A 70,920-nucleotide genomic window follows, 5' to 3' on the forward strand; every position below is an offset into this window, starting at 1 on the left:
GAGAAATTTGATCCGACAGGGAAGTAACTCATTGGAATGGGAGGGCTTTTCTTTGATTTTCGGTCACTACCAGCTTTAACTTTGGTGGGTGATGGTGGACTGTCGTCTCCCTTGGAAGCTACCTTGTTAGAACCAGAGAAACAAGTGAGAAAACACGTAAAGAGAGCCATGGCAAATTAGGGTTTAGCTTGCAGGAGTCGGTCCTTCGCTTGTGTAGAGGATTTTTTGCTATGTTGTTGGCAAACATTTTGCTGGTGGTGTCTTATATGTAAGCAGGGTGGTCGGTTGCGTGGAACGAGTGAAGTACATGAATCCTGGACTGATGAAGTTGCTTTCACTTCTTTCTCTTTGGTGCTTTCCAGGCAAGAATGATGTGAGGGGTTTTGATGCGTGGTCAACAAGTAAAGTTGAAAATTCAAACACAATTCTATGAGACTTTGACCATTGTGATCTTCCTAGTTAAGTTAGAAGCCTTAAATCATTTCAAAATTCAATACCCACGTTTTTTTTATTGTAGCATCCACAAGAAAACCAAAGGTTAAAAATTAAGAGAAAATACCAATTCAAAAATTTAATGTTCATTTTAGAACTCTTAAAAACTTGGTGATCAAAACAATCATCTTAATATAGTTCAATGACCATCGATGTACCTTGCCTAAAAAATTGGCATTAACACCTAAACGGAAGGTAGTGGTGTCATCAATTTACACCTACTATTACTGATAAATGGGGTGCCGGAGGGGTCGGTGCCATGGAAGATGAGGATGCTACTGCCAAGAAAGAGAATCACAGCAAGAAATCCCGCTCCCAACAATGCACTCTTCAAATTTCAAACCTCAACCATACTAACCGTTTCGACCGAAGATTAAATCAATCCGCATCGACTTTTGTTCACTCCTAATCACTGGACTCTACTCATGAAAATGGCTGGACAACACTTTCATTAATCAAAATATCTTAAATAAAATCATATAAGAACAATTGGAAATCGAAGTTGGCTTCAGACATTCAATTTATAGAAAAATAAAGATCCAAGTTCAGACAGTTAAACAACTGTAATTGTCAAGGGCATAACATTGGCTCAAGTAGACACCACACAGAATTTACACCTTTTTCATTTAGCTATATACATGATAAGATTGCATTGCCTAGAATAGCATTATGCTCAAAGCAAAGGGGAACCAAATGTGTTTTCTCCACTGCAAGTCATATAAAGAAAACCATCTTTGTCCTTGTTTTCCTCGTAAATCGCAGACATCAACGCGGCTGCAGCGAAAATAAAAAATGAGACGCGCCCCACAAATAGAACAGAAATATGTGATATAACTGTGATACTCGAAGCTATAACATGTTAACACACCAGTAGGCGGGAGAGTATTCTTCACAAAGACAAATATAGCTTTCTCAGCACTAAGCTTAATCCGTTTACGGACAACATAAACAAATTGCCCCACAGTCAAATCAGCAGGAACAAGATACCTGAAGCCGTAACCAGAGAAGAATATTAAAAGTGCATTTCGTAAGTTACATATCGAATAACAAGAATATCGATCTATCTTCTTCCAAAGCATCATAGCCAAAGACTTCATAAACATGTCGACTAGTAAATTAAATAACTTCTGGAAAAGAGTGATTTGAGGTTGTAATACAACAAGTGAAACTTTAATATAAACAAGGGGAAATGCTACTAACTTCTTTTTATCGATATCGGGAATGTCACTTCGTTCAGCCTTCTCCACAATAATCTGCACGGTTCCCCATTAGCATCGAAGAATATTCAGAGACTAATACACCATAAAAAGGTTTTCAACAGAAAAAGGAAGATGGTGACTTAAATATTCTTACAGGAATTCTGTCCGGATACTTTTCCCTGATCCGATCAGCTTCAGCTTGCCTCCTTTCTGAGAATAAGAAATTTTCAAAATAGGACTATGAGTCTGAGTATTGACAAAATTTTATTCGATTAATCCAACCAAAGAATATAAGCAGCAGGGGCAAATGAGAATTGGAATAATATCAGGACAATCTAAACAAGCCGATTTATAGGGTAGATCAATAAATTAAATTAAAAATAATTATGACTAGGGTTATCTATATATAAAAACGATGAACATCTCAAGAACATGACTAAGAAAGATTCATTCAGTTTGAAAGCAATACAATCAAATTAACCCAAATTGATCCAATGTTACCTATTTTCCAAAAATCCCACATGACAGTCCGCATCAAGGTAGCAGATTAAGAATAAGAATCACTGATAATTTTTTTAAAGAAAGATCAAATTTTCAAACCAAAAAGATAAAACAAAGAATGCCCAAATCAAATCGAACAGCAATTCAGTCAAGCAGAAAAAAATATACAGAAAAGATTAGGGGACGACGAACTAACCCAAAGGATGTTCAAGCTTGAAGGAACTTTTCGCCATTGCAAAATTCAACACCTGATTACACCTGCGAATTCCAAACAATGAAACATAACTTTCAGAAAACAAATAAAAAATAAAAAACGTTTGTTGAAAATAACTTTCAGAAAACATACCCAACAAGAAATGACAGGAGAAAAGCTTTAAGAAATTAGGGTCTCGATCCAAAAAAAGATCCAATTGATTGATGATCGCTGGAGAGAATTGCAAGCAAAGAAATTTATAAGAAAATATAGAATTTATATAAGAAATCCTTTCAAGGGTTTACTTCAATTTGAGGTGAAACACAGAACCAGAAAGCTTAAGAGGAATTATTCACAAATACATTTCCCCTATTTGTTTGCCCTTTCCCTGCTTACGAGGAATCTAATCCGGGCCTGCTTAGAACAATGAAATAACAAAATTGGTCCAGTTATTTAACCCAATTTGGCATAAAAAAAATTATTTTAGAAACTACGGTGTTTGCTACAGTAATTTAAAATTCATCAGTTGGGCATGACGAGATATATTATTGAAATTCGTCACTACAACGTAACAAAATTTAATAAAATTAATATTTTATAAGAATTCGTCACTTCGATAATGAATTTAAATAAAAAAAATATTATTTAGATAAACTCGTCATATGGATGAGACGAATTTACCTTCCACTGTAATATTTATTGTAAATCTCAAAATAATTTTGAAAATAACTTAATAGGTTAATTTTTTTTACCCGTATGGCCTAGTCGGCAAAAAAAACCCCAAAGAAATCAAGTTTAAGAAACGAAGCCTGTTTAGGCTTTTTAATTGAAGTTAGGGCTCTAATGGGCTGCCATGGAGAACAAAAAATGGGGTAGGCTTACAATGTACATGGGCTTACTTATTAGTCAATAATATTTAGATCAATTTTGAATTTAATTTTTTTTTATTTTTGTCAAGTCATTATAGGTTTAGATTAATTTCGATTTTATTATTTCAAATTCGGTTCAACTTATATTTTAATCTTTTTCGGATTGTGAATATTTTTCATCTCTCTTGTATATGGCAATATACATGTAGAGCATGCATTTAGTACTCATGGTCCATTAGGTTTAGTACACCATTTAAGACCCCTTCTGCAAGTAATATCTCACTCTCAATAACTATTCTGTCCCATTGTCCCCAGTAACCAGTCTTTATGCAAAAAAAAAAAAAGCATGGGTCAATGCCACCCTGTGCCATCGTCATCATCGACAGTAGGTGACGTCAAAGAAAAGGGCGTTGTGAGGATGATGATCATGAAACGTGCTCGAGCTTCAAGAACCAAGTGTTCAACCATAAGGAAGGAGCAACGGTCGAGGTTTTACATATTGAGGAGGTGCGTTTTTATGTTCTTATGTTGGCAGAAGTAGGGCAATTGAGTATTGAATTTTCCTCTCTTTTGTTGTGTAATGACTTCGTTCATAAATTTATGCAGTAATGTTCAAGTAACAAGAGGGTAAAAGTACACACTACTAAGCTATATAGAGTTATAGACTGCTACCGTGTTAAGGACCTAGGGTTTTTCTGGTGATAATGATGATGAAGGATAGGTAGACTCTTTCTTCTATATTTTCTTTGTGATTCTGCGAACATTATATTTGCTGTCGGACACTTATATTTACTAGATTCGAACTTGAGACATGGAACTCGTTATCATTGTAATGAACTAACAAACATCAATAAACATTTCATATATACATCTTAGACATGACATCAAACTGATGAGCATGTTTTCAAGAATCAGAAAGTAGATGGAACTCAAAAATATATCGGAATATCGGGTCTTTTCTTTTTGGCCACTCGGGTTAAGGGCTTTGTTTCAATATTTATTATTAGTTTCTTTGTTAACCGGCACTGCTTTTATTAGGGGAACATGCTTCAAGCATACATTCACCATGGTGGAACATGGGGTTTGTCAGTAAAACGATCAGAGCATTCTTGGAGACAATGTAATAAACTTTTATGGCCCCGGGGCTCAATCTTCATTTACTTTGGTCTTACCCCATGGTCCTTTTTCAGAGGCCACTCAGTTCCTGTTTTTTATCGGTTAAAATGTTCGAGTAAGAAGATCATGCATGACAATCAAATTTGAAAATGACTTACGATCAGCCCGATCCTTGATCGGAAGGCATGCAGTACGAATAGATTATTCGATCAACTAAAGCATCGGAATGATCACGACAAACAACACCAATAGCGAATATCTTCGTTGCAAGGACAAGAATCTCGTCTAGTCAATGCATGATTTCTAGACCATTTGTTTCTTGGTAATTGCTTACTAAATCCTCTTGACTCCGACCCATGGTGACTTTAACCACATGGTTACTTGACAGGAGAAGATTAATTCTAAGTTGATGGCTTGAACTACACCCTAACTAAGACCTTTGAAACATTGGAAAAGCCTTTGATGTTAGACTTTAAGGGTCAGCAGCTTGAGCTACAAAACCCTAAAATAAAATGTAAAGCTTAGGTACTAGGATCCAACTTCAATATGAATCAAGATTAGTAAGTTGAATAAGTCAACTTGGGTACGGTTTTTGGTCTACTCAAATTTGATTCTAACATAACATTCTTTCATCCGAATTGATTCGAGTTTAGAGAAGTTTCATCCAATCCGAAATTGACTCGATTTTTAGGGTAAATATCTCAATCGGCTCAACACACACACATATATCATCTTTATTAGGTAAAATAGGGACCTAATTGAAAAAAATATATAAAGAGGGGTGTTATAGGAATTATCTTTAAATATATAAAGGTTAATTATACTATTATTCTCGTATCGAATCAAGTATTTTTCACCATAAATCCAAATCTTATCTGACTCGGCTTCATTCTTCAAAAAATTGTTCCAATATCAAGTTAAGTCGAATCGAATCGAATCGGATTCAGGTCAAATATCCACTCTTGATGAAGATCAAGCATTGGACCACAATCCCTAAATCTGATAGCAACATTTAGGATATCACATAGATGTAGTCATTATTTGTACCATTTATTACAAATATTATGTTTCCTATACATCAGTATCAGTAGATTTTATAAAAGTTTATTATAAAGATAATTCTTATATTTTTGTCTTTTTAATTTATAATATTAAGATTTAAATGTTTGGTTTTATTTAAGAGATTTAATATTATGTTATGTTAAATCGGACTTTTGGTTTTGAAGTTTTTTTTCTTCTGAAATTCAAATAATGCTGGTGGGGGCACCACACCATTGCCATGCCCTTTTCGACCTCATCATAAATACAGAATTGAAAGCTCAAGGGTTCTTTCCAATGAGCTTTACCCATTATCTCTATAAAAAAAACTTGTATATTTAATATACTCAACCTTCTTTTTGTACTTGGGTTGGTGCCCTTATTCAATGCTTACCACACCATTTTCATGGCCACTTCCATCTTTCTCTCTCATTCATTTAATACATGAGAATCTTCATGTCTGAAAGAATAGCCTCTATTAACGTTTCTTCTCTTACATACCCTAGAAGCTGTTTTTCCTCTTTGTGTCTTTTTATTGAGTTACTAGTTCATCATCTTCCATGATCGGTTGAAGTTTGAAGTTTGAAGGTAAATATATATTTTTGCTCGTTCATATGAACCCTACACTTATTATTTTGTTGTACGTTTCTCTAGGAAGAAGGCGAGAGACCATATCGAAAGCATAGTGAAGATACGAATGCAAAATCGAGATATTGGTATGGTTCAATCGGAGAACTTGGCTCTAAGGATTAGAGTTTTGTTATTTGATTGAGCCGTGCCAATATCACGCACACAATTGCTCGTGGTTTTAACTTTGCTTTCAATTGGTATAGAAGGTTTTCAAAATCAAGGTACGTCCCTCTTTGGCTCTATGTTTCCCAAAGCATACTCAAGCCTATAGCTGTTAATCTGCAATAAATTGTCGGACCCTTTCTTCCAAATATAAAAATGACCTAATCCTCTCTCTCTTTTAATCAGATTTTGAATGTTATTTAGAGTTTTCTTCATTTGAATCATACAATTAAAAAGAACTGCTCATGTACATATATATATACACACATACGGAAATGATGCTTGCAGCATGTAGCTTGACTATGGCATATATATATATAATGATCCAGAGCTCTCAATTATAATCGGAGTTGAGTCCATTCGAATCTTTAAACAGATGATAAAACTCTTTTAAAACTGTTTTTTCATATCACAAAATTCAAATTCAACATCTTCCTCGGACAATCACCGAATGCCCCCATTCGCGCGAATCAATAACAGTTGGAAAAAAAAGGGGTTGGTCTCAAGAATGATACAACTTGGCTTTATTTACCGAGCAGTGTCTAAACGATAATTATCACGGAACGGAACGATGTACAAAGCTAACAAAATGGGCAGTTGAACTGTTGTATTTTTTGGATTAACCCGCTTCTTTCCTTCTACTGTTTCTTAGCTGCATGGTAAAGCTCGATATAGTCGAGTGCAGGCCGGTTCCACGACCAGTCTTGCTCCATCACCCTCGTGCATAATGAGTTGAACCAATCCCGATCATCGTACCAAGCCGTGATTGCCCTAGAACACCGATGAACAATAGATTCAACTCAAATTCATAGCAGCATTTGCAGATTAAAACATATTGTAGAACAAGAACAGGGAAATGGAAACTTTAAACTAATTGATAATGACCGAACAAACGGGTTTTTACTAACTTGGGTGCCAAGAAATGAACTCACCTGTTGAGGGCATAGTCAACTCCACCACAATCAGCTCCGTCAAAGGTGAATCCATTGGTTTCAAGACCGTGTGCTTCTGCTCTAGCTTTATCGTTATCGACATCAAATACAGTGTCGTAGAGACCTTACCGAAAAAGTAAATCAAAACACAATGTCAGTATACTTTTGAGAGATTCTAAGAACAGAAGCTCAATAAATTCAATGGAAACCGAAAAGTCATTCATAGTGCCTGTGAACATCTAAGTATCGCAAGAAAAGATCATTATCGTATCGACACGACTTGATAATCAAGACAGAAGATTAAAAACGTCAAAATTACAGGCTTAAGACAAGAATGTACCTCCTGTTTTACGAACAACCGGTATAGAACCATATCTCATAGCCGTCAGTTGAGTCAGTCCACAAGGTTCGAAAATTGACGGGACTAGAATGAAATCAGAACCAGCATATATCTGTAAAAAAAGAATCACATGAACAATCAAAATAAACCACGCTCATTGAGGGAAAACAGACTTTAAGAGTGCACACCAAGTGAGAAAGTGGCTCATCATAAGTCAATTGAAGGCGAGCACGATCCCCGTGAGATGAATGTAGGTTGTTGGCCAAATTTACAAAATCATTTTGGATGTGAGGATCCGGAGCTGAACCAAGCAGTACAACCTGTTGCAGTAACAAAAGTTCCATCATTTGCTTAAGAAGATGCTTTAAGTAGAAGAAATACACAACCAAGGAGATTCCCACAAGTTGTTTATACAATTATTCCAAACATATCAAACGTTGTGTTTATGCAAGAAGCCGTGGTGCATGTTAATCACGTTAATGTCGCTACAGAAGAAGTCCGGACTCTTATAAACCTCATAGTGTATGATTCTATATGAGCTCATACAGGGGGGGAAGGGGAGGGGTAACCTGTCCGTTGCGTTCTAAGGTGCGCAAAATCGCATGCTTGATAAGGTGGATTCCTTTCTGATGAGTTAAACGAGTAATAATTCCAACCAAAGGAAGATCAGATTTTTTCAAACCAAGCCTCTGCTGCAAGGCTTCCTTAGCAGCTCGTTTTCCTTCAACAACATTTTCTGAAGTGTAAGACATCTGGAATGAAAAGGCACAAAAATTCAAGAACAATCATGGGAAAAACAGGAGAAAAGCTTGAACAATAATGCGAAAACGCTCGTTTTATCTTCTACGGATCAAGGAAAATCTCATTGATACAATATTTACTGAATACAGGTCTTTCCACTTACAGGAATGAACTCATCGTTATAAGGATCCCAAATATCTAAGTCGATTCCATTTAATATTCCATGGAACTTGTGGAGATGAGGAGAAATTGCAGGATTTCCGGCAACTTCCTTCGCATATGTGTGTGAAACCTGCATCATATGAATAACAACTCAGACACTGTCATAGTAACTCTGAAAGAAAAAAGACATCAAACTATCTCGTATTCAAATGAGCAAAAAGCATGTGTAATTCATCATAAATACACTATATTTAAAACAATATGTATACTTGTATGCTTATGGAAGACATAAATATTCAAGAAGTAAAAATTTTAGGTACATACGGTTGTAGCTTTGTCTGTGTATGCCATAGCTTTCGCGATGAAGTGCGCTCCGAATTCGAGGTTATGTATGGTGAAGACAACCCGAGATTTGCAAAGACCATAATGCATATAATGGTCCTTAAACAGCCATGCAACCGGCGCACTAGACCAATCATGGACATGGATGATATCCTGCCAAGGGTTAAGCGCACTTAATGACTTGTAAGGCCTACAGATTCAAACAGAAAAATCGAGATGCCATGCATGGTACGTTTAAATATTAAAGCCAGATCCATAGGATGAATCGTAAACTCACAGGGTGAATTCCACCTTGTTGTAGAAACTCGAGGGCAGCGTGGCAAAAGAAACCAAACCTCTGTGCATCGTTTCCACAACCATAAACACACCCTTTCGAGAAGAATCTGCAAGCAACCGTACAGGAGAGGAATCTTAAGATTATAATTTATTTAACACAATGAAACATTTTGATTCTGCAAGGTGCACCGGGAGTACAAAAATTACCCACCCATTTAGTGGCTCCAGAAAGTAAACCGAAAGGCCTTCGACTTCACCGAACCAAACTTTAATTTCAGTGCCACCCCAAGAATAGCTTCTTTGGTGATGTAAATCTGTCACCTACATCATAAAACATCCATTTGACGGATATGAATGATTTTCCTTTTTCCCATTCTCAACTGCTATGATATGAATGAATCACTGTAAGAAGCAGATTATGAGATAAGGTTTGTGCAACAATCTTGCCCTGATATTAAAAGAAAATCGTACTTCAGCCACCTCATGCAATAGCTAACACCAAATACGAGCTCAGAAACGAGGTCTAGTACGCAAGAATTAAAATCAAAACAGTCTATATAGTTGAGGAAATTGAGGAAATATCTCTGGTGAAGACAATGAAGCTGAAATATCGGGCTAAAGTGACAGCAACCTTACATGGTTAAGGTTCAAGCAGTCGAACTTTGGTAAAATGACATGCACTTTGTGGTTCAGATCTTGAACAGCACGGGACAGACTAGTAACAACATCACCGAGGCCTCCAACCTGCAAAGTTAAAAAATGGAAGCAACTAAGAAAAATATGCAGACTGAAAAATATCTGGTGTTTTTCATACACGTATAAAGAAAAATTATTACTCTACAGAAATTGATTATATGACTTATGTCAGATCAAGAGAGGAATATGTCTATATGGCATTCTTCCAGCTTAAAGAATTTGAACAGAATCATTATAAGCAAAAGAAAAACCTTCTTATAGATAAAGTGTGAGTCGAAAAGGCACCTTTGCAATGGGCGCCATCTCAACAGCAATATGCACAACGTGCAGTGGTGGTTCTTTCACAGTTCCTCCAAAAACAGGTAAATGATAATCCATACGGCCTTTGTTGTCGAAAATTCCACCGTCTTCCCTCTCGGAGAAAACAAAGTCCATCATATATGCATCCGTCGGAATCTTGACTGCAAAGACACATAAAAGTCAGTCGGTCTTTGCATTCAAAAGCTGAGGAAACCCCTAAATTGCAGGCACGTTAAGAATGCAACATTAATACAAAAAGAACACCGCATGTCACTTAACAAGATGCTATAAAGCAACAATGGTTTGGTCATATATGCATCACACTCAGGCATATAATTAGAAATAAGTTACCTGCAGAGGAGGAGATAAAGAAAAGATATGTTCTCCATGTTAAAGCAAAACAGATCCCATATAAATTAAAAACCCGAGAAGGTTGACTCAGTTTACCAGTGGCTTTTAAATGAGAACCGTTATCTGCAGGCAACATTCTTTGAGGCGGCAATGAATCCATATTGTGAGTCCAACGATTAAACGAACATCTGAACCATACTTCAGGTTTTCCATCAAGAACAGTATCAGAAGGATTATAGAAAACCGTCACCGTCCTTCCTGCTTGAACATGGAGAGGTTCAGTATAAACTAAATTTTTCTGAGAAAGCAAAAATCTCTTCAAAGTTCTTTCCTTCAACTTAGCTTTCATTTTCCCTGTTTTCTCAGCCTATGACAAGTGAAGAATAAGAAAAACAAATCAGAAAAGCCGGATAAATTAACGATTAAACTTTCTTATAGTCTATTCTATGGGAAGTCTGGAACACGAATATAGTTTCATGGAACTGACCTTGGCTCGAATGGTCTCCTTCTTTAGTTTCCTCTCCTTTTGAAGCTTCCTGAATATCTGCTGTTCTACCTCAACCCAGTACCTCTCTTCAGGAACGGCTTTCGGGACAACAGCATGGAAGTCTTGACTATTATTGTTATCATAAATAGTCGCAGCCTTAGGAGGTCCATCAGCGAAGACCCAATCCAACACAAGTGTTTGATCAGGTATAACAACTGTGGAAAAATTGCACCTCAATCATATCATGACATGCCACAGAAATGTCCCTCTACTTATAAAGTATTATCTCAATCAACAACAAAGAATGCTCAATCAGATGACTTGAACAACTACATTAAAGAGCCCCGAGATAGAAGCATTAAACATTATGTGACTCCTCTATGTCATTGGATGCATACAAAATAAAGTCGGAGCACATATTGAGGATAATGAAGATTTTGAATCATATCAGCACAAATTCAATGGAAAATATCTAGTTAAACGTACCTTCTGCGTACCACCAGTCATTGCCCTTTTCTCTGATCTCACAAGCTTTTCAGCAATTGTTAATCCATCATTCCAATTATTATGCCCGCCATGAATCCAAAGCTCATTGGCATGAGCGAGAGGGCCTGAACTCCTTCGATAGTGTATCTTGAACTTGTCATCCCCTTTAAATTCACTCGGCTCCATGAACCAAATATTATTGATCGATTGAGCCGCATTTTCCATCAATTGTTGCAATATTTCTCGTCTCTTTTCAATCTCTGTTCTTGCTTGTGTTCTATCTGCTTCACTTTCTGCCTTCTCTACTTCTATTCTTCTTTTACCTACTTCTACTCTTCTTTTCTCTTCTTCCTGCCTTTCCATTTCAACCTTTTCTTCCTCGAGTTGCTCTTCTTTCCTTCGATTCTCCTCAACCAAGAAATCTTCAAATGCAAGCTCATCCATTCCACCCTCGACAGGTATGCAAAAGTCATTTTTATCGTTATTATCGTAAGTGTTCTTCCCATTACAGAACACAAAATCCATCTTGTAAGCTTCCTTAGGTACATAAATCACACAAGACCACCAATCCCCTCTAAGATGGCTCTTATTCAACCTTGTAGTGAACGATCTCCATCGCCAGTGATTGAAGGATCCCTCGATTAGAACATCCGGTTCATCTTTCAGAGGGGAGAAGCTCCTATTAAAGAACACTTCTATGTCCTCGCCAGGTTTTAGAATTTGAGGATAGACAAAAAGTTTGTCTCCACTAGAGAATTTTTCCTCTGCAAGCCCCTCGATTTCCAGCTTACGCAAATTTGCTTCCATCTCCAACTTCAATTGTAGAGAATTATCTTCAACTCTTTCTCCATTAGTCTCATCACTTTTAATCTTTGCAGCACCATTGCCATCAGATTGCTTCTCTTCAGAGATGACATCGATTGGTATACTCGCTCCGTTTTCTGAAGCGATTTCTTTCTTTTCTAACCCGGCAACATCTTCAAGAATCTTACTTGCACTTCCATTTACCACATTAGGTTTCTCATACCATTTACCACATTCAGGTTGACTATACTTCCGTTTACCACTTTCAAGTTGTTGATATCGGCATCTAACTCTTTTCCCACTGACGATAAATCCTCTTTTGCCTCCTCTTGACCTTCATCGACCGTACTCTTCTGATAAACTTCAGTGATCGATCCTTCCTCAAGAGCAACCATTGATTCAATTTCAATGTTGTTAGGCCCTGCAGACTCGATCGGTGAATCTTCTTTGTCACCATTAATCTTTGGCTTCCTCTTCGGGGTGATCGATTCATCCTCAAGAGCAACCTTGGATTCAACTTCAGCATTGTTAGGCTCTGCAGACTCGGCCGACACGGGCAAGCTAGATTCCTCTTTGTCACCATTTATCTTTGGCTTCCTCTTCTTGATGCTCGATTCACCTTGCGATTTCGGGGTGGAACCCTTCGGAGCTGGACCTTTAGAGCCCGCGTTAGATGATCTTCTCGGTCTCCTCTTCGAAGAATCTATAAAACTCAAATTTGTAACCAAACAGTTCTATATCAGAAACATTAAACTAAATTCAAAGCACATCAGTTAGCAACAACAAACCAGATGCACTAGCAGTAATTCTAGGTGAAAGACTGTTGGCTCGGCACTGCCATGGGGTAAACTGCAACCATTAAATCAAAATCAGAACAAGCATTCAAGGCCAAGAAGATCACAATACAATTCTATACTAGATCATAAAAAAAATGAGATTTTCACAGAAACAAAGATATAATCAGCTAAAAAGGAATGGATATATATATATATATATATATAAAACACTACTGATCATTCAAAAACACACACAAAAATCACCTGTCTAGAACCCAGAAAAGGTTTGATCTTGAAACAGCCACTGGTCTGATGCAACACAACTTTATAACTCGGAGGTCTCTGTAATTGCAAACTCAACTCCATTGCTGAGTTATCAGAACAGAAAGAGAATGTTTGCGGTTACGAGAGAGTTCACATAAAATCTATTATACTACACTCATTTATTGATCCATAATTCATTAATGAACTCACTTGGTATCTCACAAAAACCCAGAATTTAAATCAAACAGAAACTGGACGTGACTCTCTGAGGATAACAGGCATTGACCACCATTTAAAAAACCTGGTGATGACGATTGGATGTATGATTTGTGGTTAATTCTCCGAGTTTTGGCGTCAGGGAAAGAGACCCTGACAACTGACCATGTATACGATTATCATGAAAATATCTGTGAAGAATGAAGATTGTGACAGTGAAAAGGAGTTTTTTTTAGCGGCTGCTAGTTGTTTTGGGCTTGAGATGAAGAAGAGCCGTAGCCATGAATTCGACACGTCAAATCACGAGTTACCTGTTTGGCAGAGAGGGTTCCTTTGCAAACTGTGACTGAGTCCAAAAGTGGGCTCTTGTTTACTTTATAATAGTGTAATTCTAGTTTTAGTCCCTATATCGTGTTAACTTTTAAAATTTAAAATTTAATCCTTACACTTTAATTTGTATTAATTCGATCATCAACTTTAATTTGACATAACTTGAACTCTTTCATTTTACAGTGCTATTGAGAAGCGAAATTGATGATATTATTAACAACATCGACTAACAGTATTATTTTGATTTAGTAATAATATTATAAAAATATGATCCATAATTTTAATGGTTGAAGAGAGTGATATGTGAGTTATAATAATTAATAAAGATTATCTGTAATACCTTATAGTTATCCAGACCATTAAAATAAATTAAGACCAATAATTTAGTTTTTTTCTTTTAATTTTCTATACAAATGTAAATTCACATAAAAGATGACGAAGCTAAAAAAAACAACCAAAGATTGCCCATTTTGTTTGTTTGTTAAAAAACTCAGGGTAAATTACAAATGTCATCATTAAACTTTATTCTCTCTCCTATTTTGTTCATTAAATTTTAAAAGTTTTCAGTTTTCTCACTTAACTTAATATATTGAATTTTTTGTCACTTGCGTTAAATTGTTAACGTCGTTAAAACAATGATGTTTTAAAAAGAAATTATTTTATCAAATTAATGTCATTTTGCATTTATATAAAATCTCATTTATAACGTCGTTAGTGAGGAAACAGCTAAGTGATAAAAAACCCAATGTATTAAGTTATGTGAGGAAATTAAAAGATTTAAAGTACGGTGAATGAAATAGGAGAGAAGGTAAAGTTCAATTACCAAATTTGTAATTTACCCAGAAAGTTAAGGTTAAATTCTATTCTTGGTCACTAAATTTTAAGGAAATGTCTTGTTTTAGTCATGAACCAGAAAAGGTTTCAATTTTGACACTAAATTTCATTGGCACTAAATTTGTAATTTACGTTCAGTTGAGATTATTTACGAGATTTTCTGATTCAGAAATCAAGTTCCTATATACGCTATAGTAGTTATCTCAACACAATTTTTGTTTGTTTATTTTTAAAATTATTTTTTAATAAAAGTTAAAAAAAATATTCTGATGTGAATGCTGAGGTGGTCAAATGATTTTAGAAAAAGTTACTCATTCACATAAGAACATTAGAGAAAATAATTTTCACTATTCATTTTAAGATGGTAATAAATATAATTTCGCACGGTAAATAACACGAACACAAAAGCAAAGAGATCACGTCCTGTTAGCAGATATTCCTCCCAATCTTCTTCCTCCTCCACTAATCTCTACCTCAATTTCGTAATCATCCTCGTCTTCAACTGTCCTCTTAAAATTTTCATTCAAACCAAAAGAAATAAATTATCGTTAATCACCGTATTTCATCCAGACTATCAATAGACACATATTAGTCAGGTCCTTGAAATACAATAATCAAAATTTAAACACGTATGTAACCAACACGAACCAAACGAATTCGATAGTAAAAAAATTGTTGTTATTTCTCGAGATTTCGGATTTGAGCACTGGAGTTACGAGTATTCAATGTCAAATGACCGAGGGTTATCTTTGAACAAATACTACTTGTACCGAGTGTTTTAAATTGAATAAATTTACTTGTTAATTCTTCTTTGTTATCGATTTATTGTTGATTATTTGGTTTTGTTTCGCTTATTTATGTGCATGAGTCTATTTTCCAAAACCAACAGTAAGAATGGAACATTCTACATTTTTTTAATTATCCAATCGTGGCTGGTGATATAGGCACGACTTAGGGCATGACGCGGTCCAACGTGACAGTTTCTAGAAGATCCAGTCAGCAATAGCTTTTAGAAGGTGATCCAATCAACATTATCCAAAAGGAAGTTGTGTAGAAATTACTTAGATTTAAGTTTGCATTTGAATTTAAAATTTTGGAAATTGAGATTAGATTTGATTCTCATTAAGATAGCATAATCCAAATCGGACTTCTCCATCACTTAAAGCTAATTTAGTGCTAACAGCAATAGCCGTAGTTAGTCCAAACAAAGACTGAATTTTAAAGTTTGGCTTGAGAATATCAGTTTACCAGAAGAAAAGTAAGTTATAAGGATTGGACCTTGTAGACTGTAATCGGCATGAATTTCGAGGTAAAATCTCTTTTGATGATCGAAATAAATTTTGACAAAGTAAACTTGAGACTATTCTTCATCATTACTGTTTTCAAATATTATTTCACTCTTTGTTGTTTAACTTTTACTTGTTTCATTACTTAATTTTTACAAAATCTTCCTCCTCCCTTTTACTACAGTTTCCTGTATCTGAATCAACACAATTCGACTTTGAAAATTTCTAAGTCCTCGTACATCGATTCTTTTTTACTACGCTTATTTAATTTATTTCATTCGAGGAAAGAATTTTATTTGATAATACGACGCTTGTCAGTCGTATTAAACCGTAGATCGACAGTTGGAGATTTGCTGGGAATGCAATCTGACGATTCATTGCTTTTTCAACATTACATCCTGGTGGGGATCATCTGATGTGGCAAAATCCGAGTGGTGGTATTTTGCAGCTCAACTTGAATCTGAAAGCAGCTTGTTGCGATTCCAAGGGAATAATTTACTAGATGGTGTCACAATGTCATTGTCAACCAACTTTTTAGCCCCTACCCATGTTTCCTTGGTGCCTGTGCTGAAGGGCTTGAAGTGAACCAAATGGATATGGAGAATTAAGAGTTTGCAGAAGCAGAATCTATTCGGCTTAATCGATTTTGATTTTTAATCAGTTCGAAAATTCGATTCAGTTTAGTAAACTCTAATTACATGAATTTGATGATATCTCCGTCAAAACCAATACAAAGCAAAAATTTTCTGGGCACCTGGCTTGCCCTCCTATTTACAGCAAGAATAAAGACACTGGCGACGCAAAATCTTGGTTGAGGGCACTCTTTACGGATCGATCATCTTTCTCTTTTTGATGAGACAGGCCTTTCTCAGTTTATAATTGGGTTGGCAGCATCCCGGGAATAAGCAACTCGATCACTGTTGCCGTTGCCGTTGCCGAGTATGAGAGTTTAATTAACCAACGTCTTTAGTGTCATCTTTTGAGTTCCCTAAACTCGTACCATCCGTTGCGGTTTTATTAGTCCTACGAGTGCGTTTTCTTGGTTTCCTTAACGTTGGAACTGATAAAGGACCCAAGCTGAGTTGTTCTGCCATATCCACGGCATGCTCCAGCGGTGCGACTTTTCTTGTGCTTTGTGTTGCCTGCTTTGAAGGTCTGTTGAGACGATGTGAAGATGAAGTTTTAGTAGGAGGGCCTTTGCTGATTGTACTCGATTCATTCTTAGGCTTTGCATGTGAAGTACGGTTTGATGCAGATGCATCTAAGCTCAACGAGGAACTGCTTTTATCCTTCTTTGGACCTGTCAAACCCATCTTCAAGAAAGACGGGGTTTCCCTTTCATGACTACAAACATTGTTTTCCGTGTTGCCGTGGATACTTAATTCCCTTCGTTGATCATTACAATCTTCATCCGTCACAATTTCTTGTGTCATGGAGCATTGAGCATCCTACGAAAAGCAATAAAGTAGGAATTGAGAAACAAGGGCTAGAGAACAGCACAAATGATATGAAAGCATGCTCATGTTGCAATGGGAAAAGACCGGGATAACAACAAGAGAGAGGAGAGATACCTTATCTTGCATCTCAGAAACTTGCTCGCAGCCTGAACCTTCTTCTCCTTCAGAATCAGCCATTTCTTCACACTCAAACTCAACATTTTCTTCAAACTCTTCATCAGAGTCGCTTAACTCTTCCTGTTCCATCACAATCTCTGGATGAGACTGGTTACTTGCATCATCAATGTATCTGCCAATGATTTTGGTTGATACAGTTGATGAACAGCCACCAAAAACAAAGTTGTTGCCTGATGAATGGAAAGCGTCGGGTGTTTCTGTTGCATTTTGAGAATTTAGAAACCGAACTGATGAGTCTGTAGGAAGTGCAGTCACACCCCTACTTAATGCTGCATTTTCTTTTGTAGAAGAACTAAGATGGATCTCCAAGTCTAGCTCGTTAACTTTCTCAATTGGACTAGAGGGTCTAGACCCGATAAAAAGTGGGCTGCAATGAACCACTGGCCTCCTCTGGAAAGCATCCAAAGGAGAGGGTGTAGCAGATCTGCCATCCAAACCAGTAGATGTTGATGCAATGGAGCATGCAGTTACTAGTTCACTATTTGTTTCATCAGTTCTTTGCAGGAGCGGGTGGAAATCAATTCCATATGATGCTGAAACAGATTCCTTCATTCTCAAAGATTTGGTCAACTTATCATCAGCGCTGTTAGCTTGCTGTGAACTGTAAAAGAGACTTAGGTTTAGTTGGGGCTGGTTCCCGGAGAACAAACTTAAAGAACTGAATGTACCAGCTCCACAATTCATTGGATAATATGGCAGTTGTCCATCTTCTGGGGTCTGGAATAGCAATGGATGCATCTGAAGATCTGTGCGAGTACTTTCCTCTGCAACCCTTTTGTCTTTGACAACCCTTGATTCTTCTGAGTTTGAATTTGTGATATTTTCCCTCGTTGGATTGCTTTTATCACTTCTATTCACCAATGACTTAGCAAAACCCGAAAATGGAGAAACTATATTTCCTATTCCAACATCAACACCACCAGCTCCAGCTGCAGAAACCTTGGTGTATGCTCCACATTGATTGAATTTCAGAGCCGATTCTGGGATTACACGAACAGATGGTGGTAAATTCACTGGGGGCAAATCTGGTGCCAGTTTCACTAACCGTAGATTGTTGCATTTGCGAGAACGATATGGCCGTAAATATATCTGAGTTTTGGAGGTATTTGATATCATATTAGGAACAGTGTAGGTTGGTTGCAATGCATTAGATGCACAGTGAGGAAAGGTGTAAGGCTGCTGGGAATGATTCAATGCATGCTGAGATCCCTGATTTAGGCCAGTCAATGGCCGAGTGACTGCACACCTATAGTTATTGGGTTGTTCTCTGGCATTTGGACCCTCTTCTGTAGGCATAACATTAGGTGGGTTCTTGTCTCCAACGATCGAGCAAGGACCTTCAGATGAGAAGACCTTGGTAATACCTGGCCTCCAATCAGCTAAAAATCCCTCATGAACATAAGACTCCTCTGCATTATCTATGCGACCATCTCCACTGCAATTCTCTACACCAGTATATTGACAGTCCTACAGTCGAGGAAAGAAAGTTAATCATCTCATAAAAGAACACTCCCCCAAGTATCACAGATCCAAGCTGACTCAAACTATATGGTTTATAAAGTTGATAAATGAATTAAAACAAGAACACTGCAAGAACATAGATTGCAAATGCAGGTCAATTTTTAATTACAAATTTCTGAACATTTTAGAATCTTTGCTTTATGTTCTGAAAGTGTTATCCTAATCTGCAAAATGTGATACACTCAATTAGATGATTAAAGATCACGCTTTAGCCAAGTAACAAAGAGATCAGCAATTTTGAAGATCAAGTTTTAATGGACATAAATGCATTGGTACAACCATTTACAAAATATTCATATTTTCTACGGTCTTTAAGATATCAGATTAATCATTCATGTTTCAGAGGTCATACACAGTGATCGCAATAACAGGTGAAAATGAGAAGAAAATGGGAATACGTGCTTCCAACTTCAAATTGGTAACAAACCTCTTTACCAAATGCATGCTGCCAATTACTTGAGTTGGCAGCTTTACGCTTTCTTCTTTCTGATTCATATTTTCGCCGCTTCTCCTTTTTGGCGGCATCTTGTTTATATGACTTCTGAGTTCCAAGGGCTATGCGCCACTGCCGGGGAAGCAAGGATGGATCCCTGTGTGAGACTATAAATTTCCAGACAGACATCCAATCAAGTTTGAAAACCTTGAGCCCCTGCAAATGTTGGAATCATACTTGGAATTACAAGACTAAATCCAAAGGATGACAAGACAAAAAGTACACAACGATTAAGAGATTACCTCATGAATACCTTGTATCTCTTCTGCAGTCAAGGGAGATGTTTTCATTCTCCGGACTGCCTGCACAAAGTACCAAAATGTTTCTTTTATCTAAAATCTTGCAAATAAATAGTAAAGAGGTCAGCAATCAAGTAACTATAATGCAAGTTAACTCCTAGGATGTAACTTTACAAGTAGAACAATTTAATCCAAAGACCACCTCTTGCAATGCAATATAACCTAATAATCAATTACTTCACTACTTTGGACACCCACTATGGTTAAGTTCTAACCATTAAAAATTAGAATTCCAAGACTATATAGTTCTTTCAACCATCAAAACAAACACGATGCTCGATGGAGCAGAAAAAATGTCACCCAAATTCGTTTAGGTCCAATTTTATAATAAAATATGAAAATTAAAATATTTGAGAACTATGGTGCTTAATTGGAATATAAGCAAGCAGATACGGAAAAAGTGAAGGATGAGAGGCACCATGATTAATTTATACAATCAAATGATGAATCAAAAAGATAAAGCCTAACTAAAATAGATATCAAAAGGTAGATATGTTCATCTTTGATTTGGGAAATAAGGGCAGATACCTTTATGGGATTCTCTGGCGCTTTAGATGAGCATCGATTTTTTTGCCTAACAAAAATCTGAAGAAAGTAAATGCACAAAATGAAATAGGAGCTTAGTGTCCAATCACCAAGAGTACTTGGATAGTGTTGCAGAAAAAGATGAGGATATAAGTTACCTGATGCTTTGATTTGCAAGGAAGAAAGCGTTGCTGAATTGCCTTCCAATCTGTATTGTATTCCATCAAACCCAAAGCCAATAATCTGCATAAAAATCTCAAATATAAAAATAATTTGCCTTCACAAGCTTTGTTTCTCTTTGTTTAAATATATGTTTAAGTTTCATTAGCATGAATGCTTAACAAAGAGTCGAGACAATCAAACAACAAAAGAACAGGGAAGCATGCAACTCACTCATCCTCTGCATCAGTGAAAAGAACCCGATTTGCAACTGCAACAGGTGGTGGCTTATGTGGGAATAATGCTGGATTGAACAACGGAAAAAATCTCTGTGCTAACTTCGCTATTTCCTTGGGGACAAAGGCAATTGACTGCATTTTTGTTTTCTCAACAAGTGTAGCAGCCAATGTCTTCTTAGCTGGCGCCTGACAGGCTGATGATGGCACTATACAGCCAGCCGGTAGAGTGCTGCTTCTTGATGTTTCATTATTAGCTTCCGTCATGGATGGAGAACAAGGAAGAGGGAACAGAGGTGCCTTTTCATATTGTGTGGTACAACCACTCTCTAATTGGCATTGCCGATGCTCCTGGACAGCTGTCAAATAACTGTAAATTGTCAAAACCCATTGATATTCACAGCAAGCAGATCAAAGGGGGGGGGGGTAAATTTAAGCATACCAGAAAATACATCATCCATGTATCTTCCAACTAAATTAAATGGAGCAACATCAAGAATGGATAATACGGGGCTGCTTAAAGAAGGCACCCAGGAAGAGCACAACTGCCCGTTAGAAAAATGTTCATATCTTCTTCCCGGACTATAAATACTTTCAGCATCAAGCATCTGTGTATCTGTGGAAGAGCAGACTCCATTAGCATTAAATGTAGATGTTTTAGGAGTGTTCTGTGTGGGACACAAAAGTGGGACCTCATTTTGTACTGATGAAGAAGCATATGGAGCCCTGAAGCAAATATCAGGATATGGTTTTCTTTTACAAGCTATAGCTTCATCTCGTTTTTGAAGCATCTCAAGAATCAGTCCCTGAATTTGAGATGCAATGTGCTGCCGGGAATGGTCAAGCACACAAAGAGAAAATATTTGAATAAGAAGCTGCACATGCTCATGTATCAAGCAATGCAACTGGCCTATCTGATATGCAGTGAACCCATTGATGAAACCATCTACTGGTGCAGAGGATACAGAACTCTTATAAGCCTCAAACATCCAAGCTTTCCCATTAAGAGTAGGTGTGGGTGTAATCGGTCCATTAGGCAAAATTGGTAAGAGGGGGCGCAATGGTCTCTTAGACTGCTCCGAAAGCTTTTTTTCATACAGAGCTGAGGCTTTTTGCCGTCTATTTTGCCTTGTTTCTGGCCGTTTTCCAGCTCTTTGATTTTCCTCTGCCCGTGTCTTCTCCAATGTAACTTCTTCGTAATCACTCTCAAGTGCCTCCTCAAGTTCTACTTCAAAATCGGCATCATTTTCCTCGTCTTCATCATCGATATTTTCATTTTCCTGAGTTGACAGGTGACAACCATCCCCACCTTGCAATACAGCTGCAAGAAATTTCCTATACTCCTCTTCATCATCAACATTCTGAACATCATCCTCATCATCTGTTTCCTGAAGAAAGGCCTCAAGTTCATCAAGAGTGAAACCGGCAAGTGAATAACGAGCCCTAGTGCGCCTGCAGATAGCATCATCTTCATCGTCATTCAAATGCATCATTGTCTTCTGGGAATGTGTAGCATTACTTGAGTCTCCAGCTGTACTTTTCTTTACGCTACTGCTCAACTGGCGTTCCTCTCCTCTTTCCAATTCAGGGGAGGCAGTACTTTGCATCACAATTTCCTCGTCGCAGTGCTCAGATTCTCCAACATCAGCGTTTGCAACTTAGTATTAACCTTTGATGAATTAACATCAGTAGTAACACGGGTATTTACTCTACTATCAACTGTATCACCATCCAAACCCTCGACTTCAGAACACAAACTAGAAGAAGCCTCCAGAGAAGGTGTTTCCTTCAAAAAGGGATTGAAATCCACATCTTCTTCCTCATCCTCACCTTCCTCCACTTCTTCCTCCGCTTCCTCCACGCCATCATCAGATTTTGAGTGACCACTTCTCACAACAAGAACATTTTGCTGACCTTGACTCTCAACTTCACTAGTTTGCACATTCTCATATGAAGCCATTTTGGATGAATTTCACCACACCGAAAGCACAGAACTAAACAAAACTGCAATGAATAATTACATCCAAACCTAGACTAAAAAAGATTATATTTTTCATACAAAACAATTTAATCCCAGTTCAAATATTTGAATCAGCACGCGGAAGAAGAGAACAACTAAATTAAACTGATTGCAAATAGCATTAATCAAATCATATAATCGCAAGCGCGAAAATCAACAAAGTGAAAGATTTGACCCATAAATTTAATGGGTTAATATTAAATCTATCGACTTTTAAAACCTAACTACTTGCATTGTAAAAAAAAGGGGGTTGATCCAGAGAGAATTAGATAAAATTAATTGGTTTAGAATACTGAAAACAGCTAAATATTCGACTGAAATACTTTAAAACACGGAAATTGAAAACGAAATTATTCAAAATAATGTAAAAGGAAAGAGGAGAGTCGTGGTCGTACCAGCGAATTGAGCCGGCTTGTCGAGGAATTTGGGAATATAGGGCGCGAAACGGCAGAAGCATGTGCAACTCTCTCAACCGAGGGAAGATACAAGAAAGGACGACGCCGTTTCCACGCATTATGTATTCATTCCGTGGCCACCTTTTTTTTCAAATTAATTTTTGGGTAAATTACACTTTTAGTACTTAATCTATTAGTTTTAGTCCGTTTTAGTATCAAAACTTTCAATTTTTCAAAACATACCTAAAATTTATTTTTTGTTTCATTTTAGTACCCACTCAAAATTTAACGTTAAGTTCTGAAAAAATTGAAAGTTTTGGTACTAAAACGGAAGAAAAATGATAGTTTAGGTACTAAACGCATTAAGTTTTTAACAGCGGATACTAAAATGAAACAAAAATTAAATATTAGGTATGATTTTGGAAAAATTAAAAGTTTAGGTACTGAAATGGACCAAAATTACTAGTTTAGACACTGAATGCATAGTTGGCCCTTAGTTTTTTCAAAACTTATTTTGTCAAATTCTGTCGCTATCCCTGTATAAAATGCTTGCATTGTGTACTTAATCCCTATAATTTAGTCAAATTTAATCTTTTACAGAATTATTGAGCTTAAATATAAAACATTAATTAAATTTATAATTTACGCATAATACAAAGACTAATAGTATAGTTTAACCTATCAAATTTTACATATATTGTTTGATTAGGATCAATAAAAATTAAAAATAATAAAATTAGAATACATAAATCAATTTATAATTTACGAATAGTAAATAAACTAATAAATTATCAAATTGTGGATATGATCCTCTACTCAAATTTGGGAGTGTATGTGCTTTAATTTAACATTCTGGATGTCAATATTATGCGTTAGAATAGTTGTTCGTAAGGGGGAAATTCCATCATAATTTTAATCGAACTGGTTAGAGGGTTAGCGGTTTGAACTAAATAATGATATTATGAAATAAATGATCACATTATATTAAATTAAGTGTGTGATGACTAAATCTTGAATTTATGCATAATACATGAACCAAACCCATAATTTGGTCTTATCGAGGGATTGGGATAGAATTTTGGGGTCTGAATTAAAAGGATAAAGTATACTAGAGGCCACTAAACTATGCTCAAATGATTTTTTAGTCATTCAACTTTTAAAACTTACAAAATGATAATTAAATTTATCAAATTGTATATGCATATCTGATCCACTATCAGCAGTCTTTCGATTCCTCAGTACTGCTATCCGAGTCACTATGACGTCCTGAGGCTGCTGAACCATTCTTCCTACTGCCTTCTGTTAACTTGGGAGTAAAGCAACTGGAGGAAGGGTGATTATAATAAGGCCGTGGATGGATGGAGACGTAATTCGGATTAGTCGGAAAGGATCGATAACCGTATGCTGTAGGATAAGGACCGGAAGGGAAGACATTCGGTGGAGGCCAAAATACCATAGGCATGAAACTGTATGCAGATTGTGGTAGAAACAAGTGATATGGGGTTTGGTTATGGTAGGAGATATTATTACCAAGACTCTTCATCGTCGTGCTCGTGACTCGTAAAGTATCAGCTGGTGCCTGGAATGGGGTGGTCTGAAATGCTGCCATTGCATGAGTTTGAACTGAGGTGTATCCCATGAGGCCGAACTGAGTAGGGTGTGTTGAACTCGACGGTACTGATTGTCGATACGAGGCTTTCTGCAAATTGTGAGACTTGCATTTGGAGTTCGTCTGCCTTCTTCCTTTCGGCTTTGTTGAGGTAGAATTTGAAGTTAATGGTTCTGAGCTAGGACTCGCCTGCATAAAGAAAACCATATTTTAAGGGAAACGACAATCGACAACGAATTCAAGATGAGATCATACCACCAATACAGCATTGTATCCATATCCGTTCTGTTTTGTAACCGATGAAAACATAAAAATGTAGACATAACTCGTAGATCATAGCCAATCTACATGCAGAATCATCTTATGTTTTTCCTTTGACAACATGGTACTTGGAGTACCATGCAATAAAATGGTGACATCAGAGAAGGAAACAGAAACCCTCGATAACAATGAATGAAATGTAGAATGATTGGGTTTGAAAATTGAAATCTTACGGTGTTGGAATGTGAAAGAAACAACTCTTCACCTTCAGCGTCCTTGTCGGTCCTATAATACGAAGGTTGAATATTAAGTGAACTGCTGAACCAGATTAGTTGCTAAGCTGAGACATCATAATGGGGGTAAAGTGCAACCAAATCCGGTTCTTACCTATAATACTTTTGCAGCAAGTCTAAGTTCCTATATTTTGTTTCTCGTTGAACAAGGTCATCGGGGAAACCTGCCATGAAGAGAAGTGTGATGCCCAAGGCCTTGAAGAAGAAGCTCCCACTGCGAATATGGACTAGCATTGCCATTCGGCACATGATAGGTCCAAAAGACTTCAGTTTATTTCTTCCCATTTGCTGCCTGACATATCTGAAAAAATGCAGCCCAAAAATGTTGCTAGATCATTAGGCTGATGCGGTATAAGCTCTATATTACTATGGCGTTGATAAAAAAATTGTTCGTGAGGCAGTTCTCGGGTACTCACTCATTTTGAGGAAGATTTCTTGTCCTTCCACCATACTTGATGCATAAAAATAGGCATGATGGACAGCTGGGATCGGAAGAGCGCATAGTCTTCTCTTCCTCAAGTATTCGAACAGGGCATAGTGTTGGATTCCATTGATTTGGATAGAAAACCTTCCTCTGGATGCCGGGATTCTCGTATAAGACATGCTCCTGCAATATAAGAGTTTAGTTTCTTTTCTGCAACCATTAAACTACAGCTAGTACTTATATGTCCAAAGCAACCATATTAGTAACAACTAGCAAGCAAGCAGAAGACAATCGATGAACATTAGAAAACTAGGCTGCGTACCCCTGGATTCTTTGGAGACACATATGGATACCCCTTCCTTAAAATGCTGAAGTGATTGAAGTCTAGCTCAACCATGTCTTCACATCCATGCCTTATGCCAAGGGATGCAAAAACAATTATCTTCCTTATGGTGTGTGACTGAGCATTTTTCGATAAAAGCACATCTGATTCGAGTATTTTCTTTATTTCTTTAGGACAGAAGGGAACTTTCAGAGGTTTCTTATTCCGTAATGTCTTTCTGGATTATACAACTTGACAATTCTCTTCTCCAGAAGGTGGCGTATCTGCAGGTACTTGTACATCCTTCAGATATCTTCGGGTTAAAGGTACTTGTATGTCCTGTATTTGGTAGTCCTTTTCTCGATTTTCTTTCATTAAGCGGCTGGTTTTTGCCAATGTCAGCTCACTCGGACCACTGGAACAACTTTGGACACAAGGTATACGCATTCCATCACCTTTACCTTCAGTACGAGGCTTGTCTTCACTAGTACTTCTTCGATTCTCTCCACTCTCCCTATCTTTATAGCCAATGTTGGAATCATCCTCTTTATAAAGTTCGTCTTCATCATCACTGTCATCTGTTTCCTCATGATCTCCGGCAATGTCACCGGCTTTCGGTTTATCGAAACCTGAAAAGTGGGTCTCATCCATGCTCATCCAGTTAATTAATCGGTCTTTGTGATTTTCATCCATGTGAGGCAATTCTGGTGTTTCATTTCTCGCCTTAGAAGCCGTTTCACTTTCGACATCATTTACATCTCCGAATCTACGACCAGTGGCTTCCGTTTTCCGTCTTTTGAATCTTCGTCCTGCAGTATCTAGACAGTTGACCTGTAAGGTAACACAAGAGACATACCTGTAAGGTAACACAAGAGACATCAATTAAGCAGTGAAAGTATATGCATTTAGTTGCTTCAAATATGCAGACTTGCATTTGAAAATGAAAAGTAAAACAGATATATCTATGAATTACAATGTCATGTTTCGATAACCAGAAAGTTCATTGGAAATGTTCATCGGACCATTTATCAAAGACAACTTGACAAGGCAAAAATACAGAAGTTAATCGGAAAATAAACGACTTTAATGTCATTGAAGCTCCCCTACATGGCCTTAAACAAGAGCCAAAGCACACAAGGTAAAAGTAGATATACATTTGCTTTTGGAAAACGATGCATACTATTGAGATCAAAATCACTATATAATAGAAACAGATTAAATAGAACAGAAAATGAAAAAAACTGGATTGGTGAAGCTATACATGTTCTTTTGTTATAAGAGATTCCTTGTCCCTTTGTTGTATTTGAGCTTCTAGTGATGATATTCTCTCCATCAGCTATGCGTTTTTAGCTCTCTCTCGTTGCAGTTCAGCTGCAATCTCTGAAATGAAATTTACAGTAGTACTCTCACCCTTCATTCCTTTCTCTATTGCACACATTGCCGATGTGTTAACCAAACTCGCGCAGGGTTGAAGTTCCGTTTCCACCATTAATGTAAACGACGATATACTCCGAGAACCTCAATAAAAGCTTAAAAACATATGGTAAACACACGCTTTCACATCGAAAAGCAAGTTAGGACAACATGAACAGAGACTTAACTTCCTCTAGAATACAAAGTTAAACGCTTTCGGAGTCAAAAACAATCAACTCGTTTACTTGCAGAGAAAGAAAAAGTTAATGAGAAGAACTAAGAAGTGAGAAGAAGGCAATGAACTGATCTTTATAGGGAGAGAAAGATATTCACATTACCCTCTGGCGTTTCAGTTTTGAAAGAAAAGAAATTAAAAGAGAATGGTGAGAGCAATGTGGCATGCAACCCCATGTGCATATCTATCTGTCCACTTCTTTTTCCTTTTTTCCTTCTTTTTTTTAATCTCAAACTACAAAAGATCATAAATAAAAATGGCATTTAGGTTTCTATCTTAGGATACGTCAAGTCCACAAGTTTATTTGACAGCAGTTTTTAATTTAATAAGAGTTGCATTGTCATATTATATAGTGAAAGGCTGTGCCCCCGTTGTTAAGCATCCGAGGCACCAGATTATATACATATAGAACCAAAGAAAAAGATCTATGAATGTAAATTATATAGCTAGAATGTATTAGATACATATAAAAGAGGACATAGATCAAAGGAAGTAGGAGAGTGTCAATGGCTACCCTTTTACCAGTCTTCCATTGTGATATGTGTTGCTCGGACTTTTTATTTTACTTGAAGTATCTGTGTCCAATACATGAATATGGGGATATGAACTCAAAGAGTCCTCTAAATTCATGGAAAACCTTGGAAAAATCTAACCATACTATCCGATATTCACACCCGAATTCGAGTAACATAGGTGATGAACCAATTTCTAGTTTATATATAACTTGATTAATATGGTTACTGCATTGAACTGGTGAAGGTTTTACTTAAAGGTCATAATATAAAACTATGTTACCCTAATTATGAATACATAAATGAAAAATGACAGACCATGGGCATATTATATAAAAGGTTTATGATTACTGAAATAAAAAAAAATGAAAAAAAAAAGATGGGAAATTTACTGTCTTGACTAGGGAGCAGGGAAGCACTTCATTTTCCTAGGTATAAAGAAAATGTGTGCACACGTGGATGTAATTTGCTTACAAAAATATATTATATAGAAAAATAAACTCACGTGGGAAGGTTAACTTAAAAGGTTGTCTCTAATTCAGTTTCTGTCAGGGGAATATGAAGCTTAAGCCTTGGATACCATCCTTCTAATTTTAAACTAAACCCCCACTTATTTAAACAAATATATCATGAACCACATTATTTTAGTTCCTGATGAAGAAGACCTATCAGCCCTTGTCTGGTCTTATTACAAGGCGCGGTCTGAACTGGTTTTGAAATGGACAAAGTAGTATTTTTACCAGAAAGGAGGGACAGCCAGCAAGGATAATATCATAATTTGTTAATATATATTCTTCTTAGGGTTATGTGTAGTAAAGAAATGTGATGCTTAAGGCGAAAGGAATTCTATTATAATGATGAACACACCTTTAATGGTAAAATATTTAACTCTTTTGCTAAAGAAATTGCAAGTGGTTGTTTTTGTCTAGTGAAGTGTGTTTTATAATGTTGCCCTCTTATGATATTTTAAGATAATTCATCCTCGGATACCATGCGTTTTATGTTTGTGTTTTAGGTCTATTACAAGGGTGATCATTCTAATCCAGTTTACTCCGTTCTCAACATCATGATTCGAATGATAGTTTATGGAAGACGGATGGGATGGCTCCGAGCCACACATAAACCCAGCCCCATTCAATGAAACCACCAAATCATGCAAGACTGCAGCAATGTTGATAGATTATGCAAAGAGTAATGAGGGAAAAGAACACCTTAAAAGTTCACCTTAAAAGTTCAAAAATCAATGAAAGAACTTGGAACTGATAGATAATTTTTTCAGAAAATATACACAAGCAATACTGCAGCTTGAATCAATTCTAATTTACACCCTCAAAGTACCCTCCTTTATAGGCAGGATATAGCTATTAGATATGGGCCCTAAAGAAACTTATACAGGACTATGAGTCTCAATCCAATCCATACCTTCTGCTGTGATTGCTCTACTCTTACTGACACTGTTAGATTGGTTCAGTCTTTCGTAACTCGGTTGTTGCGATGAAAAGGTAATGGGACCGTTAATGGTATCTAGAAAAGCTTTCACTTTGGTGTGCTCCACTTCTCATCATCATGCAGAACTCCTCGTAGTTAATTTTACCATCCTATTGAATTCAAAAAACCTCAGTACCGTGATCTATTTCTCTAAGCCTGTCGGACCTGGTCCTCCTCTGTTTGCTGAGTTAAAAGCCATTAAAGAAGGAATTGATCTATTTCTACATTCGGACTGGGCGTCGAAGGGAAGACTTATTCTCGAAAGTGATTGTAAGACTGCAGTGGATTGGATTTTCAGGCCTACTGAGGCTCCTTCGTTCTTCAGTTCTTTGGTTCGGGAAATTGGGGATGTAATTTCGGGTAGGGATATTATGGTTAGGTTGATTCCTAGGGCTTGTAATTGGGAGGCGGACAAGTTAGCTAAGGAGGGGATAGGCTGAATGTCCTTACTGTTAGCGGTTATGTTTGGTATTTTAATTCGGGTGATTTTGTAAGTTATAGTTTTATGTAATTCGGGTTTACTAATATATTGAGGTACTCTTTTCCTCCTTCCGCTAGTTGCCTCTTATCAAGAGGCAACTATGAGGGAGGTTTTTAATGAGACCTCCTATTCCTATCAAAAAAAAAAAAACCTCAGTACCAGTAATATAATAACCTTATAAGAAGTTTCCTTGGATTTCCAAACATACATTATCAGTATCAACTTCAGAGATTACTGCCCTGATGCTGGCTTCATCGCCCATTCCGTACTCTTTCATAGCAGTCTCTAGTTCGTCCTTTGTAATGTACCTGAGAAGAACAATATACATCGAGATGAAGTTATATCAAACAAGCCACAGTCTATGAACTTGTCCAGGAGAATTACAGGATCACGGGTAGTGCTTGCATGCATATTTTAAACATTTAACAACAAAAAGTTCCATAAGTTCTTTAGCAGAAAAGTAGAATTTATCAGTTCAATGTCGAATGCGGATAGTTTAGCATTATCAGTAAAAGGATGCAGCTATAGTAATGGAAACAGGAAATGTCAGAACTCACCCGCTGTTATCTTTATCAAAATACTGGAATGCTTTGTACAGGTGTTCATCTCTTTCGAGTCTGTATCTGTTCATTGTAGCTGAGATGAACTCAATATAGTCTATCGTTCCATTTCCATCCACATCAGCCTGGAATGTAATTCCAAAGAGGCCATTTGAGTGTAAGAAGCAATAACCAACTATAAACAAATCAACCAGTCGTAAAAGTTTACTTACGGCTTCCATTAATTGCTTGACTTCAGCTTCAGAGAGCTTTGATCCAAGACAAGCCAAACCTGTCTTCAGTTATTCATAGGTGATTGTGCCGCTCTTGTCTGTATCCATGTTTTTGAACATCGCTTTAAGACCTTTAATCTCTTCTTCAGATAGATTTTCTGCGATAACCTATAGGGCATTTTGGATAAACCAACACTATTAAATGATGACAAAAATAAGGAAAACTCACAGATAAAAAGAATTTCAGGATATCTGTGGTAAGAATACAAGCGTACTGCATAAGTTGTCGTACTTAGAGTGTTATCGAACAAGAAAGGCCAACATGCGTAGCACACATATTTTACAATTTTAACTGTATTTTATGACAAACTTTTTGAATGCAGTTTTGATGCCGTACCTTCAACGCGAGCTTCTTCAGCTTATTCATTGCCCTGAACTGCTTCAATCTGGAGAGAACAGCACTGTCTATCGGCTTGTCTGATGCTTCTCCATCTACACTCATCCAAGGATGCTCTGATCACACCAGTATTATATGTTAATCAAACACATCAGAAGAACTGAAGAAGACTGACATAAATCGGAAGATAACTTAAACCTATCTTAATCAAATGAAAAACAACAAAATTCGTAGCGAAGTCAGACTTGTAACCAACAAGATACCTCTAGGAACTATAACAAATAACCAAAGAGAATACATACCAAGAACTTGTTCAGAAGTTATCCGCTTTTTCGGGTCCATGTTCAGCATCTTTCTCACCAGATCTTTGGCACTATCAGAAATTGAAGGCCATGGTTGACTTTCAAAATCAAGTTTTCCTTCAATAATTGTATCAAATATTCCTTTCTCATTTTCTGCAATATGATTCCAGCAAAATATACCAATGTTGGTTATCAAACATGACACGAAACTTCAAAAACAAATAAAAATAGCAGGTACTTGATCCGTTTCTATTACCAGCCCAAAATGGAGGAACACCGCCAAGTAGAATATACAAAATAACTCCTGCACTCCAAATGTCAACTTCTTTTCCGTAACTACGTCGCAGAATTTCGGGAGCAACATAGTATGCACTACCTACTATATCACGATATACCTTCCCTGAGACGAATATAAAACAGTTAGTACATTTGACACACAAAACAATCATTTGAATCAATTACAATAATAGAATACTGTAAGAAAGTGATAGCAAGGAAACAATGTTTAGTGATCATTGCGTCTTAACAGCTACTCCAACTTCGTATAATGCCAATTACTTTCTTAGCAGTTTGTGCATCTCAAATACCACAAGTTAAGCAACAAAATAGTGAAACTAGACGGTACTAGATGTGGCAAATTGTCAAAATTGCAATCACATACATGCACATTCCAAGAGTTCAAAACAAGCAAATCAATTCACATAGGGAAGATTGGGAATTAAACCTTCTTCGATAAAGACGGACAAGCCAAAATCGGTTGCCTTCAACATAGCTCCCTCATCCTTGCTAGAAAGCAAGAAATTCTCCGGCTTGAGATCACGGTGGATGACTCCCATGAAATGGCAAATATGAACCACATTCACCACAACCCTGAAAATAGCAGCTGCAGCTCTCTCCGAGTAATGTCCTTGAGCAATAATCCTATCAAAAAGCTCACCCCCAGCACAAAGCTCCATCACAAGGTGAACAGATTGCCTATCCTCAAAAGCACCCTTGAATTCCACAATACATTGTTGACCAGACAAATGCTGCATGATCTGGACCTCCCTCTTCACATCCTCCCTGTCTTGTGTACTCCTCATCTTCCTCTTCAATATCGATTTGCAGGCATAAGTGGAACCAGTGGAATTCTCTGTGCACAAGTAAGTTATCCCAAACTGGCCTTTACCCAGTTCTCTCCCAAGGGTATAGTATTGCTTGATGTCTTCCAATGGCTTCCCCAACACTGTTTCTTCCATTAGAACTGGCCTTGTGCTTACTGGTGAAGGCTTCAAAGGGGCAGGGATTGCCTGCGCCTGCCTTGTTTGTGGAACTTGAGGCATTGGCATTTTCTGGGTTTGAACTTGTTCTTGTTGGTGATAAGTTGGGTGTGTTGGTCTTGAAGGAGGAGGATCTGGCAACTTATTCTTGCTGCTAAAACAACCCATCTTTTCAAGGAAACAAATTCTAGGAATTTAAAAAATTGGGATTTCTCTAAAAGTAAATGTTAAAGCTTTTACACAATAAATACAAGATTTTTTAAATTAAAGTTGAAGCCTTTGAGGGGAATATTCCCTGATTTACACAGAACAGAAACCGTGGGATGGAAAACCATTAAAGGAAAACGTATCTTCATCGCAATTATCGATGCGAGATGAGTGTACCTTAATAAATTTCCTGCCTGTTAATAAATACTAATACTACCAATAAAAAGGAATTATGCGAGTCTTTTATGGACATTCTTGATTGCACTTTTTGTAACCGGATAAAATATATTAGAGGCTATGGAATTATATTTAAATTACTATTTTAGATATTGAAATTTTTAAAAATTATAAAATAGTCATTAAATTTATTGAATTATTATAAAATGATCACTGAATTTATTGTTTTTTTTAATTATTATAATGTCACAATGATCATTTTACAACAGTTCACTTTGTAACTTTTAAAAATATAATGATTAAATTTAATGTACTTTAGTCTTATATTTTTTTTCTCATGATTAAATATCTATAGGGACTTTTAATGTGTGAGTAGTGAGAAACTCAATATCCTTACAATTTTCGAGTCGAGTTGAGTAAGATTTCAAGTTTAGGACATTCCATTTCACCCTTGAGTTCTTGCCATGTTATTAGGGATGAGCATTAGATTCGGATTTGAATGATTTTGATTTTATAAGGTCAATTTTTTTTTTAAATTTAGATTTGAGTCATGTTTAAAAATTTATGACTTAACCAACACAAGATAATAGTGTAATTATCCCTATTATATTTAGAGATTATTATATAATATTTATTTTTCTATTTTTTCCAATTAGATCCTTATTTTACCTAGTAAAAATAAGAATTATATATGTCTCAGATAGGGTCAAATGTAGATTTTTACCTCAAAAATTAAATAAAATGGAATCTTCTTGAACTTAGGTCATGTCGGGTGATAGGTGCAGAGTATAATTGAGTTTAGATAAGTCAAAAACTCGGCCCAACTTAATATATACTTTCCCTAATTGTTATGGGTACATGTGAGCCCATTAGTTTAATGAAATGAACCCATAAGTTGCGAGTAATTTTGTTGTACGACAGCCTAATATAAAGCTAAAGAAAGACACTACCGAAAATATTAATATTTTTTAATATTTCCGATAGAGCTCTACTTAAAATGTTATTTTTTCTACATAAAATGTTATTTTTTCTACCGGAAATGTTAATTTCACTACCTAAAATGAATATTTCCGATATTAATATGTCCGGTAGAAAAAATAACATTTTAGGTAGTACTCTACTAAAAATGTTAAAGAAATATTAACATTTCCGGTAGCATTTTTTCTTAACTTTATATTAGTTTACCTTTCCTTATACATTCTAGTAAGTTGAAAGTCCATATTCTTATTCTTGCAAAGATTGCCTTTTCAATATGCTATCTTTGACGACTCAACTTTCTAAATAGGAAGTATAAATATCTTTTTTATACTAAAAACATATAAAAATGGGAAATTTTAATAACCAATAAAAAGTTGAAATGATAAAAGAAACTAAAAATGAGAATGGAATTGGGACAATAGACAAAAAGATTGTTCATCTTTTGAATTTTTGTTCTTTCAAAAGTCACTGTTTCAATGGATGGACCATAAAATTGAGAATCTAAGAACAAATGAACTTTAACCAATGGCCAATGATGTCAAAACCATGGGTCATCGTGTGTGTATATATATATATATGAATTTGATATATTTATGATATATTATTTATACGCTATAAAAGTTGATGAGATGATATTTAGTGATGAGTATTTTATTCGAATTCGATGAGTTTTGATACAATTCAATTTTAGAAGGTTGGATTTTAAAAAATGGGCTCAAATATTTTTTTAAGGATGAGGTTAAATTTGGGTGTATGGTAAAAAATATGACTCGGTCAGATAATAATATAATCATCTTTTATATATTTAGGGATGTTTACAATAATTTTTCTTTCTATATTTTTTTAATTAGGACTATGTTTTATCTAATAAAAATAAAAATGTTATGTGTGGCGATCAAACATATGAGTATTTTTAGCACAAAATTAAGTTGAATTTTGGATTAGATGAAATCTTGCTATACTTAAATCAAGTCAGGTGATAAGCAGAGAGATATAATATGCATTTGAGTTCAAGTGGATCGAAAACTCGATCCAATCCGACTAATAACCATCCTAATATATAAAAATGTATACACCATCTAATTCACCGATGAAACATATAATAAATGCATGGAATATCAAAACTGATTTATAATATTATATTGAGAAAGAGAAATGAGTGGACGGAGGGAAGGCGTGGTTGTAAAGAAATTGAGGGGATTTTGGAGCCATCTCCTCGCAAAATGGTAAAGCCCCAACATGACAAGTTTGGGTAAAATGCAAATAAAAGGCTTTTCTCTTCTCTGTCTAAAGGGCCCTTTGTGGTGGTATAATAGCCTTTACCCCATTCTTCCTCCACCCATCACCTTCCATCAAAAGCAATTATATCCACCATTAAAATCGTTTTTTCCAAAGGAAATTATTAGTATAAAGAATGTTACAATTTTTTTCCGTTCAAAGATTTGATCCGACACACTGATATATTTTCTGGAGTGATTGTAACATCGTAATGTCCCATTAAATGTAAATAGAAGATGGAAGTACACTTTAATTTATAATCTCAATTTAAGAACATAATTCTTTCAGGTCCCTCGATTCAAAATCCTGCTTGCTTGGGCTCACTCGCTACTGAGTTGACTCAACTGTGTCGACCCAGCCGAATCATTGCGCAAGTTTTAATATTTTTTTTTGGTGGTGGGGGGGGGGGGGGGGAGCGGGGTGGTAAACAAATTGGTTTAACATTAACCATAGAACCCGGTTTGGCTCCATACTGCGTCCCTGACTCGTCTCATGTCTCGGCCCTTAAGGGTTCGACCCACACCTTCACAGACCGAAGCCCCACCCCATTTCTTACTCCGAGAGTACTCACGCGCCAAGTACTCGTGTGGGGGCATCATATCCGACTCACCACCATCATCGTCCAAGTCATGCATCGATTCCAGCGAGTCGGCCCTGTAAATCTTACTCCAGTCAGGCACGTTCAAAGGCGCCGACGTGGCCAATTGTCGTCCACGTGGCTCTTCCGCCTCCTGCGTCATGGTGTCGTGGCCGGTACGGTACTGGTGCACGATCCCACGTTTCGTCGAAGAAGAATCCTCGAAGGCCAAAGAAAGCCCACCCACGTGACCATCACCGCCCCCACCTCGGGGGAAACGGCGTCGGCTGCCTCTCGTCTCGTAGTTCCTGATCTCGTTACTATCGGACTGGTCGTCACGGTCGGTGCCGTTATCGGCCATCAACCAAACATCTTCCTCCCGAAGCTCAGAATAGCCGGCAATAGTGTCAGTTTGACCGTAACTGTAACTTCCCAGAAATCGTTCGCTTCTGCTGGTGGTCAACCGTCGGCCCTTCGCCATTGAAAACAATCAAAATACAATTCAAATACCAAAATCAAATAGCAAAAGATTAGACACTACTTCTCGAATGCTAACAGTGACGAAGCAAGCTAATCGTGAAAGATCAGAATTAAACCCCTGCAAATTACAGAAGTTCCTTAAAAAACGATTTTTTTTAAATATCAAATTTTAAGAGATAACCCATAAAAGAAGGATGAAAATTATATTAAAGAGTCCATTAGAGAAGAGCCTTGAGCATAAGGAAGCATGGAAGGGGAAACTATGTATTTATACTACATAGCTCTTTCTTTTTATCGAATATGATCCGTCCTGTTAATTATATAAATTTTGATTATATTTAAAATTAGAGTATATTATAAAATTTCATCATTCAACATTTTTCTTAAAATCATCAAATTCTTTACTATTGGATTCGATATTTGGAAATGCGACGACGGAAGGAAATTTTCATTTCATGTGAATTTGGAATTCATTTGCAGTCAGATTTCAGAGGTGAGGAATTTAGAAGACGCCAACACTGCACGAAACTGTAAAAATATAAAATAGGAAATAAAAATGAGAAGAGCATTCTCACGCGCTGTTATCGAGCAGCCTGTAGTGATTGGAGGAAAACTTTTTAGGTTAACGGATATATCGAAGATTGGAATTGAGTAAACTACATTATTAGCCACCAATGTTTTAATGAGTTTCATTTTTCGTCACTAAAATTTTATATATTATGTTATGATCATTATTGTTATCGTTTTATCACAAAAAATCATTCTATTATTAACCCACGTTAATTTGATGATGTGAAATATTAATATCTAATTTAAGTCTTAAGCTATAATAAAATATCATATAGGTCCTTCAACAATTTTTTTAAAGTCAACTAAATAATATCCCTCTAACGTCGGTATTAGAGGCAAATCTAAAAATTTAAAAATGAAATTCCGAAAATTTTAATACTCTTTTTTCAATAAATGTGTATGCGTATATTCTTTCTTTTTCCTTTTTTCGAATATATTAAATTATATTTAATAATTTATTTAAAATAATGGATCTATACTTGACCTCTTAGAGAGTCAAGTGCATCCACCCCACTCCCAGTGCCATGCCTACTCCTTCCCCTCTTGCTTTTACCCCTCCTCTTCCGTTGAGAAAACCCTCAAGGTGCAGTCTTTGAAGTCATTCATTGAAGGACCTATATGGTATTTTAGTTATAGATTAGGCTTAAATTCAATATTAAATATTTTCACATCTTTAAATTAATAGATGTTAATGGTGTAATGAATATTTTATAATAAATCATAATATTAATGAATCCTTGATGTTTACACGTCTGAATTTTGGATAATGGGCTTAGTTACGACTTTTCTTTTAAATGATAAATAAAATAAAATAAAATTATTAAAATCTAAAATCTAGTGAAGACATTATTAAAAGGAATAGTCAAAAAATTTAAATATGTTCTATTTGGATCGATATTGATTAAAATGGATTAAGACACGTCAACACTATTGAAGTACACTAAAAATTTGATCTAAACTATTTAATATCATTTTAACTGATGTTATTTTCGGTTAATGTCAATTGTCTGCTTAAGGGATGACAAGCGTCGTAATTGTCAAATAATTAATTATTTTTCTCGGATATTTATGCTAAGATCATAATATAGAGAAGAAGAGTGTCAGTCCACATAGATTCGGAAATTTCTAATTTCAATATGAATTGATCTTTCAATTTAAAATAATCAAGAAAGCTAAATAAATAAAATAAAACTAAAGTGAAAGCAAATAAAAAATAAAAGAATAAATTATAAAGAATTAATTAAAGATGAGAGATAGCCTTCAGCTTCGCTTCGCCTCAATTTGTCTCTATCACTGAAATAGATTTTACTTCGGTTACGGTCTACAAGGTCCAACTCTTGTAACTTGCTCTTCTCTCTTGTGAACTGATTCCCAAAGCTAATCATTGAAAATTAGCCATTGTTTGGATTAATATCGACTATCAATATTAACTCCAATGCTGGTTTGGAATTGGAAAAGTTCGTGCTCGGATTATGGTGCCTTAATGAGAATCGAACCCGATCTTGATTTTCCTTAACGAACAACCGCTAAGTTTGTTCTTAGGGTATTGAACTTGCTACAAGCCGATTCTTCTCCCCAACTGTATATCAAAACTTCGATCAAACCAATGCATGCTCTTTGGATTGAAGATGTTAAGATGTTTAAAGGAAGGTCGATCGCCTCCCGTTGTCTGCTAAAAATCAAGAAAAAAAATATGAAGATATGAAACACTTCTGCAATTCTCACGAGAATGGATCGAGTCTTCACTCAGCTATCAGCTAAAATAAATTAGCCAAGCATGGTAGAGATTATGCTTGGCGTGTAGAAATAAAGAAGATGAAGAAGAAAAATAATTTTATTAAACTGAAAACTTAAAAAAAACAGAACCAGTTCTATATTGAATTCTAAACTTGTACATCTCTCAAGCTTCACCCCTATGGGGTATTTATAGTATTGAGTTAACCTAATGAAAATAAAATAATAACTCTTAAAATAGTCAAACTCTTAATTCTAACAAACTAAAAAACCTAATTAATAAATATTAAAAATCCTAAATAAATATCCTATGCAAATTAAATTCCTAATAAAATAATAAAATCTAAAATGTTTGAATTCAATTACAACTTTTAAATTCCTAAAGAATTATGGTTCGCCTTGCTTTCCTCATTTGATCTTGCAACTTGGAATATTTAATTAGAGTTTGTGCTTGGATCGAACTTTGAATCTGATTGGCGCCGACTTTTCCTAAATAAATAGAAAAATTTGTTTAATTCACCTTTTAATTGTTATTTATTGAAAATTAGCGTCATGTACAGATTCGAATAAAAATAGCCCAAATTAGCACTATAAAAAGAGGTAACACGACTTAATTAATAACAAAATATTAATCAAATAAAACACTCATCAAATTCCCTCTCACTTATTCAATGCTTTTCCTCAAGCATGTCTTAATCAATTCTCAAATTCTCAAATTCTCAAATTCTCAAATTATTAATCTTTCATCTTACAATGTACCAGGGAAAACCAAACAATCTAATGATCACATCAATTATCGGAAACATGTAACAATTAAGCAAATAAGCATAACTAGTAACAATTTTAAGTAAAAGCCAAGATATCCCAATTATCCATCAATTTCAATGTGACAAGATTCAATACCTCACAAGGATTCACTCATTATTACTCAAAGTGTTTGGGGTAAAAGAAATCAATTAAAGTAAGGATTAATAAAGACATTACCATAGGCTTGTAAGAAAATCAAGTCTCCACCACTCGTTCGAACAAGATGCATATAATCAAAGGGTCTTTAACAAAGTTGTAACGGGGCTTAGTTTGGGGTAGGAAAAAAGCCGAAAAATTGGGTTCAAAGATCAAGACAAAAGATGTAAAATATATGAGTTCAAGCTACGAATTCAATAAAGTAAACAAATTCGAAGAAGCGTAATCAAACAATCAAATATATATTTTTTTCTTTTTGTCTTTTTTCCTTTTACGATTTTTTTGATGTTTTTTTCGAATGTTTTATCCGATCTGATTTTTTTGAACGCTTCCTCTTTCTTCTCTTAATTTTTCGTTCGCGGAGTAAATCTCTCTCATGTCTTAACAAGGGTAACAAAAGAGGGGGGAAATAAAAGTTGAAAGGCTTTGGGTTTTGTAATGTGGTAAAAACAAAGAAAAATGTAAAGGCTCAAAGTGGGTTCACTAGTGGATATAAATAAATGGGTAGGCAATTTGGGTAGAGAAGTGGTTTAATCCTAAGTGCCCTAATCATCTTAAAGCATCAAGTTTCAACATGTGGTCTCGATATGCATTTAATCACAAGTTCTAGAATGTCAAGATTAATCCGGTACACTCAATCAAACAAATGAGCAAGAATGAAAAGGTATGCTCGTTTAGGCTCAAATCTCACAGGAAGGTGTATTGTGTATTGAATTGAGAAACATATCAACTAACATATTCATGGAACTTCAAGAAATTTTTTAAGGGAAAATACTAATCATGTCGATTTTACTAACAAACTCCTAAGGTATACAATGAGACAAAACAAGATTCAAAATTAATAACAAGAGCTTTTGACAATTCAATCAATGCAACTCAATTTCAAGAATGTAAAAAAAACGAGCGATAATTCGATGCAAGTTTCTCTAAGTTCTCTACCCCCTCACTTAATATTGTCCCAATATGTAAAACAAAAGCATAAGAGAAGGAAAAGAGATACTCCCCATGTTTAGTGCCGACCGAATTTACAGATTCCTCAGGTACCTAAATATATAAAGAAAAATAAACAATAAAAATAAAAATAAAGTAAACAGTAAAATTGGGTTGCCTCCCATTAGAGCAATTTTGTTTATCGTCATTAGCTCGACGACCTGGTTTAAACTACATGTTCCGCAAGAGATACTTCTTCAACTTCATATGATTTTTTAACTAAGAAATTCCTTATAAGAAATTATACGATCGTATATTTTTTTTTCTTTTTATCCTTGTAGATATTCTCATAGGCTTTTCTTTGGATGTTTTTCAGCTTTGGAAGTTTGTCCGAAATAGACAAATTATCTACTTCACCCTAAAATATTATTTAAATGTTTCAGAAACGATTTTAATTCTAACTTTAATGCCTACAAAACAAATGAAAAAAATTTAGATTGAGAAGACATCAAATTTAAATTTTTACCTAGCTTTTTGTCTGATGACTGGGAGCTGACATTAGAAGCTATATCAATTTCAACCTTCAAATTCCTATTTAACTCATAAAAAATATGATCAACATGTTCATTCACAGAAAGTAAAATTATATCGACAAAACTAACGTTAGCCACAGAGTCAAAATATTTCATCACTTATAAACGTCAATTTTTACCACTTCACCATCAAACTCCATGGTGAAAGTTCCGCTTCTAACGTCAATTTTAGTGTTAGAAGTGCTTAAGAAAGGGCAGCCAAGAAGGATTTTAGAGGAGGTGTTGGTTCGGTCGTTTTCCATGTCGATGACATAGAATCTACCGAAAAAATTAACTCATTTACCTTAACCAATACATTTTCAAGAAGTCATTTGGGATAGATAACAAATTTATCAGCGAATTGAATTGTCACCCTCGTTTCCTTTAATGTCTCTGCACTAAGTGAACTGTAAACGAAAAACCACATAACATTTATAGAAGCACCAAGATAACACATATCATGTTTGATTCCTACCTTACTGATATTACAGGGCATGTCAAACATACCTTAGTCCTTTATCTTTGGTGGAAGCTTACGTTGAAAAACAGCTGAGATGTTCTCGCCTAAGTTTACCTTTTCATTACCGGTAAGTCTCTTTTTATTTGTGCAAAGGTCTTTCAAGAATCTGATGTACCTCGACCCTTTTTGCATTACCTCTAGAAGCAGTATATATATATATATTATTTGATTAAGAATTCATCAAGAGTCTGTAAGCTATGCGCATCATCAATTAGTTAAAAAAAATTCATAATAAATATTATTTTATAATCATCTAAATTATTAAAAGATAATTTAGTCAATATATTTTAAGTATATTCTTAATTTAGATCCTAACTTGTATTCACCCCTTAAATTACAGGTCGAACTACTATCCAATACCTTTCCATCAATTAATTTATAATGCATTAATTGTCACATAATAATACTAATGGACGAGAGTCTAGCTTTAAAATCACCATTAAATTGAAGGAAGAGATTGATTGATATAATATTAATACCTAATACACTTAAAATACTCTGAAGTTAAGGAATAGGCATAGTTTGGTGCAAATTAACCTTTAATATTATTGTTGAATTCAGACATTTTGGCTTAATAGTAAAATCAACCCCTAAACTATATACATTTTCCCATTAAAACACATAAAATGTTTTTTTTTTGTCAAACAATGACAAACAATTATTATTTCTTCTACGTTTATAAAAGAAATTGACTAGACTAACTAATAAGAACTTAGCATGTAATATAGTTTTATTCAACGTGAAAAATGATAATTTAAATAATTCTAGTAAAAAATATATATAATATTTAACAAATTAATCGTTAGTCAAATCACGAATAATTAACAAAAAAATAGTAAATCTTCAGTTAATATCAATTTCGAATTCAATCCCCGACAACTTACATCCGCGGTAAAACTATGGTTTCGAGCTGCACAAATGAAAAAATGCCAAGAACATTATGAAAAAATAATAATAATAGGCAGAAATTGAAGACAACAATGATCACTCTCATATTTAACAAATAACGAGAAAATCTCGTGTAGATGCTCGTTTTTGTCCGGGGCTAGATCGAGTAGACCCGAAGCAGAACAATTGAAGGCCCAACTCAAGCCCACGTGAATACTCCCTGAAAAACTAAAAGCAGTTATCGGAAGTTAACAAAAGATGGATTTTAGTTTTCTTAATATATCAGAAAGAAATTGTAAAGGGTGTGGGGGTCCAGTTTTTAATGAGCAATTAACCACCAGAAAGGGATACGAGGAAGAGAGGACAAAGACAGACAAAACAAAAAACAAAAAAAAAAGAGATACGAGCCAATAGAGGTATTAGTCGAGGGAGATATCAGCCATCATGAGAGGACGAGAAGCAGAAAATTGGATTAACTATCAGCAATTTCGCAGTGTTGAGAGAGATTACGGAAGAAAAACAAGGGTGATCCTACAATTCAAAAGTAGAGAAAGCATTAGAATTTTAAGTATTTTTGAGGTACTATTCTGGGATTTATTTTTGTTTCCAGTTTCTTTTATGTGTGTTTGTGTCATTTGGAGAAACTGAATGGGATCAACTTAGGTTTGGATTATATACTGTAATAATTAGACTGTAAATTTATTTAGGTTCCTATAAAATCCATATCACTAATTTGTATTGGAACCTTTTACACGTTTTTTTATTTGAAGCAATACAAAACAAAGCAATACCAATCGTTTCTCTATTATTCTTTGTTCCCATCTCCATTTCGACAGAACTAAGCAAGAAGTGTAAACAGAATCAACTCTTTCCCATTTATATTTCTTGAGACAGAAATCATACCAAAACAAAAGATTTCAAGAGGTTTTCATTTTCTACTTTCGTTTTATAGATTTTCCAAAGGTGTATGTCTTCAATTGAAAGTAAAATAAAGGGAAAGTAGTAATGTTACCTTAGTAGTTGGCGTCGTATCGTCAGAGAGGGGAGACGCTGAAGAGAGAATGAGGCCCAGAGGTCGAGATTTTTTTTGAATATGTTTTTAAAATTTCTAATGTATGAAGAGCTTTGAAGTCTCGGTCGAGAGGGGTTTAGGAGAGAATTGTAGGCTCGGGTTCTTCAGGGGTTGTTTAGATCTTCTCCATATGTTTGGTACTGGTCGGATAATGAGAGGGCCACCGATTTATGGTGGCTATCGCGCTTGGTCATTTGTTGAGTGGCGCTGTGCGTGGCTGAGAGAGATACGAAGAGTGGAGAGAGGGGAGGGGAGCTAGGCAGCATGTTCTGCGTGAAATTAAAGTTTAGTCTAGGTTTAAGCTTGTTTTACACTTTAGTCACCTTTAGGACTGCTTTTGAATTTAATCCTTTATGTTTGTCTTGATTTAGCTATTTTCTCATTTTTAATTTTAGTTGTAATTCTGTTTGATTATTTAGGTGTAGGTCCCTCATTATTTGTGTTTGTTTTTATTTAAGTTTATGTTTTAATTTTTAATTCGTATGTTTAATTTTATCTACATTTAAATTTAGTCATTTTTAAAACATGTATATGTATATTTTTAAAAATTTATAGTTTAGCATGTTATGATTTTGTTTTTATATTTGAGTCACATTTTGTACATTAGGTGTTAATATGCGTAATTTATGATTTTTAATTAAAATATACGTATATAATTTTTTGTATGTCACATTGTATGATATTTTTAATTTTGTATAATTAATTTTGGCATGACATCCATTTTTTGCACAATTTTTATGATACACTCACGTGCATAACTCGACCTATTACATAATCTGACTAAGGGTAATACTCTTTTAATTTAAAATTGTCTGGAGTGGCCTGTCTTAACTGATTAGAGGGCCGTTATGACCATTTTAAGTTAAAAGTGTATCCCGAAATTGAAACCAAAAATTGATTCGTCACCTAAAATTTGGCAACGAAAGAAAAGGAAATGTTCGTTTATTTAAATTTGTCGAGAAAAGGTTGTTATAGCTTTTAAGATATGGTCTCGATATTTGTAAATAATCGAACATTCTTTATCTTTCTAAAATGACTTGGTAATTTTAATTTAATTTATTTGAGTGCTTTTGAATATTTTTAAATTTACATCTTTGTTTTATGGGATCAAAAATCAAATTAAATTCGAATTTGTAAAGTTCATTGCAAAGACATTAATTAATCGACTAGGTACCGTTTTAGGGCGTTGTGGGGGTGCTAATCCTTCCCTGCACGTAACCGACTCCCGAACTCGGATTTTGATAACGCAGAACTTAATTTGTTGTTTTAATTAAAATTCATTTTTATTTAAAATAACAAACATTTTTTGGGTGCCCAATCACACCCTAATCAAAGATTTGTGGCGACTCTTTGAACCGTATTTTTTCGATCGTAAAGGAAATCCAAAAATTTTCGAACAGAGAGGTTTTTAAATCGCATTTATTTTTAAATTAAAAATCAATTGAAAGTGGTAAATTAAAAATTAATGTGGTTTTCAAAATCTCACCTTTAAGGAAAAATCGTTTCAACAGCTTGGTGACTTCGCTGGGGACCTTTTTTTTAGAGAGTCAGGCCGATAGTCAATTAATTAATTGTCTTTGCAATTGAAAGTTATAAATTCGTTTTAATTTGATTTTTGATCCTTTGTTTGGTTTTAATAAGTTTTGTTTGTATTTTAATTTTTTTAATTTAATTCGATTAACAATTAAATAGTTGTACTAATTTGTTTGCTAATGATTTCAGATTAATTGTGTGAATTTAAGAAATTTTGAGTGTTTTTATTGTGTTTTTTCACTTTTCCTCACACACTGCACAGTTACATTTTCATGACATGAGCTAAAACCCCGCTCCGTCCTAATTAAGTAGGAGTGCGAGACTATACCCTTGTGTGGTTTTCACCTCCGCATGGGATAGTGGATCGCTCCTGGAGCTCACGCCTTATGGTCCTCATGATGGTAATCACCTCCGCATGGACATAAGGAGGTGTGTTCCCTCGAAATTAAACTCGATCCCCTAAAGCCTGTGATGGGTCAGGATTGAGGGCTCGACAGCCCAAGGGGGCACCGGCAAGGACAATTCGAGAACCTATTACTTTAGAACTGAACCCGGCATATAGTGAACATAGAGCCTGAACTTAGGTTAAACCAAACCCGAACCTTAAGAATTCCATAAGGAGAGTACACAGGGAAAAGCTTTTTTTTGAGTCATTTATTTTCGTTTTTCAAATAAATGTTTGCGAACTAGATATCATGCGGTTAGGTTTATTTTTCTCGAACAAGCATGCGAATTAGATATCGTGCGGTTAGGATTTCTTTTTGTGAATAACAAAGCATAGGGGTAGGTATCATGTTGGGTAGGATTTGATAAAGCATGATTGGGTAGCCAGCATGTGTGGGTAGGATTCTTGAACAAATTATTATCCCAACTTAATTGCTTTATGTTTACTAACTGATCTTTTGTTGTCTTTGCTTTATTTCTTTTCTGTTTCGTATTGTAATGTTCATTACATGGTGTTGATTTGGGATCGATGTCCATATAGAAGGCCAGTAATATGGAACGATTGGTTCAGAGAGAGGTTGAGGACAATGCAGATGTTCTGACGTGGTTGGAACAGTCCCAATTGACCAATGGGGATAGTGTGATGCCTGGATACGTATCGAAATTATTTGGTTACACTCACATCAACGTACGTCAGAATGATCTGAGTGAGCTAAAAAAGGTATGGGGAAGATGAGAAGCAACATATAAGCAAATATTTTATCAGTTGTATGGCGATTTTCCTTATCTTCTGGATGTTCCTATTGACCGAAATTTGTTTAGAGCATTGGCGCAGTTCTGGAATCCGACTTATAGCTATTTCATATTTGGTAGGGTGGATCTGACACCAACAATATAGGAGTATCAAGCTTTGGTCCGTTGTTCGAGGTCTCATATGGATAGAGTATATACCAAGCTGCCAGTCATTCCTTCATTTAAGAAGAAATTACTATTGATGACCGGAATGAGTGAAGATTGGGTAGTTAAAAACATTAAGAAAAAGGGAGACAGTGAGTGCATCTCTTGGGTTGCTTTGAAAGAAGTAATTGATCATCACCCTGATAAGAGAAAGAAGTTTGACTTATTTGCTTTAGGGATTTATGGGCTCGTTATTTTTCCAAAGGTGCTAGGATATGTAGACGTATCAATCGTTGACCTTTTCGAAAGATTAGACAAGCACGTGGATCCTGTTCCAGCCATTCTAGATGAGACGTTCCGGTCTTTGAGTTCTTGTAGGCGCGAAGGAGAATGACGCTTTATAGGGTGTTCGCCTTTGTTGCTAGTATGGATTCTAAGTCATTTCAAAAATGTTGAAAGGGCACCATGACGGGTATTTATAGATGGGTCTTCTCCATTGAAGAATTTTCTTTCTAAAGAATGGCCTGGGGGCTTCACCGAAGAAAAATGGATGGTCATCTTCAAGGATATCAGAGATGGTGATATTTTGTGGCGAGCTTCGTGGAATGTCTCTTTGGATATACTTTACTGATGTGGAGAGTGAGATTGGGTTCCTTTGCTAGGTCTATGAGGTTCTGTTGGGTATGCACCGCTACTAGTTTCCAGACAATATGGGTTAAGACAGTTCATTCCTGCCACATAAGACTTGGTAGGGTCAGATTTTGCATTCAAAGGAGATCAGTATAAGGGTAAAGTTAAAGGGGTTACTGAGGCCTGAAAGCAAACTCGTCGTGTGAATCTGTTCACTTATGATCTCGAGTTATCTCAAGAGTACGAGCAGTGGAGAAGCGGTCGAGTAAATGCCAACATCCCGATGGTGAATCCTGAAAATATTCAGCCTGTGGAAGAATAATTGAGAGTGGTGCCATCTCCATTAGAGTTAGTTAAGCGCGATTTCGAAGCAGAACGGAGACAATGGAGAATGACTTTGCAGAAGTTGGAAGATGAAGTGTATCAAAAGGGATTGGAGATCGATATTCAAAAGAGTAGAGCAGATCGAATTGAAAAAGTGGAGAAGCAACTTCGGCTAGACTTTGACGATCTTCGGTCAACTTATCAGCGAATGGTAAATGCTCAGGTTGGTTCTAGCTCGAGTAAGTCTGTCAAATTGAGGCAAGAGGTGGTGAACCTCAAAAGAGTAGCCGAAGAGAGTCAAGAAGAGCTCAAACAAAGCAGACACCAAGTGAAGATTTTATCGAAAAAAAGGATTCTTTAGAGCAGCGGTTACAAGAGAGTCAAGCCCATAACGAGAAGTTGAAGGAGAAGATTTCAAGTTTAGAGACTGCATTACGACAATACCGAAACAGAGAATGTAGCTCAAGCCGTGGGGAAGTTAAGAGTTTGAAAAAACAAGTGAGTGAGCTTGAAGCCATGGTTCAAGATTTTCAGAGGCAAGCAAGTGAGCTATCTATAGTTCCTTATGAGGGGGATATACAGTGACGTTTTTTATGGGAGCGAGCTCAAGCGAGAGTTAAGCAAAGAGATGACCTTATTGCTTGTTACTTAGGACACGCGCGGAGAATAGCTCAATATTTGGTCATTCTATCTGAGGAAGCTGCTGATGTGACTGAAGAACTGGATCCCGAGGCTGAAGAAAACCAGAAGATCGTGGAGTTGCTAGCACATGTACATCAAATAGGAGAGATGGTGCAGATTTATTTGTGATATGTTTCAACTTTGTAATTGAACGTCATTCTAATAAAAAGAGTTGTTCTAAGGAGTCGTTCCAGGATCAACACCATGCATTTTGCATATGTATTTTTTAATACATTTAAATTTTTGCATCGCATTTTATTCATTCATAATCATATATTTCATATTCATTAATAAATATCAGTGATAACAAAATGACTCTGTGATAGAGTAATACTGGAAAATCCCAAGCATACCTACAGAACCAGGAAGAAAGTTATGGAGGACAAACTTGCCTAAATTGAGAATGCTCAATTGGAGTTACAAGATAATATCAAGAAAATGCAAGAAGACATGCTAAATACGCAAAAGGAGATGTTTACCAAGTTTGTGAGTATGTTGGAATGAAGAAATCTGGAACATGGGAAAAGCCCTATACCAGGAGTTGTAACTGATGACCTATTTTATCCTCCAGGTTTAACCCCAGAACAATCTCAGAACGTTCAAGTTACCCCTTTTCATGTCGGGAAGGTGCACATTAATCCATTCGGTGCTTCTGTTAACGTACAGCCTGGATCTGGTTAGTATCAGGAAGAACATCAATATCATCCAGTTCCAGACCTTGATGAAGAAGCCAAGAAGGACCAAAATAATCCGCTGGAAGATAAATGAAAACAGTTAGAAAGAGAAGTCAGAGCCATGAAGGAAGATACCAGTGTCTATGGATTCGACGCAAAAGAATTAAGTCTAGTTCCTGATTTGATTTTGCCTCCAAAGTTCAAGGTTCTTGATTTTAAGAAGTTTGATGGTACCAGGTGTCCCTCTACATATCACGATGTTCTGTAGGAAGATGACCTGATACATAGGAGACGATCAATTGTTGATACACTGCTTTCAGGAAAGCTTAACTGGTTCGGCAATCATGTGGTATAACCAGCTGAGTAGAGCTAATATTAAATCGTGGAAAGACTTGGCTAAGTCATTTCTTGAGCAATACAAACATGTGAAAGATGTTAGGCCCAACAGGATGATGTTGCAAGGAATGGAAAAGAAGTCTAACGAGAGTTTTAGACAATATGCTCAAAGATAGAGAGATGTAGCGGTGTAAGTCCATCCACCATTGGAAGATGAGGAAATAAATATGCTTTTTGTCAATACCTTAAGGACTCCTTTTTTTCTCGCATCTTATCGGTAATCCTTATCGAAGTTTTGTTGATGTAGTTACGGCGGGAGAAATGATTGAAATGGCGGTTAATAGTGGAAAACTTGAGGGAGGAGAGTCTAGTAAGAGGCCACCAATGAGGAAAAAGGAAAACAAAGTCAGTAATGTGAGGCAATACGATTCTAATAACATCATTGTTTCCCATCCTCAAGAAGTAGGGTCATCAATACAAAATGATAATATACAATGGGCAAGGGACTAGAGGAGAGAAAGACCTCAATTTGATCCAATTCCAATGACTTATAAGGAATTGTTTCAGATTTTGTATGATCGGCATGTAGTTTCACCGTATCACGTGACACCAATGCAACCTCCTTTTCCCAAATAGTATGATGCTAGTGCTTAGTGTGAGTACCATGCAGGGAATCTCGGGCATTCCATTGAGAATTGTACTACGTTTAAGAAGGTTGTCCAAGCTTTGAGAACGAGGAATGTCATCAACTTTGGTGACAGTGAACAACCGAATATAGCTCAAAATCCGTTGCCAAGCCATGCAGGGGCAGGAGTTAACGCGATTACTAAAGAGAGAAGAAAAGAATTGTAAGGAATGTTAGTGATGTGGTATCACCCATGAGTTGGGTGTGGTACCAGATGGTTAAGGTATGATTGTTGAAGCCCAGTTTGATGGGTGAACAATTTAATAGTGGAGAGGTATGCCAGTATCATAACAGTGAAGGACACATTATTCAGCAATGTCCTGACTTCCTATCTTTGGTACAAGACATGATGGATAGTAAAGAAATTGAGTTATTTAAAGAGATTGCTGAAGAAGAAGAAGTTTGCGCTTCAGAAGGATCATCTAAAGGGGTTTACAATGCTAGTTGTCCCCTAATTATTACTCCCAAGAATCGATTGCCTGAAAAGGTAGCTCCGAAAGTGGTTATTACACCTCTATATCTATTCCCATATCGGGATAATAAACAAGTGCCTTAGAGATATGATTGCCAGATGGGAGATGTAACAAAAGAGAATGAGGAAGTAGATTAGGTGGGACACTTTACCAGAAGTGGTAGGTGTTATTCTCTTAATCCACCTAAAGAGTCTGAGAAGAAGGTTGCGGTTGATAAGGGGAAAAAGGTTGATATTCAGATAAAAGAATATGAGCTTGTTATCAATGAACCAGTAACCGATAGTGAAGCGATAGAATTTTTAAAGTTTCTGAAGCACAGTGAGTACAGTGTTGTTGAACAGTTACACAAGTTGACTGCCTGTATTTATGTTTTATCATTACTTTTGAGTTCAGAGGCCCATAGGAATACTCTGTTAAAGGTTTTGAACCAGACTTTTGTTTCGAAAGAGTTGCCCATTGAAAAGTTGGACCGGTTAGTTTCCAATATACAAGCTGATATTTTTTTATCTTTTTCTGAGGATGAGATCCCTTCTGGGATGATTGGTAGTCAGAAGGCTTTGCATATCACGGTTAAGTGTAAAGGGCATGTGTTGTCCCGGGTTTTGGTTGATAATGGTTCGACTTTGAATGTGATGCCCTTAGTGACTCTAAAGAAGCTTCCATTAGATAGTACACTTATGAGAACATGCCAAAGTGTGGTTCGAGCTTTCGATGGGACTAAAAGAGAAGTGTTGGGCAAGATTGATGTTCCTCTAACTATTGGTCCAACAACTTATGAAGTTGAATTTTTCGTAATGGACATTATGCCTACGTACAATTGTTTGTTAGGAATGCCTTAGATTCATCAGGCCGGTGCAGTTCCGTCCACATTGCATCATAGACTGAAATTTGTGATTGATGGAAGGTTGGTATGTATTCATGCTGAAGAGGACATTATTGCTTCTGTTTCAACTATTCCTCCGTATATTGAAGTGGATAAGCAAGCGGTCGAGTGTTCTTTCAGATCGTTAGATTTTGTCAATGCTACATTTGTGGCTGAAGGCAGGAAGATACCAAAGCCTAGATTGTCAAATTGTACCAAAATGGGACTCAAGCTGACCCTTGGAAGAGGAGCAAAAGTTGGGAAAGGGTTAGGAAGTCAGTTACAAGGACTGATGAATCCAATATGCCTTGTTACTAAAAGAGATCGGTTTGTTTTGGGGTATCAGCCAACTCCGAGGGATAAGCTAAGGGGAATTAAGAAAGGTCAGGAAATGAGAAAGGCCAGATTGGCTGGTGAAGACCTTTGCTGGGAACCCATGACCTTCCTGCCGTTGAGCAGCATTTTCATATCTGTAGGGCATATGTTTCAAGGGAATTCAAGGAGTAATGAGACGATGGTTGAAAATGCCTTGGGAGATTTAGGCATTAATGTTATAACTAATGATGAGTTTGAGGAAATGAGAGCTACGGGCATTTATCCTGCACTGTAGTTTACAAATCTTTTACAGAGTAATGCACTGGAACTTTCTCCCTGTTGTGTTCATACCCTGGGGCAATAGGTGATTTTATGTAAAGGGTTAAGCTGTTTGTTTTCCTTGCTTTCAATAAAAGATGCATTCTGTTAGTTCCAAATGACAAACATTCTCTCATGCATTTCATTCATTCATTCTTTGTTGTATATATGTATGTATTTATTCCTTTCCATTTATTTATATGAGAAAAGATCCTCTCATATGTATATATGTATATATATATTCTCTTTCGTTTTTCTTTCAGGAACTCAGATATCAATATTATGAATGCTAATAACTCTGACCCAGATATTGATTTCGAGAAGCCTATATGTCAAGGGGAAATCGAGGATTGTGATGATGATGAGGGATGTGAACTACCTTCTGAATTGTTGAAAATGATGGAAAATGAAGATAAACAAATTCTGCCTCATAAAGAGTCTACTGAGATTTTGAATCTGCGGACAAATGAGAATAAGAGAGAATGAAAGATTGGAACCACTCTGTCAGTTGGAGGTCGATAAGATTTGATAGAATTGCTTCTAGAATACAAGGATGTGTTTGCTTGGCAATACGAAGATATGCCAGGTTTAGATACAAAATTGGTTGTTCACAAACTGCCAATAAAGCCTAAATGTAAACCGGTACAACAAAAACTAAGAAGAATGAGACCCGAGATGCTGCTCAAGATTAAAGAGGAAGTGAAGAAACAATTTGATATCGGGTTTCTTAAAGTGGCTGGATATTCTGAATGGGTATCGAATATTGTCCCAGTACCAAAGAATGATGGGAAAGTTCGAATGTGTGTCGACTACAGAGATCTCAACCGAGCTAGTCCAAAAGATAATTTTCCTTTGCCACATATAAATACTTTAGTGGATAATAGTGCTGGAAATTCTTTGTTCTCTTTTATGGATGGTTTCTCTGGCTATAATCAAATTAAGATGAACCCTGAAGATATGGAAAAAATGACATTCGTTACCATGTGGGGAACGTTTTGTTATGAAGTAATGCCGTTTGGATTAAAGAATGCAGAGGCAACATATCAAAGGGCCATGGTGACGTTATTTCATGACATGATGCATAAAGAAATAGAAGTTTATGTTGATGATATGATTGTCAAAGCTAAGACAGAGGAAAACATATTGGGAATTTGAGAAAACTCTGTAAAAGACTAAGAAGATGCCAGCTAAAACTCAACCCAAATAAATGTACTTTTGGGGTGACATCTGGGAAGCTGTTGGGATTCGTAGTGAGCCAAAAGGGAATTTAAATAGACCTAGATAAAATAAAAACTATTCAATACTTGCCAACCCCACTAACACAAAAAGAAGTCAAGGATTTTTGGGGAGATTGAATTATATAGCTCGGTTTATTTCACAGCTAACGGAAAAGTGTGATCCCATATTCCGTCTTCTTCGCAAGAATAACTCAGGGGAATAGAGTGAGGATTGTCAAAGAGCTTTTAAAGCAGTGAAAAGATATTTGTCGAGTACTCCAATCTTGGCGCCACCCATCTCAGGTAAACCATTGATTCTGTATTTGTCGGTTTATGAAAATTCAATGGGGTGTGTGCTGGGGCAACGTGACCAAACTGAGAAGAAATAAAGGACTATTTATTATCTCAGCAAGAAGTTCATTGAATGTGAGACTAGATACTCACCCATTGAAAAGTTGTGTTACGCTTTAGTATGGGCTACCTGAAGGCTTAGGCAATATATGTTGTATCATACTACTTGGCTTATATTGAAGCTTGATCCCTTGAAATATCTAATGGGTGTGCTTGCATTATCTAGAAGATTAGCTCGTTGGCAGATCCTATTGTCCGAATTTGACATCCAGTATGTAAACCAGACGATAATTAAAGGAAGTGCTATAGAGGAATTCATTGCAAGCAGGCTTCGGAAGAATATGAGTCGTTGATATTTGATTTCCCAGATGAGGATTTAATGTCTATTTCGGTAGAAGAAGCAGTGACATCCACTAGTAAATATTGGAAGTTGAACTTCGATGGTGCTTCAAATGCCATGGGACATGGAATCGGGGCAATTTTGGTCTCACTAGAGGGAGAACATTATCCTTTCACCAGTCGGCTTAATTTTGATTGTACAAAAAATATGGCCGAGTATGAAGCTTGTGTTCTAGGTCTTAGAGCTACTGTTGAACGCAAAGTAAAAATGCTCAAGGTGTATGGGGATTCATCTTTGGTAATTTACCAGCTCAGAGGAGAATGGGAGACAAAAGATCCCAAGCTTGTAGAATACCGTAAGTTAGTTATGGAACTCGTTGAAGAATTCGAAGAAGTAACTTTCAATTACCTCCATAGAGAAGATAATCAAATGGCAGATGCCTTGGCCACACTGACAGCATCATTTAAGATGAGCGAGCATTCAAATATGTCACCCATTGAAATGAAGGCTTATGAGTATCCAACCCATTGTTTTAATATTGAAGAGGAAGAAGATGGAAACCCCTGGTATTATGATATCTTGCAATATATAAGGTATCAGAGTTATCCAGAACAAGCCACTGAGAATGATAAGAGAACCATTAGAAGAATGGCATTAGGGTATGTGCTTGATGGTGAGACTCTATACAAGAAAAGCCTAGATCAGGTCCTGTTAAGGTGTGTGGACACGAAAGAAGCCAAATTGATTCTTGAAGAAGTGCATGAAGGAATATGTGGTACCCATGCTAATGGGCATGTTATAACTAGACAGATTATGAGATTTGGGTATTATTGGTCAACTATGGAACATACTGTATAAATTATGCCCAAAAATGTCACAAATGTCAGATTTATGGAGATAAGATACATACTCCTCATCATCTGTTGCATGTAATGACAGCGCCGTGGCCATTCTCAATGTGGGGTATGGATGTTATTGGACAAATTTCGCCCAAAGCTTCAAATGGTCATCGCTTCATTCTGGTAGCCATAGATTACTTCACCAAGTGGGTAGAAGCAGCTTCTTATGCAAATGTTACCCAGTCTACAATATGCAAATTCTTAAAAAAGGAGATCATTTGTAGATATGGTTTGCCAGAGAGGATTATCTCCGATAATGCATTGAATTTAAACAATAAGATGATGGATTCGGTCTGTAAGCAGTTCAAAATAAAGCATCATAATTCCACCACTTATCGTCCAAAGATGAATGGGGCAGTAGAGGCGGATAATAAGAACATCAAAAGGCTCATAGAGAAGATGACTAAGACCAATAAAGATTGGCATGAGAAGTTGCCATTTGCTCTGTTTGCCTATCGAACTTTTGTACGGACGTCAACTGGGGCAACTCCATTTTCTCTGGTATATGGGATGGAAGCTGTCTTACCTATTGAGGTGGAAATTCCCTCACTTCGGATTTTGTCAGAGGTGAAGCTCAATGAGGCAGAATGGGTACAGGCTAGGTATGGCCAATTAAATCTGATTGAGGAAAAGAGATTGAAAGCTATTTGTCATGGTCAGATGTACAAAAAACGTATGATACGGGAACATGGTAAGAAAGTTCGCCTTCAAGAATTCCATGAGGGAGATTTGGTGCTTAAAAGGATTTTACCTATTCAGAAGGATTTCCGAGAAAAATAGATGCCTAATTGGGAAGGACCGTATGTTGTCAAGAAAACCTTTTCTGGGGGAGCTCTAGTCTTAACTGAAATGGACGAATCGGAATTACCCTATCCAGTGAATTCTGACGCTGTTAAGAGATATTTCGCCTGAAAATGAAAAATTAAAAAATGAAAAAAAATGAAGAAAAGAGGGGCAGCGGATTAATCTTTTGAAGTTCTAATGGTCGGACAAACTTGATCATTTATTGATCTTTGCTCTATTCTCATTGCACGACAATGAGCAAAGAGGGGCAGTTGTAGATGCTCGTTTTTGTCCGGGGCTAGATCGGAGCAGACCCGAAGCAGAGCAATGGCCCAACTCAAGCCCACGTGAATACTCCCTGGAAAACTAAAAGCAGTTATTGGGAGTTAACAAAAGATGGATTTTAGTTTTCTTAATATATAAGAAAGAAACTGTAAAGGAGGTGGGGGTTAGTTTTTAATGAGCAATTAACCACCAGAAAGGGATACGCGGAAGAGAGACAGAGACAGACAAAAAAAAAGATACGAGCCAATAGAGGTATTACTGAGGGAGATATCAGCCATCACGAGAGGACGAGAAGTAGAAAATTGGATTAACTATTAGTAATTTCGTAGTGTTGAGAGAGAATACGGAAGAAAAACAATGGTGATCCTACAATTCAAAAGTAGAGAAAGATTAGAATTGTAAGTATTTTTGAGGTACTATTCTGGGATTATTTTGCTTCCAGTTTTTTATGTGTGTTTGTGTCATTTGGAGAAACTGAATGGGATCAACTTTAGGTTTGGATTATATACTGCAATATATTAGACTGTAAATTTATTTAGGTTCCTATAAAATCCATAGCACTAATTTATTGGAACCCTTTACACGTTTTTTTATTTGAAGCAATACAAAACAAAGCAATACCAATCGTTTCTCTATTCTTTGTTCCCATCTCCATTTCGACAGAACTAAGCAAGAAGTGTAAACATAATCAACTCTTTCCCATTTATATTTCTTGAGACAAAAATCATACCAAAACAAAAGATTTCAAGAGGTTTTCATTTTCTACTTTCGTTTTATAGATTTTCCAAAGGTGTATGTCTTCAATTGAAAGTAAAATAAAGGGAAAGTAGTAATGTTACCTTAGTAGTTGGGGTCGTATAGTCGGAGAGGGGAGACGCTGAAGAGAGAATGAGGCCGAGAGGTCGAGATTTTTTTTTAATCTGTTTTTAAAATTTCTAACGCGATTTAGACTCAAGATTAAAGGTTAGCACGGCGAGATGAGGGTTGTAAGGAGTTCGGGGTTGTCAGTTTAGGTCATCGGATTGACAAATAATGGTCGGTATGAAGAGCTTTGAAGTCTCGACCGAGAGGGGTTTAGGAGAAAATTGTAGGCTCGGGTTCTTCAGGGGTTGTTTAGATCTTCTCCATATGTTTGGTGCTGGTCGGATAATGAGAGGGCCACCAGTTTATGGTGGCCATTGCGCTTGGTCATTCGTTGAGTGGCGATGTGCGTGGCCGAGAGAGAGACGAAGAGTGGAGAAAGGGGAGGGGAGCTAGGCAACATGTTCCGCGTGAAATTAAAGTTTAGTCTAGGTTTAGTTAGGTTTTATAAAATGTCATTTGGGTTAATTAATTTTTAGCCATTGAATTTCTTGGTAAAATCAGGTTTCCAGTCCCCAAATTTTAAGCTTGTTTTACACTTTAGTCACCTTTAGGACTGCTTTGAATTTAATCCTTTATGTTTGTCTTGATTTAGCTATTTTCTCATTTTTAATTTTAGTTGTAATTTTGTTTGATTATTTAGGTGTAGGTCCCTCGTTATTTGTGTTTGTTTTTATTTAAGTTTATGTTTTAATTTTTAATTCGTATGTTTAATTTTATCTACATTTAAATTTAGTCATTTTTTAAAACATGTATATGTATATTATTTAAAATTTATAGTTTAGCATGTTATGATTTTGTTTTTATATTTGAGTCACATTTTGTACATTAAGTGTTAATATGCGTAATTTATGATTTTTAATTAAAATATACGTATATAATTTATTATATGTCACGTTGTATGATATTTTTAATTTTGTATAATTAATTTTGGCATGACATCCATTTTTTGCACAATTTGTATGATACCCTCACGTGCATAACTCGACCTATTACATAATCGGACTAAGGGTAATACCCTTTTAATTTAAAATTGTCTGTAGTGGCCTGTCTAACTGATTAGAGGGTCGTTATGACCATTTTAAGTTAAAAGTGTATCTCGAAATTGAAACCAAAAATTGATTTGTCACCTAAAATTTGGGAACGAAAGAAAATGAAATGTTCGTTTATTTAAATTTATCGAGAAAATGTTGTTATATCTTTTAAGATATGGTCTCGATATTTGTAAATAATCGAACATTTTTTATCTTTCTAAAACGACTTGGTAATTTTAATTTAATTTATTTAAGTGCTTTTGAATGTTTTTAAATTTACATCTTTGTTTTATGGGATCAAAAATCAAATTAAATTCAAATTTGTAAAGTTCATTGCAAAGACATTAATTAATCGACTAGGTACCATTTTAGGGCGTTATGGGGGTGCTAATCCTTCCCTGCACGTAACCGACTCCCGAACTCGGATTTTGGTAACACATACCTTAATTTGTTGTTTTAATTAAAATTAATTTTTATTTAAAATAACAAACATTTTTTGGGTGCCCAATCACACCCTAATCAAATATTGGTGGCGACTCTTTGAACCGTATTTTTTCGATGGTAAAGGAAATTCAAAAATTTTCGAAACGAGAGGTTTTTAAATCGCACTTATTTTTAAATTAAAAATCAATTGAAAGAGTAAATTAAAAATTAATGTGGTTTTCAAAATCTCACCTTTAAGAAAAAATCGTTTCAACAGCTCGTTTATATATATATATATATATATAATTATAAATACGTATGTGCGTATAATGTTTTAATCGAACAAAGGACGAGGAAAGGTGGCAATGGTTCCATGATCACCAACACCAACACCACCACGACGGTTAAACAATCGTCTCCAAGTTTTCAACTGATTCAAAACCTGTTTGTAAACGCCAATTCTTAAACCAGAAACGCTGACCATCACAGCTTTCCTTAGCTTCTTCTTTGAACCGTATTTTTTCGATGGTAAAGGAAATTCAAAAATTTTCGAAACGAGAGGTTTTTAAATCGCACTTATTTTAAATTAAAAAATTGAAAGAGGTAAATTAAAAATTAATGTGGTTTTCAAAATCTCACCTTTAAGGAAAAATCGTTTCAACAGCTCGTTTATATATATATATATATATATATAATTATAAATACGTATGTGCGTATAATGTTTTAATCGAACAAAGGACGAGGAAAGGTGGCAATGGTTCCATGACACCACCACGGTTAAACAATCGTCTCCAAGTTTCAACTGATTCAAAACCTGTTTGTAAACGCCAATTCTTAAACCAGAAACGCTGACCATCACAGCTTTCCTTAGCTTCTTCAATTTTCTCCCGATCTCCACCTTCAACCTACACAGTCTGATTCGTATGAACGATGGTTTTCTCCTGGAATCCACTTTCTCCAGCTCTTTGTATATCAAGAACTGAGCTCGTCGATGAATTTATCTCATCCGGGTCTTCTTTATCCACCTTTGAGTAGCCATATGATCTCTTCAAAACGGCCATGTTTTCTTTTTCTTTTCTGGGGAGTTTTTCTTTTACGACGGGGAAAATGTTGAGAGAAAGTGGGGAAGAAGAGATGAGGTATGACTTGGGATGGAAGCAATATTTATAGGATATAGTGATGAAGCTGTGCATGTGAAGTAGCATTGACTTGGGAGGGAAGGAATTAATTATATGGTAATGGTGGAGAAATTTCGTGTTTCTTAATAAGGTGTCGCTTGGCCTTTTGTCAGTGTGAAAACTGACGTGCTTTGCTCTAATACGGTATGCCCCTTGATAATTACTTGATTTTCCTTAATAATGTAATTAATTTATTCAGGTTTTGGCTAATAAATAAATAAATGGAGGCTGGCATGGATTATGTCGAAGGTAATGACGTAAGTGATATACTAGGGTAGAGCACACCCTGGTTTATTAAACTACTCGAATTATCTTTCTGGTCAGAATTTTAAAAATTATAAAATAATTATCAAATTTATTAAACTACTACAAAAATTATCATAAAATTATCATTGGTTTTATCAAATAATCAGTAAATTTATCAAACTTTATGATCATAAAAATGTTATGATAACCTAAAATGTAATTAAATAAGAGATATCAAGAGGAGAGAACAATGTGTAAATTATTTTTTGAAATAGTCCGAAATTACCTTAAATTTATCAAATTTTATGATCATAAAAATGTCACGATGACCTTCAAAATGTAATTAAATTAGAAACATGAACACGAAAGAATAATGTATTTTATTTTTTAAAATAGTTTGAAGTGATTACAATATTCATATAATCTTTCTTAGTTATTGGCGGTGTATGTTAATATATCCGCAGAGCATATGTATTGTATATGAAGGGACCAAATTTGCATAGGCATGAAGCATCATTGGAATGGAACAGATTAGAGGAAAGGACAAACTAGGACGACAAAACAGCCATTACATTGGATCGTATAGACAATTGTTTTCTTAACTGATATAAAACAGGTAAAGAAAGAAACATAAACTTGCTGAATCTTCATGAAGAATCCATATGGTAAAATGGAACAGATGTTGAATCTTCCTACAAAAGGCCATTGATTCCTTAACTTGGAACCCTTATTATATTTATTAATTATCAATATTTCTTCTATTGATTTATTCATCGAATAGAGTATGCACATGTCTATTATGAGAGATTTATCTAATTTAATTTATTTCGTTCACAACATTAAATTCCTAACTTTATTTAAAAAGATCTAATATTTTTAGAAGAATTAATTTTGGTAATCCAATTTTTATCAGTAGATGTGAGTATTCCAAGCAAGCTTCAGGATAAACTCCAACAAAGATTTACCCTTCAAACCAGCATAAGCCCAAGCCAACGTCGAAGTCCAATCAAGGGCATTCCTTCGTAAACCACACAAACACCAAATCTGTGTCCGAACTTCACAAGATAACGAACAAATAAAAAACAAATGATCTCTCGATTCAGAGTCAAAGCCACAAATCGGACAACAGGGATCAACCGTCAAATTCATTCTCAGCAACTTGTCAAGCGTGCTAAGCCTATCCAAAATTACAAACCAAGCATTAATAGCATGTTTTGGAACATGCAGTGGGAACCAAATGAGTTTATACCAAGACACAACAAGATACTTCACCCTTATTTCACCCCAAATCCAAGCTGCCTTTACACGGTGCAAGCTTGAGGCAGAAGTAAAAACAGGTGCAACCTCTGGCCTGAGCTTGAACACCTGCACCAGCTAGCATTGCTTTTACACTCGACAAGCCAAAAATCACCCCCTTTAATAATATACGATCGCACTCATGCCACCCAAAGAGAGCCTTCACCCGCAAGTAAGTCCCTAAGGAGTTGCATAACACACGCCCTATTCCAGCAGGAGACATCCTCGAGACCCAACCCATCTTCAGATTTCAAGGAGGAGACCTGCTGCCAACTAATCTTAGCACCACCAGTACTAGAGTCCTGCCCCTTCCAAAAGTACCTCATACACAACTGACTAATCATCTTGATCACGACCATGGGAAGGATCAGTTGCCTACATCAAAAGTTAGCAATGCCCGTAAACACTGATCTGATAAGCTGGAGTCTCCCTGAATAACTCAACTTCCTATTAGCCCAAAGCCGTAATTTGTTCTTAATCTTGTTCAATAAAAGCAGACAGTCTCTCTCCGTGAGCTTTCAAGTTACAAGAGGATCTCTAAGTAACGAACTGACAATTTACCAAGCTTGAACCCAAAAGTTCCATGAATAGCCTCCAACTGGCACACAAGGATATCCAAGGAGAATAACTCACTCTTTGCAGCATTTTCCTAAGCCCCAACATCAAGTAAAACCAATTCAACACACACTGAACTCCAATGACAGAGTCCAAATGACCTTGCAAAACACCAACAGATGATTTGCAAAACTCAATGGGTTATCATAAATTTTATCAATTCAACAAACGGTGTTTGCTGGCACTGCGGTTATCATAAACAAATACACAATCCCACGAACAAAACAGCGACCTCAAAAGAAATTAAATAGAAAATTAGAAATAATAAATAAATAAACAGAGAGAAAAAGGAATATAATTATAGCCAATAAATCAGATAATTTTTTATTTGTTTATTGCATCAGTTCTCTCACTCGGCTGAATTCAGAATCCGTCTTAACAACGAAGACAAGTACGATACTCTCATTTCACTCGTTTTTCTCATTTAAAAACAGTATTATTTTTTTTAAAGTCAATATTTTGGTTTAATATTAAGGTTACTGTTAAAGGAGAAACATGAGTTGAACAAGTGATTTAGTAACTTTTGTTTGTTTAATTTTGGTTAATGGAATAGTAAGAGATGTTTGTTCATGTTTCAAATCTATGCTTGATTTGAGTTATGATAAAAGTATCGTGAGTCAGAGAATTTAGCAGAGAATATAGAGAAAAAGAGAAATAAAAAGATGGTTTAGATTAAAAGAACAATTTTCCAGTTTGATATCTCTCAGACTTGTTTTATTTATAGCTAACAATACCCTTAATAACAAACAAAATCTATTAGAGCCTGGGGCCTTTCTTACTCTATCTTGAGTAACCGTTGCTGTTGGTTCCTGGTTCTCAACGTCAACTTCCACTGCTGCTTGTTGGTTGGTAACAAGCCCCTGCTCAGCTGCCATGTCCACGACAGAGGCTTAAATTTCTTTTATGTTTTAGGGTGTGTGTTGATCCAAGATCAATGTAGTTCTTTTGAAGTGTAGGTTGCCATCTTGGATTTGGAATGTAGAAGCTATTCCTATGTTGATTCTTTATTTTAGTTTGTGTTTGACACTCATGTCCAACCCATGCATACGAAGAGATTGTAAATGATATATGTGTAGATTACATACTCGTATTCGACACTCACACCTGAGTTCCGGATAACATAGGCCGATCCACGTGTTACTGAATGGTGTTTCGGGCTTTATGTTTGCTGTGCACAGATATTTGACCAGTCTCTTTCATGGTTAATGTTTGTTAAACCCCCCCCCCCATGTTCTGGGCCTTCTGGCCCCTTTTGAGTACCATTTCATGTTGGAAATAGTTATATGAGAAAATTGTTGCTATCTATACTCTCAATATCCTTGATAATGTGAGATTTGAGCTAAGAAATAATGGCTCAAGCCGGGGGATTTGCTTACCATTTCAATGGAAGATAAGGCCAAGCAATATCTGTACCGAATGTGTATCGTTTGCTTAGGTGTCAAAGAATCGAACCCGAGATTGTGTATGGTCTGCTTACCTTCTAGGCATGCATATCGGAGTTCATCAACAATGGCTCATTCACTGATTTAAACGATATAGCTGTTCGAATCTAACCCGTGTGTAGTGTCCAAAGGATTTCCTGATATTATGTAGTTTGGTATACTCTGATGATAGTATCAGTGTATTGTTGATCAACTGCGGTTTTGTACCAATTTTCTAATGCACTCGGTGATTCTATAGTGATATTGATGACAAAAGTTTTAATTGCTTTTCATTGCAGGTAATCTCGGAAATTTATTGCAAAAGAAATTACAACAAGGTAGTAGAAAGGTGGTGTTATTTGTGCAGCATGAGCTGCCAGAATCTAGCTTATCTTCTGCATCGGATTGCAGAATGGTAAACTTGTTGGCTTCCAAGAAAGCACGAGATCATTCAAGGGGTTAACTTCAATTTGATGCCATGGCTGCCAATGGAAGCCAATCTGCTTCCTGTCTAATTCCTCCAGCTTGAACTTGCCGATAAATGACACCGGTCTTCCCCTGGGACAGAAGGAGCTGCAAGACCTAACCGTAGATATCAGATTGCAGAATGGTAAACCTGTTGGATTTGAACCCTTCGAACTGGTGAAAGCACCAAATAATAACATAGATGCACATAAAGGCTAAAGCATCTGAGCTAGTGCCTGCAACATTTACTTCTAGTTTGCTGGTTACTGAGACTGTAAATCTGAAGCCTCAAGTTGAACACAATGCCGTGAGTTCTAACCTTAAATCACAAAAATTGGTTGGTGACGAGAGAAACCTTGACCTCATTAACGACGACAAAACCTAACTTTCCTGATCCTGAAACTCAAATCACGCCCTGTAAACACTCTGAAATCAACATCTTCGACAAACAGGCTTCTAAATTGTTTGAACTCAAACCTCAAGAATTACCTTGTGGATCCACTGGAATCAACATGTTCGGAACAAGCTTCTAAATTTCCTGAACCTGAATCACAAGCAATACAGTGTGAACCTACTAGAGTCAACATGTTTGGGAAACATGCTTCTAAACTTCCTCAACCTGAACCTCAAGTGATACCATGTGAACCTACTGGAACCAACATGTTTGGAAAACAGGCTTCCTAATTTTCCAAACCCCCATCCGTACCTCGTGAAGCCGTTGGGATCAACATGTTCGGAAACAAGCATAGTCAAGGCAAAATGTAGATGTTTCACAAGATACTCGATTGGAGCTTGCTAATAAGATCATGGCTGGTGTTGACAAGTCCTACACTGATGGATTGTTTGCAAGTGATGCTGCAACAACTACCGTGACAGCTGCATGCTCTGCATCAATGACCAGCCTACAAATAATATTATTTGGGGCTGAAACAATACCGTCCTGGCACAGGCCTTCCAGCAAAGAAACTGATCTTAGAAGAATGGTAGTACTCATGGTCATCAACAGCAACAGTGTGGAATCGAAGGCCACAGGTTCTCTCTAAAAGAAAAAAAAAATTAATGCCACAGGTGTCATTCCACCAGAGCACAATCTTGTCTAGTTCCCAACGGATTATAACGAGTCGAGTCTTCGAAAGATGATCACCATATATTATTGGTAAGAATAGTAGAGTTTAAGGGCACTCATTGTCTCTACGTCAAATTATTTTGTATGTACCCTTTGCAATCTACCTTTACTTTCCTCACTTCTAGCGCATTCTCACGCTTTTGCGTGCTGAACCTGTTTTTAAACATTTTCATTGAAGTTTGTATGGCTCTCTCACAATGGAATACCACGGTCATAAATATCATTTATGCTGATGCTGTTTTAGATTTAAATATATCTATTTTATAAAAAAATCGACTTAAGTTTCAATAAGAGTAGACCGAATACCCATAAAATAACCTATTTGAAAACTATTTAAGAGGCCTGTTTTTGAGACTGAAGTAGAGGTAGTTAATGATCGAGTAAGAGAAAAGGTGAACCAAGTTTGAATTAATATATAAAAGTATAAAACCTAACTAATTGTTATGAGTTAACTGCCCATCAACTCAATTGAAAATTTGCAACAAAAAAAAACAATTTTTTAAAAAGTGCCATCTGAAAAAGAAAACCATATGATAAAATCTGAACACCAAGAAAGTACAATTGTTTTTGATAAAAGGTTTAAACAGTGCATACATGCTATTAGCAAGGAGAATAACACAGCCTGAAATTATAGCACTCCACAGAGAAACAAGGACATATCAAGCAGAATATATGTTCATCATATTATTAAATAGAACAGCAGCTATGAAAGATTATCAGCTTAGCTATATCCAACTTGTTGCTGCTGCTGCTGAGGCTGTTGATAATTTCCGTAGCCGGGATATCCTCCATAGTACATGTTCGGGTCTTGGTGTGCAGCAGCATAACCATAACCGTATCCTTGACCGTATCCATAATATCCACTGTTCCACTGGTTTGGATCTGGTTGGGCCTGCAATGCAATAATGCCAGTCTTTCATGGGTCTGTAAAAATATCAAGAAAAAGCAATTTGCCATCAAAATATATAACCAACCTGTTTGTTTGAGGTGCTACGGCCCCATGAAAGCCTAATACTTTGTCCACCTAACTGAGTCCCATTCAATATTCGCAGTGCTTCTTCGGCACAGCTCCTGATCATTGCACAAGTACAAAACAGAAAAATAACATGAATTACTCTCTCCTAAATAGAACTATTCAGAAATACTGAGCAGTGTATCTTTACCTATCAGCATACTGAACAAATCCACATCGCTTGTTTTGTGGAATCTTCACATGCACCAACTGACCATATGGGCTAAAAACCTCTCTCAAATGGTCTTCCGTCACATCAGAATCCAAATTGCCAACAAATATCTGCATGGAAACACGTGGTGATCAGGAGAAAAAAAACAAGAAACCATGTTAATCACTGAAAGTAACAAAGTACCCACAGTTGTATTATTTGGATCATTCTCGTTCTGATTTCCTTGAGATGAAGCTGCTGCATACAAAAAATAAATGCGTAACAAATGAACAACAAAAAGGGAAAATAATTTCCAAGAAGAAACAACGAGAAAACACAAAAGATCATAGACAGGATTCTTTCTAGAATCTTGTACTTCACACCTCTGCGGGCAGACACTTTAATGTTAAGGAGAAAAAAGAAATATAACCTGAAAATGTGTACCCTGTTTGAATAATATGTTAAAGACCAAGGTACCTCACTTGTCATAAACATAAAATAGTAACTGTTGCATATACAATAATAAACACCAAAAATAAAGCACGATTCCACTACCAATGTAAGATCAAAAACTCCCATTAGAGTAGAACCAATGGGGTAAAGGGAAAACCGGGGCAAAAAAAAAATGCTAGAACACACTTATAGAAGAAAATGAAGACTGTCATTCCTGTTGCTTTTTTAGGATCCACAACACAGTCAGCTCTCAGTGACCGAGACCTTAAAGGACTTGTGACCTAAAACTCTAGAACAGTAACAAGAAACATACACCAAGAGCAGCAGGACTAAACAATAAGATCACTCTAAAATGTAAAGGGACAAGAAAGCACATTACATATGACATATGTAAAACAGAAGTAAAGACTCAATGGTAAACTGCAATGTAACTTGACTGCCACCTCTTACTAACCAGAGAAGCAAATGTTGACTGACAGAGGTCAGCCAATAGAACTGAAATGAACTTCTAAATGTATTGACTGACATAAACACAAAACTGACCTAAGTGAGGGCTCGGACTATAGGGGTAACCATTTCAGCTGAAATCAGTTCCAGGCCCCAAGATGATAGAGACTCACGATGCCCTGCTCTGAGACAACAGGAGTTTATAAGTTTTTGCATGTTTCAAATTTTCAATAGAATTATGGTGCCCAAATGTTAAAGGAAAGTACAGGAAGGAAAAGACAACTGGAAACTGCTGCTCAACTTCTAGAGAATAACTGAAACAAAGAACTTAAAACAATATTAAACACTTCAGAACAAATGATAATTGGAAATTTGCCCAAACAAGCTTATCCTTCAAGCAGATAAATCATAAATTTAACTATCAAATTTATCTGACACAAAAGAGCACAAGATTAGATGTCGTCAAATTTAAACATGCAGGTAAGATGAATCAAAATATCACAAAGGGCTTGGATAAAACAATAAACCATCAGCAAACATACCAGTTGGATATTGCTGCGCAGCACCAATCTTCTTGTTAGTAGCTGGCCCTATTCGCATGGGCCTAGTTGAACAAAAAGCACCATTCATCTCAGACATAGCTCGATTGTATTCAGTTTCATCTCCAAACCTAACAAAACCATAACCTTTTGTGCGCCCAGTGGCCCTATCAATCACAACCTTTGCACCCTTCACAGATTGGAAGTGTGCCCTGAAAGTCTCTTGAAGCATGTAATCTGTAACATCAGCAGCCAAATCTCCAACAAAGATAGTAAACTCAGGAGACTCTTCTCGCTTTTCGCCTGAACTAAAGGATGCCCAGTTCAACCTATAGTTGCTCTCACCATTCGGCATGGGTGTACCATTGTATGTTTGTAAAACTCTCTCAGCAGCAGCACGTGAGACAAACTCAATAAACCCATAGCCCTCCACTTGACCTGTTTGCTTGTTGCGGATAACTTTCACAGAAGCAACCTGTGAGAGAACCGAGAGTTGAATATCTCACGCATATATCATACGTAAATCTAAAACCTGAATGCTTGCTAGTCTTATCAATGGACATTCAAACTCGCATCCAATACCCAAAATATAAAACCTTTTAAAAAATCAAATCCACAAACAAAATTGTATCTTCGTGCCTATAGATTTCCACCAAAGAAATTAAATATCAATCAACACAAAACTTAAACACCAATCTGAAAAATCAACACGAAACCAAAAATCACAGAATGAAAAATTACTACAAAATTAACACCGCCAAATATAACGTCCCAGGAAAAAAATCTATAGATAATAATAAGTAAAAGACGTTGAATACCTCCCCAGTTTGAGCAAAACAGCTCAATAGATAATTCTCATCCATATAATACTGCAAATCTCCTATCCACAAAGTTCGAACCTCATCCGCGCTAGCCGGTTGACCAGATTGACCCGCCGCCGGTTGCTGAGCCGGCACCCCAGCCGAACCCTGCTGTGCGGGCCACATCGGAGGAGGATGACTCTGATGCGGCATCATGTAAATGTAAGGCTGCTGCGACTGAGGAGCCGGAGGAGGCTGCTGGTATTGGTACTGTTGCTGGGCCGGTGGAGCTCCCGCCATAGACGGTGGCGGAGCCATTGGAGGTGGGACCATACCCGGTGCTGGTTGCTGCATCATCTTCAGTTTGGGGATTGAGAGAGGGACTCAAAGGGAACAAAACCCTAACCCTCGATAAGGTAAGGTTTGGGAGATGTGTAAGAGAGGAAGCAATCGTCGGGAAAGGAAAAGGTTTTAAAGGCGTGGAAAGGTTACGTTTCATAAAATGACTGAAACAGGTTCGGTTCTAAGATGTTTGAACGGGAAAAAAGCTAGGGATTTTTCGATAATTTTCTTATTTGGATTTCAAATTCATGTACACTAAAAGGTGAAATTTCATTTTTGGTCCCTCCAGTATGTTCAAATTCAATATTTAATTTAGCAGAACTTGACTCTTTTACTTTTACAATATTATCAGTCAATCCTAATACCAACATACATTTTCTTAAAACACCTATCATGAATCAAATTGCACCGACTTAACAGTCAGCCCGAACTATTCGATAAAAATATTGATGTAACTTTATTATTGAAACACTTCTTTCAACTCATCATATTAACATGTATTTTTTTATGTTAGAAGTTTTCTAAAAGAAAAATCTAATATAACAATTTTAATTGGAATAGTTGAACTGTTCAAATTAACTAAAAACAGAAGGTTTGAGGGTGCTAGAAGCACTCAAACTTAAAAAGATCAATCACGTTTATGAAATTTTTAAGTATCTGATTAAATGTTGTTAGATCATTCATTTAACTAATGTTGATCATTAAATCTAACAAACGGAGAGAATTACAGTTCATATATATTGAATACATATAACAAACTGATTGTAAAATCCATATTCCAAAGTCTCAAAGCTGGAATTAGCGTTGCCTTAATGCTTAAAAAATAGCAAATGGGGGGCAAAAGGTACACATATCATGCAACACTAAATCAATGGAAAGTGTGAGCAAACCGATTGACTATTCGCTGGCTTTTAATCATTTGTTAACAGTTCGAGAAGTTCAACACCTTCCTTCAATCTTCTATCTGTGTTGTCTCTTGCACCAACACCACGGGGATTTCTGCAAAAGGAATAGGATGATTAAAAGTCGGTTCAAACTAATTTAACGAATGACATTTGGTTAAATCGGTTCAGTCCGATATGATTATTAAAGCGGAACCAAGTTAGAATATCAATTGAAATAGAAAATAAAGCAAAATCAAATAAATATATATCAATATTCTTTGATAACAAAAAGATTGGAGGCAATGACCCCAGACAAAGCATAGCTTCATCTATGTAAATCGCCTATGAATTTTAATAATAATATCAACTAATTTTAAAGGGACCACCTAACTATAACCCCTTTTCATTTTGACCACCATTTTTTGATTCTTGTCAATCAAGTCACCCAACTATTTAAATACATTTAATCAGACCACTTTTCGTTATCAGTTAACAAAAGTGCTAATATAGCAGTTAGTAAAATTGGTCTAATCAGACATTTAGTCCTTAATATTTTATATTCTATCAATTTAATCATAATTTTAAATTAATTTAATATATTTAATCCCCAACCATTCTGTGACGTGTCACCATCTAATTTAAAGGGAAAGTAATATAAATCATTTTGGGTTTTGGGGGGGATTGAACCTTGGGGAAATCATGCCACATTTGTTACTTGATTTCAAAATGCTTTTATAATATGATTATGATTATAGTAAAAAAATGAAAATCAAAAGATTTATTAGATTCGAACATGGAATCTTAACTTAAAGTGGATTAAGATGTAGCCAAGCTAACAAGCATTTAAAAAACACTTACACTATTATTTATATATTGTTAATATCTAATAAAAATACAAATAAAAATATAAGTTTTAAATTAAATTATTTTTATTTTTATATTATTAAAAGTACAAGGTTAAAATTGATATATTGTTAAAATTGTTTTCTTTTATTTTTTCCCAATTATTTTTTATAAATCATTATTTTTTATTTTTTTCATGATTATTTTTTATATACCATAAATTTTATGATTTATAAATTAGGAAAACAATTTTAATTTAGTACTTTTATTAAATCATAAATTATTTTCTTTATTTTTTTATAAGTACAAGTTTAACATTTGAAAAAAATAAAATGAAAAATATTTTAACTATATATATATCAAACTTGTACTTTAAATAATATAAAAATAAAATAAATTAATTTAACTTTAAAAATAAAATTTTTAAACTTGTTATTTTTATTAGATATTAACAATATAAATAATAATGTAAGTATTTTTCAAATGTTTGATTTACCTTAGTTACACCTTAATCGACTTTTAAGTTAAAATTTTATATTCGATTCTAATAATACCTTTTGATTTTCATTTTTTTGATATGAATCATATTATATAAAGCATTTTAAAAACAAGTAACAAATGTGGCCTTAGCTCTAGTGGTTGAGGAGTTGCATGATATCCCCATGAACCATGGTTTGATTCTTTTCATCCCAAATACATTGTTTTACTTTCCCTTTAAATCAAATCGTGACATGTCACCACCTAATTAGCGGTATTATCATTTAATTAAAATATTAAAAATAATTTAAAAAGGCCAATCATGCCATCACCACATGATTGAAGGATTAAGTATATTGAATTAATTTAAAATTATGACTAAATTAATATAATATAAAATATTAAGGACTAAATATATGATTAGACCAATTTTACTATCAC

The 70,920-nt window shown here is 35.9% G+C and overlaps 7 protein-coding genes and 2 pseudogenes across 10 annotated transcripts in view; all 9 read right to left on the reverse strand.

Moving 5' to 3' along the window:
- Window positions 1-976: 976 nt before the first annotated feature.
- Window positions 977-2,675, reverse strand: LOC120183495 (autophagy-related protein 8C-like). Of its 2 annotated transcripts, none has more exons than XM_039188173.1 (6): window positions 2,552-2,675; window positions 2,389-2,472; window positions 1,846-1,901; window positions 1,693-1,745; window positions 1,361-1,479; window positions 977-1,266 (listed from the first exon to the last, which is right to left on the reverse strand). In XM_039188173.1, the coding sequence occupies exons 2-6, from the start codon at window positions 2,423-2,425 to the stop codon at window positions 1,166-1,168; spliced, it is 366 nt and encodes a 121-aa protein (XP_039044104.1). In that variant the 5' UTR covers window positions 2,426-2,472; window positions 2,552-2,675; the 3' UTR covers window positions 977-1,165. The 2 variants fall into 2 exon arrangements, with proteins under 2 accessions (XP_039044104.1, XP_039044105.1); XM_039188174.1 differs by having other exon boundaries at window positions 2,389-2,450; window positions 2,539-2,675.
- A 3,967-nt stretch (window positions 2,676-6,642) lies between these two features.
- LOC120183496 lies at window positions 6,643-13,335 on the reverse strand (annotated as a pseudogene).
- Window positions 13,336-16,529: 3,194 nt separating this feature from the next.
- LOC120183481 lies at window positions 16,530-23,196 on the reverse strand. 2 transcript variants are annotated; one of them, XM_039188164.1, is made up of 9 exons: window positions 23,106-23,196; window positions 21,133-22,684; window positions 20,689-21,049; window positions 20,454-20,538; window positions 20,299-20,355; window positions 19,714-19,773; window positions 19,406-19,627; window positions 17,395-18,924; window positions 16,530-17,271 (listed from the first exon to the last, which is right to left on the reverse strand). In XM_039188164.1, the coding sequence occupies exons 2-9, from the start codon at window positions 22,295-22,297 to the stop codon at window positions 16,777-16,779; spliced, it is 3,975 nt and encodes a 1,324-aa protein (XP_039044095.1). In that variant the 5' UTR covers window positions 22,298-22,684; window positions 23,106-23,196; the 3' UTR covers window positions 16,530-16,776. The 2 variants fall into 2 exon arrangements, with proteins under 2 accessions (XP_039044095.1, XP_039044096.1); XM_039188165.1 differs by having other exon boundaries at window positions 21,133-22,694; window positions 23,106-23,166.
- Window positions 23,197-24,292: 1,096 nt separating this feature from the next.
- LOC120183457 lies at window positions 24,293-26,292 on the reverse strand. The gene is made up of 5 exons (XM_039188143.1): window positions 26,015-26,292; window positions 25,685-25,875; window positions 25,363-25,569; window positions 25,209-25,260; window positions 24,293-24,903 (listed from the first exon to the last, which is right to left on the reverse strand). The coding sequence occupies exons 1-5, from the start codon at window positions 26,087-26,089 to the stop codon at window positions 24,322-24,324; spliced, it is 1,107 nt and encodes a 368-aa protein (XP_039044074.1). The 5' UTR covers window positions 26,090-26,292; the 3' UTR covers window positions 24,293-24,321.
- Window positions 26,293-29,639: 3,347 nt separating this feature from the next.
- LOC120183458 lies at window positions 29,640-33,056 on the reverse strand (annotated as a pseudogene).
- Window positions 33,057-35,939: 2,883 nt separating this feature from the next.
- Window positions 35,940-36,610, reverse strand: LOC120183470. The gene has a single exon (XM_039188153.1). It carries the CDS (start codon window positions 36,569-36,571, stop codon window positions 35,957-35,959), a length of 615 nt encoding a protein of 204 aa, XP_039044084.1. The 5' UTR covers window positions 36,572-36,610; the 3' UTR covers window positions 35,940-35,956.
- A 23,907-nt stretch (window positions 36,611-60,517) lies between these two features.
- LOC120183417 lies at window positions 60,518-61,248 on the reverse strand. Its single transcript, XM_039188120.1, has 2 exons — window positions 61,126-61,248; window positions 60,518-60,973 (listed from the first exon to the last, which is right to left on the reverse strand). Exons 1-2 carry the CDS (start codon window positions 61,246-61,248, stop codon window positions 60,518-60,520), a joined length of 579 nt encoding a protein of 192 aa, XP_039044051.1.
- Window positions 61,249-65,086: 3,838 nt separating this feature from the next.
- Window positions 65,087-68,394, reverse strand: LOC120183478 (polyadenylate-binding protein RBP45B-like). 2 transcript variants are annotated; one of them, XM_039188162.1, is made up of 6 exons: window positions 67,952-68,394; window positions 67,137-67,608; window positions 65,903-65,949; window positions 65,695-65,825; window positions 65,506-65,602; window positions 65,087-65,423 (listed from the first exon to the last, which is right to left on the reverse strand). In XM_039188162.1, the coding sequence occupies exons 1-6, from the start codon at window positions 68,288-68,290 to the stop codon at window positions 65,253-65,255; spliced, it is 1,257 nt and encodes a 418-aa protein (XP_039044093.1). In that variant the 5' UTR covers window positions 68,291-68,394; the 3' UTR covers window positions 65,087-65,252. The 2 variants fall into 2 exon arrangements, with proteins under 2 accessions (XP_039044093.1, XP_039044092.1); XM_039188161.1 differs by having other exon boundaries at window positions 65,903-65,952.
- A 707-nt stretch (window positions 68,395-69,101) lies between these two features.
- Window positions 69,102-70,920, reverse strand: part of LOC120183418 (abnormal spindle-like microcephaly-associated protein homolog) — a 12,250-nt gene continuing 10,431 nt past the window's right edge. Inside the window, exon 27 of the mRNA XM_039188121.1 lies at window positions 69,102-69,274. Coding sequence (XP_039044052.1) covers window positions 69,187-69,274 — 88 coding nt within the window. The 3' untranslated portion in view covers window positions 69,102-69,186. The remainder of the gene's footprint in view (window positions 69,275-70,920) is intronic.

This window comes from Hibiscus syriacus, unplaced genomic scaffold (assembly GCF_006381635.1).
Source record: "Hibiscus syriacus cultivar Baekdansim isolate YM2019G1 unplaced genomic scaffold, ASM638163v2 tig00112762_pilon, whole genome shotgun sequence".
NCBI lineage: Eukaryota > Viridiplantae > Streptophyta > Magnoliopsida > Malvales > Malvaceae > Hibiscus > Hibiscus syriacus.

Bases quoted from the DNA above. Each gene is read 5' to 3' on its own strand.
- LOC120183470 (XM_039188153.1), bottom strand. From the start codon at position 36,571: ATGGCGAAGGGCCGACGGTTGACCACCAGCAGAAGCGAACGATTTCTG.
- LOC120183495 (XM_039188173.1), bottom strand. From the start codon at position 2,425: ATGGCGAAAAGTTCCTTCAAGCTTGAACATCCTTTGG. The intron at 1,480-1,692 runs GTTAGTAGCATT...TTACGGCTTCAG, and splicing joins CCCGATATCGATAAAAAGAA to GTATCTTGTTCCTGCTGATT. The intron at 1,267-1,360 runs GTGTGTTAACAT...TTTTCGCTGCAG, and splicing joins GAATACTCTCCCGCCTACTG to CCGCGTTGATGTCTGCGATT.
- LOC120183481 (XM_039188164.1), bottom strand. From the start codon at position 22,297: ATGCAAAGTACTGCCTCCCCTGAATTGGAAAGAGGAGAGGAACGCCAG. The intron at 21,050-21,132 runs GTATGCTTAAAT...GTTATTTGACAG, and splicing joins CATGGATGATGTATTTTCTG to CTGTCCAGGAGCATCGGCAA. The intron at 20,539-20,688 runs GTGAGTTGCATG...ATTTTTATGCAG, and splicing joins TTCACTGATGCAGAGGATGA to ATTATTGGCTTTGGGTTTGA.
- LOC120183457 (XM_039188143.1), bottom strand. From the start codon at position 26,089: ATGGTTGAGCTAGACTTCAATCACTTCAGCATTTTAAGGAAGGGGTAT. The intron at 25,570-25,684 runs GTGAGTACCCGA...GCATTTTTTCAG, and splicing joins AGAAATCTTCCTCAAAATGA to ATATGTCAGGCAGCAAATGG. The intron at 25,261-25,362 runs GTAAGAACCGGA...TTCGTATTATAG, and splicing joins TTGCTGCAAAAGTATTATAG to GACCGACAAGGACGCTGAAG.
- LOC120183478 (XM_039188161.1), bottom strand. From the start codon at position 68,290: ATGATGCAGCAACCAGCACCGGGTATGGTCCCACCTCCAATGGCTCCG. The intron at 67,609-67,951 runs GTATTCAACGTC...GTTCTCTCACAG, and splicing joins GTTTTGCTCAAACTGGGGAG to GTTGCTTCTGTGAAAGTTAT. The intron at 65,826-65,902 runs GTGGGTACTTTG...GTTTCCATGCAG, and splicing joins ATGATCCAAATAATACAACT to ATATTTGTTGGCAATTTGGA.
- LOC120183417 (XM_039188120.1), bottom strand. From the start codon at position 61,248: ATGATTAGTCAGTTGTGTATGAGGTACTTTTGGAAGGGGCAGGACTCT. The intron at 60,974-61,125 runs GTCTCCTGCTGG...TAGCTGGTGCAG, and splicing joins ATGGGTTGGGTCTCGAGGAT to GTGTTCAAGCTCAGGCCAGA.